The sequence below is a fragment of the Mauremys reevesii genome, linkage group 15 (genome assembly GCF_016161935.1).
Source record: "Mauremys reevesii isolate NIE-2019 linkage group 15, ASM1616193v1, whole genome shotgun sequence".
Lineage (NCBI taxonomy): Eukaryota > Metazoa > Chordata > Testudines > Geoemydidae > Mauremys > Mauremys reevesii.
The window spans coordinates 11,088,403-11,160,491 of NC_052637.1; the positions used below are offsets into that span (position 1 = coordinate 11,088,403).

The 72,089-nt window shown below is 44.0% G+C and overlaps 3 protein-coding genes and 1 pseudogene across 3 annotated transcripts; all 4 read left to right on the forward strand.

The window, feature by feature from the left end:
* The first annotated feature begins 3,338 nt into the window (after window positions 1–3,338).
* Window positions 3,339–4,289, forward strand: LOC120383652 (olfactory receptor 10A7-like). Its single transcript, XM_039501821.1, has one exon. The coding sequence runs from the start codon at window positions 3,339–3,341 to the stop codon at window positions 4,287–4,289; it is 951 nt and encodes a 316-aa protein (XP_039357755.1).
* Window positions 4,290–20,763: 16,474 nt separating this feature from the next.
* On the forward strand, window positions 20,764–21,710 carry LOC120383653 (annotated as a pseudogene).
* A 15,213-nt stretch (window positions 21,711–36,923) lies between these two features.
* Window positions 36,924–37,874, forward strand: LOC120383654 (olfactory receptor 11A1-like). The gene has a single exon (XM_039501822.1). It carries the CDS (start codon window positions 36,924–36,926, stop codon window positions 37,872–37,874), a length of 951 nt encoding a protein of 316 aa, XP_039357756.1.
* Window positions 37,875–57,403: 19,529 nt separating this feature from the next.
* LOC120383655 (olfactory receptor 10A7-like) lies at window positions 57,404–58,348 on the forward strand. The gene has a single exon (XM_039501823.1). It carries the CDS (start codon window positions 57,404–57,406, stop codon window positions 58,346–58,348), a length of 945 nt encoding a protein of 314 aa, XP_039357757.1.
* Window positions 58,349–72,089: the final 13,741 nt, after the last annotated feature.

Here is a 72,089-nt window from a genome sequence, read left to right on the forward strand (position 1 = left end):
GGGAAACTGAGGCACACTGCTATATTGCTTTCATGGCAAAATGCCAGGATTCCTATACAATGGACAACATTAATATCTACATTGTCTTGATATTAATTGGGTTCCAAACATTTGCCAGAACTTGTATGGATAAAGTAGCTATGTTCTTTAGCTCTTGGCAAGATCACATGAGACATACAGGAACCATGCTGCAAAAGCAGATCCAATCCACTATTGTTCTAACCAAGTTTTACCTTGAGTTTGTAAAGAAATTCAGTTATGTTATTAAACATGACTTTGATATACCATTTCAGTTATACACTGATACAGCTTCTAACCTAATACTAGCTGTAGTAAGACAGAACCAAGGATGGGGAGCTCTTGGGATGCAGTCAGCAATGTTTGTGTCATCCTTTCTTGCATCAATTTTGCGTTGGAGGTGTGAAGTTATTGACATGAAGTGGGACCATATAGATCACTGTTGCAACCATAGTTACACCGAATCGTGTACAAAGGAGGTCAAGCAAGGTGTCTATGAAAAGGTTGTAATTTTCTGGTTATGATTATGCTGTCTGTATGTGTGTATCATTTTTGTATTTGAAGTTATGAATATTGGCTAGGTACTAGTATCTCAATGTATTTTATTCTAAGTAGCATCAGTGAAGCATTTGGTCAGCTTCTTGGGAAAGGACTATTCTGAGTAAGTGCCCAACCAAGAAACACTTAACTGAACTTGGGAGACTCCAATCCACATCTGAGGAGCTTTCCTGGGAAAGTTCAAGGTAGTATGTGAGCAATGGCTGCCGCCTGAAAACTGAGTCATGCATGGACATATGACTTGCCCATGTGACTCCAAACTCCATCTTGCTGCTGTGATTTTCCACAGTAGGAACAAACGGGTTTCCTTCCACATGGCAGATGATATAAAAGGCCCTGTAAACCCTTCCATTTGGTCTTCAATCCTGCTTCTTACCTCTGGAGGAACTTTGCTATGCTGAAGCTCTGAATAAAGAATTGAACGACCCATCCAAGCTGTGGATGTACTCCAGAGACTTGATTTGAGCCTGCAGTTTATTCCATCACTGCTACAAGCATGAACCGAGAACTTTGCCATTGCCATATGTAATTGATTACTTTCACCACTTTTAGCTCTCATCTATATTTTCTTCTTTTTATGAATAAACCTTTAGATTTTATATTCTAAAGGATTGACAACAGCATGATTTGTGGGTAAGATCTGATTTGTATATTGACCTGCGTCTGGGGCTTGGTCCTTTGGGATCAGGAGAGCATCTTCTTTTACTGGGATGTTGGTTTTCATAACCAGTCATCCCCATAAGAAGTGGTGCTCATGGTGATACTGGGATACTGGAGTGTCTGAGGGAATTGCTTAGCCAGCGGGGTAAAAACAAAGTCCTCTCTCTTTGGCTGGTTTGGTGTGCCTTGGTAGTGGAGGAACCCCAGCCTTGGGCTGTGACTGCCCTGCTCTAAGCAATTTGTCCTGAATTGATACTTTCAGTAGTGTCCTGCCAGAGGCTGCTTCATTACAGACAGGGAGATGAGGTGGGTAAAGCAGACCTGATATTTGCTCCTGTGCTCAGTCTGCAGGGAGCTCTGTGCAGCTCTGCTGTCACTGCCCCACTCATTCACTCCAGTGACAGCTGAGAGCAGAGGGTCCCTGCCTGGCTGTGGGGCCGGCGACTCCCATCCCTGCCGATGCATGGTGCGGGGGAAGGCTGTGCTAATGCCATCTGTTTCTGATGGATATTTTCTGTTGTTGGTTTCAGTGTCTCAGCTGATAGCAACGTTTACTGATGTCTGTTGATTGAAATCGAATCCTGCTGAGGCAAGCTATACATTTTGAAGAAGGTTCAAGATGTTAGCTGTCCAAACCCCATTGAAATCAAAGGGTCCCATCCTTGAAGTCAGTGGAGATTTTATCTTTGACTTCAGCAAGAGGAGGCTCAGACTGAACAGAATTATTCTAGTTTGTAAAATTAACTCTGTGCAGGATCAGGTCCTTACTTAGCAGTTAATAAAGATTAGTAAATTGGTCCAGTAAAAGATATTACCTCATCCACCTTGTCTCTCTAAGAATCGGTAATGGCAAGTGAGGCAGTATTGGCAAATACAACAGCCACAAACAAAAAGAAAAAGAATTGATATTTTAACAAAATATGAAGAATAGAATAAAATGTAGAGCTGATAAAAATTTCTGATGGAATATTTTTCCATCAGAAAATACCAATTCATCAAAATCAAAATGTTCCATGGAAACATATTTAGTTTTACAAAATTTTATTTAGGGAAAAAAAGTTATTGTATGTTGTTTGATAAAATGAAATAAAATAAAATAAAAGAGAAATAATTTTTAAATTTACAAATAAAACACAATAAAATATAAAAACATAAAAGTAATATAAAATACAAATCTAGAAATAAAATCAATAAAAATACATTTTTAAACGTCAAAATTGGTATGAAAACCATTTCAAACCACTCTTATAATATGCATATATAATATTTCTTACAAATTTTGAACAGAAATCATTCATGAAAAGAGGGCACATTTTTAGTAAAATTGGTGATTTCTAGGATTATTTCTTGTTTTTAATAACTATTGAGTAACTGTATGACCAGTAATAACACTTCCACCACTGTGGGCCAACTGCAGGGATTTTCAATTGTCATTCCTTTCGGCATAAGATGGTCACCTGGTTGGGTCTTTGTACGTGGAGTGTCCTACGGCAGGATTATGGACTATTGTCATAGGGAAGCACTGGATAGTCTTGTTTGTTTAGGATAAAATTTTCAGAGGGTACTAATAGAATTAGGCTGCTAATTTCCCCTGCAATTCACTTTCAGTTGGCTGCCCACCCATGGCAATTCCCAGCCCTATTTGACTGGTTTCTTTCTTTGTTGTGGCTTCCTCTAAAATCCTGACCCATTTCAGCAGTGGAACTCCAGCCTACTTTGTTCTGCTTTTAGATACTAGGCCGTGATATATGTGATTATTTGAACCAATATCAGTCTAATCTGTCTCCTCTTTTTGTGTTTCTGTGCTCTTCTCTATCAGCCCCATCACCATAATATTTCAGTGCTTGGTGCCATGTGTCAAGGTACTACACAGGTTTCCAGAGAGATTAACATTTTTTTAAACCTGTAGTCTGCTCAGATATGAAATGTGTCCCAGGGATCAAAAGAGATGGCATTTCCCCTACCCTCTCTTCTATTCTCTACTCAGCTATTGTTCCGGTAGCCAGCAGAGGTAGACATTCAAAAAACAATGCTGACGTTTTACTGAGTGAATGGTGTTCATTTATGTCACGCAGTAAATTTCTTTCCCATAGACACACCCCATGATGAACCCAAAAAAGGGAAATCAAACGTCCGTTGCAGAATTCATCCTCCTGGGATTTGGGACTCTCCCTGAACTGCAAATCCTTCTTTTCCTGCTGTTTCTAGTGATCTACATTGCAACCATGGCCGGGAACATCCTCATCGTGGCACTAGTTGTGACTGATCAACACCTTCACACCCCCATGTACTTCTTCCTGGGGAACTTGTCCTGCTTGGAGACCTGCTACACCTCGACCATCCTGCCCAGCTTGCTGGCCAGTCTCCTGACCGAGGGCAGGACTATTTCATTTAGTGGGTGTATCACACAATATTATTTCTTTGCTTCTATGGTTGCGACAGAATGCTTTCTCTTATTGGTGATGTCATATGATCGGTATTTAGCCATAGGCAATCCAATGCACTATGCTGCCCATATGAGTGTCAGGTCTTGCCTCCAGCTTGCAGGTGGCTCTTGGACAGGTGGCTTCCTACTTAGTAGCCTAACAACATTGTTGATAACCCAGTTGACTTTCTGTGGACCCAATGATATTGACCATTTCTTTTGTGATTTTATCCCCCTGGTAAAAATCTCCTGCAATGATCCTCAGATGATGGAAATGTTGGCTTTAACACTCAGCTTGATTTTCTTACTGGTCCCATTCCTACTTACTTCGATGTCCTACATCTACATCATTGCAATCATCCTAAAAATCCCTTCCAGCACCGGGAGGCAAAAGGCCTTTTCCACCTGCTCCTCCCACCTCATTGTGGTGACCATATATTATGGAACTCTACTGATTGCCTATATGTTCCCCACAACCAACAAACTGAGAGACTTCAAGAAAGTTCTCTCTGTCTTCTACACTGTCCTGACTCCCCTGGTCAATCCCCTCATCTACAGCCTGAGAAACAAAGAGGTCAAGGAGGCCCTGAGAAAAGCTAGCAGGAAATCCATGTTTGGACAATGCTAACCAATCAGTTTTCTTAGGTTAAAATAAAATAGACATACCATAGGCTGGTTTAGGGCCTGAACTAAAGCCTGCTGTAGTCTAATGTCATGTTTCCATTAGTTTCCTTCTTGCCATGCTCTTACAGACTCACAGTAACATGGGCACAGACAGTCCTCTTAAAACCTGTGGTCCCATTCTTTTTAGGACTTATGTAATATGCCACAGGTGGATACTACTAGGCTGGTGGGAGATTTTAACTTGAGCTGATCAAAGATCAGAAAATGAGAGAGACTGTGCTCAGTGAGAGGGTGCAGGCAAAATGGACTCAGCGGAATGCTGAGCACCCATTCATTGTAGGGTTAGAGACTTCTTTACCAACACACATACATACACAAATATGATACCTATATTATAAAAATATTGAGTTGCAACATCACCAATGTTAGGCAATTGTATAATTAACTTTTGTTTCTTATAGTGTATTTCATCCCCAGGCTTCTTTCCAAAGGAACAGAAAAGCAAAAGGAAACCCTCTAATCCAGTGGTTCTCAACCAGAGTTGTTGGAAAAATCATAGTGCTAATGAAGCCTTTCCGTATTAGGCCTGAGTAAACCAAAGTTATGTTATGCTTGTCCAAACTGTGTTGGAAAGCTTACAGAACTCATTAGACTGAAGGCCGTGTATCTACCTAAGTCAGCTATTTCGCTTATCAGTTTTGTTTGGCTCCCCAAGTATATGTTGGCTTATGCAGCTGCGTTCACATGTATGCAACCAAAATATCTAGTACAAAGGGTCAACGGATGTATCTTGTGTCCCCTTCAGAATGACAAATGTATCCTCAACAGCTGTATGTCTCTTGTAGCCCCCACAAAATGATATATGTATCCTAATTATCCACAGGGTTTATAGGTCAACCAAATGACGTAGACAAACGTAGGCTAAGTTGTTTGTTACCGGCTATAAAGGTAGGCCGTTTGGCCATGAAAGGTGTGTCTCTTTCTCTGGCACTAGCCGAGAGGAACACCCGCTCAGCTGACCGATCAATAAAGGGTGTGGTACTCGTCTTCCTGTCTCCGTGCCTCCTTGGTGTAATTAGGTAAGCTCCAGGGGAAACGAGCCCTTTGGCTAACAAATGGCGACTCCACGCCGGGACTTCTCTCCTGTTGGGGCGCTGACCGAGGACGGCTCAGGAGAGTGGCCACCTTGAGCTATTGGTTTGCTCGAGCCCATAGAGAACTCCAAACGACACGGAGGCAAGACAGTACCAGAAGAGGGGAGTCCACCTGCCAGACGTGGCCACTCGGGCGTGTGGTGTGCGCGTACCTCCTGGGTTTGAGGATTAACGCCCCAGAGTGAGGTTGGGACCTTGGGCCCCTAATGGTACAGGAACCCACAAATAGGAAGGTGTGTGGGTAAAAGCTTTCTGGTTAAGGTACCTAGGTTCAGACACGGCTAATGAATAATTCCATTAACTCCACAAGTCCGTGGGCCGTGCTGAACAATTACTGGGACTTAGAGCAGCCTCAGGGCTGGCTTTTCTTTTTGGTAGGGGTACTTTTGTTTCTTGTTCTATTGGTATGCTGGAAGCCAAAACTGTAATCGGGTCTAGGAGCGTGTGAACCCATCTTCTCTTCCCCCTTCTTTCCGTGTGGGTAAGGGACAGTCTAAACATTCCACCTCACCCCCTAAGGGTACCCCAGCATATTATATGTACGTACATTATGGTTCTAAAACCTGCAGGTATTTAGAGAATTGGAATCTTTATACGCGTGAAGATCCATCTAAACAATGCCCATTAAAAGGTACCTTTAATCTAGATAGGATCATATATCTCAGAGGAGCTTTTAATCACCAAAGAAAAGCCTCTGACACAGTGTGAGCAATTTGTCTAGAAACGGGTTAATTTAAAACTCAGCTTCGCCCAGAGATAAAAAGAGAAAGTTGTTTTATGCTCAAGGTCAAGCAAACCAAAGGCAGTACAAGTTACAGAACTGAGATTACATTTGCAAAGCTTAACTGTTTGGTGAGATCCAACAGTCTGACTTTGTGACGGATGCCGGTGTTGGTGTGGCTTGGTGACACTGGAGAAGCCACAGGTAGCTGACCTGGACTAGAATCTCTGAAAGAGACACCGCAGGAGATTCCAGGGTGTAAAAGAACAGCCTTCCCAAGAGCGGAAGCATGTTGGAAATTCTGAACAAGCTGTATACAGGATAATCTCCCGTCCACCTATTCCCTTTTCTGAATGTTATATACAGACGTGGCCAGTCTGGATATGTGTAAGTATGGGGCATTTATATCTTTCTTGAGTGATGTGGAGCATTCCCAACACTCTCCATTGTCGTTTTATCATTTTAATGAAGCTTTAAAATTTGGTTATATGGTGTATTTTCTCTATCCTCCTGCAACGTCCTGCAGTGTCAGTTTGATCACCTGACATGAGGCATAAATTGGTAACAGAAATTTGTCACAGTTTGGTGAGCAATAGAGAATGGGGGAACCCTGTAGAATTTACACCATCTATTTGTTTTACCCTTGTTGTTTTATGTTTGTTTTATTTGGTTCTGTTGGTGTTATATGTTGAGGATTGCATAATTAAAGGTGTGCCCATTCTCAGCTGCAGTAAGTCTGAGAACTGGAGAAGGGTTTAGCATTCCTCTCCCCACCCTGGTTGACCAGAAAGGGTGGCGGGTGAAAGGATCTACCCCCAGTCGTAGCAGGACTGGGCAATAGAGTAGTTGGAAAAAAGGAAGCCCTGGCTAAGCAAGTACCAGTCCTTCAGGGACTTGTTAAAATGTAACCATTTGTGCTCAGCATACGCCGTAACAGCAGTGTGTTTGCTACAAGAGGCAATTAAATAGTTAACGCCAGTGGGCCATGCGTTTTGCCCAGGTGGCAAGCCTCACGAGGAGGACTCGGGTCGTCTTGTGAATAAAATGTTTTGGGAAAAGACCAGAAGGATGGGGCAGAAGCCCATGAAAGAAACGGTTCAGCGGAAAAAAAAAAAGGATCAGGCCCAGGCGGCAACAGACAGAGAGCTTGGAGAACAGGTTGGAAACTTTTGAGGGTCTTGTGGAAGGAAGAAGTAAGTGAGTATAAGCATGGGGATTTCAAATACTCAGGAGGATATTTGAAATGGTGATTTGAATTGGTAAGTGGCTGTTGAAAGACAAAGCAAGTGATATAAGGAAAGAGCAAGTGATTTGAAGGAGAGTGAAGAGTTAACTCTGTAGTTGCTGGAGGGAGTAGTAGTTGACCTGTGTAAAATGCTAAAGAGAAAAGTTCTTGGTGTTTTTTTTTAAATGTTTGTAAATAAATTCAGGCAAAGAAATTATTAGATTGCAATCATTTGGCTATGAACAATTTTGTTGAATTAGCTGAAGAATGTATACAGTGCTGTGTAAATGAAAATTTATTAGGCTCTAAGGCACTATAAGTGGTGATGTTTTCTTTTAGTGTTTAAAAGCAGGAGTTAAAAGTAAAAAGCAAGCCAGAAAGCATCTGTATTAATGCAAATTATCTAACTGATAAGGTAAAAGCCACTGAAACCTGGGCTGCCTATAAAACATATACAAGAAAATATGGGTATTCCCCTGTTTTGCCTAAAATCAACAAGGGTATTTGTATATTTTAAGCAATAATTGACTGCCCAGAAGGGGTAGACCTTTGTTTTTGTCTTTCAGATAATCAAAGAAAACTAATGCCAGCTAAACAGCATACAACATACCATGATTTACTGGCAGAGTAAAAATTATGTTTTGTGTTTATGTTCTGTCTTGTGGTGTCTGTCTCAAGTGGCCAGAATTGTTGTTTAATATTTTCATGGGATGGTCTGGTTTGAAATAAGGCAGAAGGCTTGAATTGAAATGCAGATATTTGTTTTGTTCAACTTAAAATACAAAGTGTTTGGATACATCAGAAAAATGTGATATACTAAAGTCTTATGTATTTTCTTAAGTAAAAGAAAAAAACTGCATTGGCCAAATTGCATACTAACAGTCTTTGGAAGCAAGGACATAAAAAGTTAACCCACTCCCCATATTGTACATGGGATCCTTCTGGCTACCTCAGATTTCTAGCCAGAGGGCTGGGGATGGTGGGAAGCTATTGAACTAGAGCTTGTATTAAATGAACTCATCAAAGTGGGTGTGCTTGTCCTGGCTTGTTGTTCCAAAGCTCTGTAATAAGGTTATTTTAGTGGAAGGGTATATGTGGCATACATTAAATAATAAGACTAATGTACTGTATAACAGCAATGTGTATGTGTTCATTGTTAACAAAAGGTGTATAAGTAAAAAGTAAAAGTTTCCTTTGTAGGTTAAAAAAGGAAGCCAAAAAGGAAAAAGAACGAGTTAAATGAGAAAAACTTTAACTAGCAAGCTCAGTCCAAAAAAAAAAAAAAAAAATACACTGACTTCGTTCAAGGACACTTGGCTAACAACCAGAAAAGGGGGGCTGTACAATCTGCAAAGACACTAATGCAATGTGTTAGGTTTCCTTTTTACACAGGTAAAGACGCACTACACGAAGACCCTAGCAGCCCTGCCACTCCATGGAACCTGGAGACCGGATCAATGTACAGGTCCACCAACAAAAGACTGCTTTGGCTCCACGCTGGAAAGGCCCTTATTGAGTCCTGCTGATTACCAACACCGCTGTGATGTGCCAAAGACTGACTGCTTGGACCCATGATTCTCACTGCAAAAAGACCCGTCCACATAAGGAGAACTCTCCTATATGATTAGCCTATTCCTTCTTCTAGCTCCACTGTGCTTCTGGACAGCAGGGAAAAAGGACAAGGTGACGTGCTAGCTAACCTCTCCCTTGTCCGCTGACAGACCTACTGTGCCTTTGAACTTTTCTAGAAGAATCAAAAACCATTACAGGCTGGTGTATTCCTAATCCCTCCCCTGTAGAATGCTGAACTACAACTGTTTGGGGAAAGAAGAAACACTCACTCCACTGACACTGCCAAAGTCCAGGAATTCCTGACTAAAAAGGACATTGAGAACTGACCCTGGTAAAGAAACAAAAATTCTACACTGGCAGGAAGAAACTTGTGGGATCCTGTTTGGAAATGTGGTATTAATTGAATTTTGGGGTTTATTCTACAGGCTGCGCCCTGTGTTTTGGATAAATCCTTTAGTATGTATTGCCCTCCCTAATTGGATTTTAAATGACATTGCCTTTATCCAGTTTTCAGATCACTTTTACATACCCAGATTGCTCACAAGGGGCTGCCATTAGATTAGCACAACAAAGAGCCTGGGTTATTTCCTCTGGAGAAAGGGGAATTGACCAGATCCCTGTGGGCTGGGGCCAATAGTGTTGCAGTCATCTGAATTATTTTTCAAAGCCAAGAACATAATAAGAAATTGGGCCGACTAGAAAAGGCCACTAGCCTTATTTTTTAAGCTCAGCTATCTTAAGTACAGGCTGGAGCTGGTGAGTTACATGTCATTTCCACCCTTAGTTCTATAACCCAGAAGTTACTGACAGAGATGGTATTGAATATCACTGAGGCTGGGAAGGCATTGCAGTGGGATCTAGTATGTTTAAAATTTCAGGATTTCCTGAATGACCAGCTGATGGCCATTTGGAGTAATCTTGAGTACCAGACTTGGCCCACTGCCCTTACAGACACATCTGAAGTACCATCTGATCTGTGGTCATGGAAACATATTTGGACACTTTCTGGATGAAAGTGTGTACATTTACAGTGCTCCTTCCAAGCATATGGACCGGTTAGGGTGGGTGTGGCTCCCACATACCGAATCCTGCCGGGTCCATGGGGAGGATGCATATGGGACTAAATTATTCACCGAGGCTTCTGGGAAATTAAACCATTGAGTATGCCTACCTGAGTTATAGTCAGTGCCCCGATCCCTTAGTTGTTAAATGAACAAGGTTCCACTCTTTTGTCCATGCATTCATTCCTGGGTTGGGGGTGACTAAGCTTAAAGGAGCAGTTGTAAATATTTCTGCAGAGCTTCATTGCTTTTTGGCCTCAAAGTGTGAGAAAACTCAGCCAAAAGGTTTGGTGAGTATTCTCAAAGGGGGGAGTTGTTGGAAAAATCATAGTGCTAATGAAGCCTTTCCGTATTAGGCCTGAGTAAACCAAAGTTATGTTATGCTTGTCCAAACTGTGTTGGAAAGCTTACAGAACTCATTAGACTGAAGGCCGTGTATCTACCTAAGTCAGCTATTTCGCTTATCAGTTTTGTTTGGCTCCCCAAGTATATGTTGGCTCCCCAAGTGTATGCAGCTGCGTTCACATGTATGCAACCAAAATATCTAGTACAAAGGGTCAACGGATGTATCTTGTGTCCCCTTCAGAATGACAAATGTATCCTCAACAGCTGTATGTCTCTTGTAGCCCCCACAAAATGATATATGTATCCTGCGTACCCAATTATCCACAGGGTTTATAGGTCAACCAAATGACGTAGACAAACGTAGGCTAAGTTGTTTGTTACCGGCTATAAAGGTAGGCCGTTTGGCCATGAAAGGTGTGTCTCTTTCTCTGGCACTAGCCGAGAGGAACACCCGCTCAGCTGACCGATCAATAAAGGGTGTGGTACTCGTCTTCCTGTCTCCGTGCCTCCTTGGTGTAATTAGGTAAGCTCCAGGGGGAAACGAGCCCTTTTGGCTAACAGGGGTATGCGTGCACATGGACATACACAGGTCTTCAGGGGATACATCAACTCATCTAGTTTTACAACAGGCTACATAAAAAGCACTAGCAAAGTCAGTACAAACTAAAATTTTCTACAGACAATGACTTGTTTATACTGCTCTATATACTATACACTGAAATGTAAGTACAATTTTTATATTCCAATTGTTTTATTTTATAATTATGTGGTAAAAATGAGAAAATCAGTAATTTTTCATTATCAGTGTGCTGTGACACTTCTTTATTTTTATGTCTGATTTTCTAAGTAGTTTTTAAGTGAAGTGAAACTTAGGTTACGCAAGACAAATCAGACTCCTGAAAGGGGTACAGTAGTCTGGAAAAGTTGAGTCACTGCTCTGACCTGTGCCACAGGACACCAGCCCGGTCCTCTTATTCGCCCATTTGCAACAATGATTTAGAGCCTGTTTTTCAAGATACTTGGCTGCCCAGTGAGATTTTCAAAAGCATCTAGGCACCTCACCTGACAGATCAGGCCCTGCAGATGAGTCAGGCAGGGGAATGTCTATCTTCCCCAGGTCCATGCATCGCTCTGGGCCTTCAGCATCTGGGTGCCTGGTGTGGAGCTGCAGAGGGCATGTCCAGAAGCACAAGTATAGGGTACTGTGGCCCTTTTATGGCAAACACTTAGGGCATGTTTACACTATGAAATTAGGTTGATTTTATAGAAGTCAGTCTTCAGTAAGCAATTTTATACAGTTGATCATGTATGTCCCCACTAAGCACAGTAGGTCGGCGGAGTGCGTCCTCAATACCATGGCTAGCATCGATTCACGGAGTGGTGCACTGTGGATACCTATCCCGCAGTCCCCGCTGCCCACTGGAATTCTAGGTTAAGCTCCCAATGCCTGATGGGGCAAAAACATTGTCGCAAGTGGTTTTGGGTACATATTGTCAGTCTCCCCTCCCTCCCTCCCTCGCTCTCTCCTTGAAAGCAATGGCAAGCAATCGTTTTGCGCCTTTTTTCCTGGGCTATCCTTGCAGCATAGCAAGCATGGAAGCCGCTCAGATGCACACAGTTTTTGTGAGCATTGTAAACGCCTCATGCATGATCCTGCAGTATGTGCAGAGCCTAGATAGGAATCGCCAGCACAGGGAAGATTGTGAGGAGGACATGGACACAGATGTTCCTGAAAACACAGGATGTGGCAATTGGGATATCATGGCAGCATTGGGGTATGTTGATACAATGGAATGCTGATTCTGGGCCCAGCAAACAAGCACAGACTGGTGAGACCACATAGTGTTGCAGGTGTGGGATGATTCCTAGTAGCTGCAAAACTTTCGCATGCGTAAGGAAGACCAAGATGAGACCTGCCCTGGCAGTTGAGAAGCGAGTGGTGATAGCCCTGTCGAAGCTTGCAATGCCTGACTACCAATTCTGAGTGGGCAAATATACCATGGGGGCTGCTGTGATCCAAGTAGCCAGGGCAATCAATAACCCTTCTGCTAACAAGGATAGTGACACTGGGAAATGTGCAGGTCATAATGGAAGGGTTTGCTGCAATGAGGTTCCTTAACAGTGGTGGGGCGATAGATGGAACGCATATCCCTATCTTGGCACCAGACCACCTTGCCAAACAGTACATAAACCGCAAGGGATATTTCTCGATGGTGTTGCAAGGACAGGTGGATCACAAGAGCCATTTCACCGACATCAATTTGGGATGGCCGGGAAATGTGTATGACGCTCACATCTTTCAGAACTCCGGGCTGTTTGGAAAGCTGCAAGAAGGGACTTTCTTCCTAGATCAGAAAATTACTGTTGGGGATATTGAAATGCCAATAGTTATCCTTGGGGACCCAGCCTACCCCTTAATGCCATGGCTCATGAAGCTGTACAGAGGCAGCCTGGACAGCAGTAAGGAGCAGTTGAACTATAGGCTGAGAAAGTGCAGAATGGTGGTAGAATGTGCCTTTGGACATTTAAAGGGACACTGGTGCAGTTTGCCAAGTAGGTTAGACCTCGGCGAAAGCAATATTCCCATTGTTATTGCTGCTTGCTGTGTGCTCCATAATATCTGTGAGAGTAAGGGAGAGCTTTGTGACTCTATCCCTAGCTCCACATCCTCATTGTCACATTATAGCTGGGGAAACAAAGGCAGAAAGAGGTGACGTTACCTGTCCACAGTCACTCAGTGGGCTAGTGGCAGGGACAGGCATAGAAACCAGTTATCCAGAGTCCTAGTCCAGTCTCCTCTCTGCTCCACCATGTCCAGTTGTAATTGACAAAGGGACCTAAGGGTGTTAGGTGCCAAACTCCCATTCACTGTCCATATGATTTGGGTGCTTAACATCAGCCTCTTATGGGAAAACCCAGCCTGTACATTCATAGCCAAAGCAATGTCCTGAGAATTCCTTCCATGCCCAGGCGATGCTTCCCACCACTCCCTTCTCAGGTTTTACCATTTTCTCAGTGATACTAATAGCTGTGTATCTGCTACCAAGAGCATTGTGCAATAAAAGAACTAAACTAAGTCTTCTCTTTCTGTCGTCTTTGTTGTCATACGTCCCATTATCTATCCCCTTTGTAACCAGTGTGAGGAATAAATATGTCAAGGTTTGTCTACACATAGAAGTTGCACCACTTTACCTATACTGGCCTATCCCTGCCTGTGACAGGGCCGCGTGCCCTGGTCTGGAGAGTCTGTGGCCAAGCCAGCCCTAATTAGAGAAGAAGCCCAGCCGAGGGAAATCAGACAATGTTCAATAAAGGGCAGAAGGGGGCTAGAGTAAGAGGCCAGCTCAGGAGGCTGAAGTGAGACTTGAGAGAGTGAGAGAGGCTCCTGTAGGGAAAACCCTGAGACCAGGGGAATTGGTCCAGGTAGAAAGAGCTGGGAGTAGCCTGCTAAGGAGGGAAGGACTCAGACCAGACGGGGGGAGTTTCGGGTGTATGCAGCTGGAGCCAGGGCTTAAATGTTTATAGAGTATTTCCCGGAGCCCCCCACTGCACCCCACAATATGCTATATAAACTCCAGGGGGGTTGAAAATATTTACAAGAGCTCCAGACAGCTCTAGCTGAATTTAAGCCCTCATCTGGAGGGAAGACTTCTGGGCTTAGTTTTGAAATTTAGGTTAATAAACGAAACTGAAAGGAGGGCTGTTATGTCTGGACTGGAAAAAAAAGTGTGTGGAGACGAATAAGGGAAACTGAGGTGAGAGGCTGTTTTCTGGGCTGCCCTGAGGCCTCCAGGGGGTTGCCCACTCATCTACACAGAATGGACGCTGTAGCAGAGTAATTACCCGCTCCTGCCCTGCGGGGCTTAAAATAGCCCAGGAGAGCGCTGTGGCTGGGGCAAGAAGCCTGGGCTAATTGGGGAAAGTAGGCTCAGCTTTGGCCATGCCCCAATCAGGCCCAGCTGGACCCCATAAGAGGCTGTGAGCCAGAGGCCCAGGCAGGCTTCCTCTGCCTGTAGAGGGAGAAGGACCTGGCTGCAGGGAGCGAGACACAGGGTACCTGAGTGAAGCAGGGCTGGGGAAAGGCAGAGGAACTGGGGAGCTCCTGCCTGGAAAGCCCCAGGCTGCGGCCTAGCATAAGGCCAAGAGGTACTGGGGGTTGCAGGGGGCAGCCCAGGGGTAGGCAAAGGCAGCAGGTCCAAACCCCTTTGCCTATGATGAGTGGCTGATACTGCAGTCTGCCCCAGTGAACAGGGGCTAGATGGAGACTGGGCAGTAGACAAAACTGAGGCAAAGTGGGGATTGTGGGTTGGGGGTTCCCCAGGGAGGGGATACCCAGATTGGTGAGGTACTGCCAGGGGGCAGCACCCTGGTTAAAAGGGCACTGGGGTCCCAGGGAGGGACATGGGGCCAGAGGACTGGTGGATCACCAGCCTGCAGAGGGTGCTCTGGATGCTGGAACGAGCTAATTCCCTGAGAGACCAGCAGGAGGCGCTGCAGGGGTGAGTCCGCTCCTCTATAGACACAATTACACTGACGCAAAGATGCTTATAGCAGTATAGTGAATTCTGATACAAGAAGGGGAATAAGAGACACCTGTATAAGGCACCTTTATATTGGTAAACCGTGTCCACATTAGAGGTTGTACCCATAGAACTATTTCCATAACAAAGTCATATCCCTAACCCAAATAGCTATACTGATTCAAAATGTGGGTGGAGACCTCATGTAAGTGAGTTCTTGTGAAAATACAGCTATACATTCCTAGCTTGAAACAAACATTGATAATCCAGGGAAACTGTCCTTTGCATTCGTAAAATCATAGAAGAGTAGGACTGGAAGGGACCTCAATAGGTCATCTAGTCCAGTCCCCTGCACTCAAGGCAGGACTACGTAATAACTTTACCATTCCTGACAGGTGTTTGTCTAACCTGTTCTTAAAAACTTTCAATGATGGAGATTCCACAAACTCTCTAGGTAATTTACTTAACTACACTGACAGGAAGTTTTTCCTAATGTCCAAACTAAACCTCTCTTGCTGCAGTTTAAGTCCATTACTTCATGTCCTATCCAGGTTAAAGAGAACAACTCCTCCTTGTAATAACCTTTTATGTACTTGGAATCTGCTATCAGTCTTCTCTTCTCCAGACTAAACAAACCCAATTTTTTTAAGCTTTCCTCATAGGTCATGTTTTCTAGACCTTTCATCATTTTTGTTGCTTTCCTCTGGACTTTCTCCAATTGAATTTTAATCCTATCCTCCAAAGAACTTGCAATTCTGTACCAGCCTGGTATCATCCACAAACTTTATAAATGTTCTCTCTATGCCATTATTTAAATAATTGATGAAGATATTGAACAGAACCAGACCCAGAACCGATCCCTGCCCTTCCAGCTGGAATATGAACCACTGATAAGTCTCTGGGAATGGTTTTCCAACCAATGATTTACCCACCTTATAGTAGCTCCATCTAGCCTATATTTCTCTAGTTTGTTTATGCATTAATATGGAATGCGGATAATCCAAGTCAAAAGCAACTGACTGATGGAAAGAGAGGTCAGAGTGAATAATTCACAGTTTAGATATTTGGGGTGCATCCACACTGAAGCCAGGGGTGTGAATGGCAGCTCCTATAGATGTAGCCACTGTAGCTGTACCCTAGCTAGCTCACTAAAAATAGTAGTGAGGAAACCATGGTACTGGCTTCAGTGCTGGCTGCACAAGCAGAATGTACCCTGGGCAAAGGGGCACTGGGGGCAGCAGAGGGTGAGTGATGGGAAAGGGGCAGCTCTGCTCTATCATGGATACTAAGGATATCAGAGGCTGAAGGCAGGGAAAGGGGTGGCTATAGTGGAAGATGAGCATTCGGAGGAAGCAAAGGTTAATGTGGCCAATGTTTTATGTATCCTTTCTAATAATCTCTACATGGCAGCTGATCACAGGGAATGGCAAATAGACAGTAATTGTTAAATCCATGATGTCAGTTAGAAAATATTGCTTAAGTGATTAGGAGTTAATGAACTTGGAAATAAAAATTTAAGCCACGGTGTGTGAAGATTCAGGTCTATCCCTGTGTTATAGCCAATTTTCAGTTGAAACATGAATTCTTCAAAGACTTGAGCTGTGGGATTTCATCCCTATCAGCAATACGTTAGCCAGAGATTAATTTAAAAACAAAACAAAAATAGAAACATTTTTCCAAAATACAATGATGTGAGCCACAAATATTCCACATTTGGGCATTATGAACAACAAAGCTTTAGTGATACACAATTATTCACACAGGTGATAAATTGGAATGAGGATTTATGACATGGTTAGGGAGCAAATTACTCTAGGAGAGAACTGGGAATAACAACATACAATCAGAAATGAGTGAATATTTGTATTCTTCAGAAAAGGCTGGAACAAACATTACTTTCAGGGCAAGATGTGTCAGTATGTGAGAAACATCATGCTGAAAAAGGACAGTTTTGGAGTCAAGTTGCAGAATATATTGCAACACACACAACTGAAATGATTATATTGACTGTACCCAAATCGGACCATGAATTGGCTAGTGTGAATGTATAACACTGTCCTCTACAGAATGGAATCTGTATTGTTCGGTTGCTTATCAAACACTCCAGTAGACCAATCAGAGGCCTATAGTTCTGGTACAAGATTATCTAATTTGTACAATTCCTGTGGCTCTGAAGATCCACATGACCCTGAAACTTGTCAGGGATTTAGGAAGAAATGGTTTGTACTTTATAATCTCAGGTTTCTAGCCTCAATGCTTGTATGCTCTGGGCTTTTCCAAGAAGCCTAAAGTAGTTTTCCAAATTCTTCTAGGAATTCAGTGGGATTTAGGTGTATATGGTATACATTACCCCCCTTTGAAAATCCCAGCCTAAATGGGTAAAGCACCTTGTTCACCTGCATTTTATCTAAGCATTAATTGGGTAACATTATCAAAGACATCTAAATCACGTAAATACTTTTTAAAATGTTACATGAACTAATTATCCAATGTTATTGGAGGAGGACTGGGTACAGGTGTGGTTGCTATTAAGGGCAACTGGAGGTTTCTTTGGAGAAAGTGCAAGCTCAGCTAACTATCCTGAGATTTTTCAAAGCTGCTTAAGGGAATTGAATGGGACCTTGGTGTCTAATCACTAAGCAGCTCTGGCAATCTCAGCCATAAACTTTATTCGTAGAATTAGTGAGTTATTACTTCACAATCAAAATAACGTTCACCCAGGAAACAAAAATTTGTTTTAGGATGAAAAGTGTTTTCTCTCTCCATGACTTTCCCTTTGAGACTAGAAGTTTGACTCTACTGACATTGCCTAGAAAAAAATGAAACACTAACTTTTCCTTGTCTGTTATGTTCCCCTCAGCAGTGGTGCCTTGGGAGACTGCACCTTCCCACAGAAGGATATATAATGAATCCGAGAAAACGTTCTTCATTTGTCTCAGCATATGATGCACAGGACATGTTACCAGACGTAACAGAGCCACGGTAGCCAATCTGGGCTATCACTTTCTGTTTCCTGTGCATATGGAAGTGCATGGATGTGGTGGGGAGAGAAGATTAACTGAATAACTTGGTCCCAGAAATGCTAAGTGAGGAGGTGACATCAGATTCAAGTTTGTGACTCACCCGCCTTAGAGGTAAATCTACCTTTTCCTGTGCCTACTCCTTGAATCTTGAGGTTTTAGAAGCAATGTAAGTTTGTTGGATTCTCATAAAATTAGTTACCTAAGGAGAAGATTGCAATGATCTAACTTTAAATTCTTTACCCAAAGCAATATGACTGAATTTGGAAATAGAAAATGCCTCTCAAGTTACTGCTATCCTAGATCCTTGTGTGCCCCCCCAGCACCATAGTATCTGGGCACCTCACTGTCTTTAATGTATCTATCCTTGCAATGCCCCATGAGGTGCTATTATTCCAGCTTTACAGACGGGGACCTGACACCCAGAGGGACAGATTTATAGAGGTGTTTCAGCACCTAAAGACACAGGCACCCTTAGTGGGATTTGAAATTGATGGGCGTTAGGTACCGTCCCTACTCAGGCCCCAATGTGCATTTTTAGTTACCTACTGGCCATTGGAAATCTGGCATGAAAATCACACAAGTAGTTTGTGACACAGCAGGGAATTGAACCAACAGCTTCCAAGTACAAAGCGAGCTCTTCAAACACTGGAGCATCGTTCATCAAGCTTTGAGCTTCTCTCCATACTACATACAAGATTGTACTCTTAATGGCAGCTCCCACCTCACTGGGGTGTTGAAAACATTAATGAGATGAGGTTGGTAAAGCAGAACTGATATTTGCTGCTGTGCTCAGCGCTCGGGGTGCAGACATTGGCTCTAAGTAGGCTTGGCAGAATTTCTTTTTCTTTTGCCCTTTTGATGATTAATATTGGGATTTTAATCTTTATGATTATTCCTGATATTTAACTATTGCAATTTTTAAGGCTGCAGGAAATTCAGTGGTAGGTTAGGTTCAGAGTTAGGGCAGTGGGGCTGAGCGGGGGCCCCCAGCAGTTTCAGCAGGGATACTGTTCACTCCCTACCGGCTGAGGGGTCAAGAAGGGGCAGTGAAAGCGACGGCTGTTCACTCCCTACCGGCTGAGGGGTGAAAGGGGCAGTGAAGGCGACGGCGCTGGCCCAGTGGAGCAGAGTTCCATGGCCAGGACTGCGAGGGTGCAGAGGGCTCTTGCACAGCCGTGGGGCTGATGACACCCAACCCTGCAGTGCCAGGCCTGGGGGGAGGTTGCACTAATGCCGACTGTTACCGATCTTTCCTGTTGTTGATTTCAGTGTCTCAGCTGATATCGACATTTACCAACATCTATCGATTGAAATCAAATCCTGACAAGCCGAGCTATAAGGGTCAAAGAAGGCTCAAGGTGTTACCTGTTCAAATCCCATTGAAATCAATGGGTCCCATCCTTGAAGTCAGTGGAGATTTTATCTTTGATTTCAGAGAGAAAGGCTCAGACTGAACAGAATTATTCCCGGTTTGTAAAATTAACTCTGCATAGCTCTACGCAGGTCCTTACTTAGCAATTAATAAAGATTAGAAAATTGGTCCAATAAAAGATATTACCTCACCTACCTTTTTTCTCTAAGGATTAGTAATAGCAAGAGAGATTGTGGCTCTCTCATCTGCCATGACTAATAAAAAGAGGGGAGGAGAGAAAGAATTAATATTTTTTAACCAATGTTAAAGAAGAAAAGGATAAGAAATAGAGCAAAAAAAATTTCTAATGAACTATTTTTGCATCAGAAAATGTCAGTTCATTGAGATCAAAATGTCCCATGGGTACATATCAATTTCTACAAAATTTTGTTTAGGAAAAAAATTATTGTACATATTTTATAAAATAATATCAAATGAAATAAAATATAAAAATAAACTAGTATAAAATAAATTTAACTTATAAAATAGGATTCAAATAAAGTACAATAAATATATTAAATAACATAAGTAATATAAAATAAAAATAGTCAAGAAATAAAATTAAAAATACATATATACATTTTTAAAAAGATGAAACTGGAATGAAAACCAACATTTGAAATCATGGAATAGTTAATTAAATGGAGATTTGAGTTCCCCACCACTATCATAATATGAAAATAGCACATTGTATAAAATTACAAAATGGTAAGGAAGGTTTTTTCTTGCCATAGAGGATAAATTTCTACCTAAAATGGTGGTTTCTAGCTGGATTTTTGTTTTTGTTTTTGTTTTGTTTCTTTTTAATGAAGATTTGATCTCTGTGTAGAGTGACCCACTGCAAGACAATGAAATATTGTCTTAGGGAAGGACAGGTATTTGTCTGTTTAGGATAAAAACTTTCAAAGGGTGATTATAATTAGGCTGCCCATTTCCACTGCAATTCACTTGCAGTTGACTGCCCAACAATTGCAATTCCCAGCCTTATTTGCTTGGTTTGTTTTTTTGTTGTGGCTTCCCCTAAAATATAAAATCCTGACCCATTTCAGCAGTGGAACTCCAGCCTGTCCAAGGACACTGTTCTGCTTTGATAGATCAGGAAGTGAAATGTGTGACTATTTGAACCAATATCTATCTGTGTTTCTGTACATGAGCCCCATCACCACAGTACTTCAGTGCTTGGTGTGATTTGTCAAGTTACTACACAGGTTTCCAGAGAGATTAACGTTTTGTTTAACCTGCAGTCTGATCAGATATGAAATATATCCCAGGTGTCAAATGAGGTGGCATTTTCCCCATTTCCCATCCCCTAGCCTCCACTCTCTACTGAGCTATTGTTCCAATAGCCAGCTGGGGGGACAATGAAAACAATTATGACGTTTTATTGAGTGATTATTCTTCTTTTATATCCCAGGGTGAATTTCTTTCCCATAGACACAACCTACAATGAACCCAGAACAGAGAAATCAAACATCCATCACAGAATTCATCCTCCTTGGATTCAGCACTCTCCCTGAACTGCAAATCCTTCTTTTCCTGCTTTTTCTCGTGATCTACATTGCAACCATGTCTGGGAACATCCTCATTGTGGTGCTTGTTGTGGTTGATTGTCACCTTCACACCCCCATGTACTTCTTCCTTCGGAGCTTGTCCTGCCTGGAGACCTGCTACACTTCAACCATCCTGCCAGCATGCTTGCCGGTCTCCTGAGTGGGGACAGAACAATTTCATTTAGTGGGTGTCTCACACAATATTATTTCTTTGCTTCCCTGGTTGCCACAGAATGCCTTCTCTTATCGGTGATGTCATATGATCGGTATTTAGCTATATGCAATCCAATGCACTATGCTGCCCATATGAGTGGCAGGTCTTGCCTCCAGTTTATAGGTGGCTCTTGGATAGGTGGCTTCCTATGTAGTGGCATAATAACATTGCCGATATCCCAATTAGCTTTCTGTGGTCCCAATGGTATTGACCATTTCTTTTGTGATCCTATCCCCCTGATAAATCTCTCCTGTAATGATCCTCAGCTGATGGAAATGTTGGCTTTCACACTCAGCTTGATTTTCTTACTGGTCCCATTCCTACTTACCTTGATGTCCTACATCTGCATCATTGGGACCATCCTGAGAATCCCTTCCACCACTGGGAGGCAAAAGACCTTTTCCACATACTCCTCCCACCTCATTGTGGTGACCATGTATTATGGAACTCTACTGATTGCCTATATGTTCCCAACAACCAGCACACTGAGAGACTTCAAGAAAGTTCTCTCTTTCTTCTACACTGTCTTGACTCCCCTGGTCAATCCCCTCATCTACAGCCTGAGAAACAAAGAGGTCAAGGAGGCCCTGAGAAAAGCTAGCAGGAAATCCATGTTTGGACAATGCTAACCAATCAGTTTCCTTAGGTTAAAAGAAAATAGACATACCATAGGCTGGTTTAGGGCCTGAATCAAAGCCTGCTATAGTCTAAGGTCATATTTCCATTAGGTTTACTGGGCTTCCTGTCATGCTCTTACAGAGTCACCGCCATAGGAGAAAGTGGAGAGAAATAGGTCCTAAAAAGAATGGGGTCATGGGTTTTCATAGGTCTATGTAAGATGTCACAGGTGAGTACTACTGGGCTGATGGGAGTTTAGAACTTGTGGCTCCTCTAAGTTCAGACAACGAGGAGAGATTATGCTCAGTGAGAGGGTGCAGGGATAATGGCCTAACTTGGAAAGCTGAGCATCTGTTCCTTGTAGGGTGAGAGACTTACACAAACACACTCACACAAAAAAAAATACATGATTACTACATTATAAAAATATAGAGTTAAAACATCATCATGAAATGCTAATGTTAGGAAATTGTATAATTAACTTTTGATTCTTATAGTGTCTTTCATCCCCAGGCTTCTTTCAAAAAGAACAGAAAAGCAAAAGGAAACCCTCTAACCTGTGCCACAGAACACAGGATTCCCATATAGTGCCCATCTATAAAAAGGGAAATAAGGACAATGGGGGAATTACAGACCAGTCAGCTTAACTTCAGTACCCTAAAACATAATGGAGCAAATAATTAAGCAATCAATTTGTAAGCACCTAGAAGATAATGAGGAGATAAGTAACAATCATGGATTTGTCAAGAATAAATCAACCTGATAGCATTTGCTGACAGAGTAACAAGCCTTATGGATTGGGGAAAGTCGTAGATGTGGTATATCTTGACTTTTAAAAGGCTTTGATACTGTCTTGCATGACCTTCTCCTTAAACAAACTAGGGAAATACAACCTAGATGGAGCTGCAATAAGGTTGTTGGAAAACTGTTCCTGGAGAGTAGTTATAAGTAGTTCACAGTCTTGCTGAAAGAGCATAATGAGTGGGATCTGTATCCAGTTCTGATCAATATCTTCACCATTAATTTAGATAATGGCATAGAGAGTAGACTTATAAAGTTTGTGGACGATACCAAGCTGGGAGGGGTTGCAAGTGTTTGGAGGATAGAATTATAATTCAAAATGATCTGGACAAACTGGAGAAATGGTCTGAAGTAAATAGGATGAAATTCAATAAGGACAAATGTAAAGTACTCCACTTAGGAAGGAACAATCAGTTGCACACATACAAAATGGGAAATGACTGTTTAGGAAAGAGTATTGCAGAAAGAGATCTGGGGGTCACAAGTTAAATATGAGTCAACAGTGTAACTCTGTTGCAAAAAAAGCAAACATCATTCGGGGATGTATTAACAGGAGAGTTGTAAGCAAGGCCCGAGAAGTAATTATTTCGCTCTATTCCTCGCTGATTAGGCCTCAGCTGTAGTATTGTGTCCAGTTCTGGGTGCCACATTTCAGGAAAGGTGTGGACAAATTGGAGAAAGTCCCTATAAAAGCAACAAAAATGATGAAAGGTCTAGAAAACATGACCCATGAGGAAAGATTGAAGAAATTGAGTTTGTTTAGTCTGGAGAAGAGAAGACTGAGAGGGGACATGATAACAGTTTTCAAGTACATAAAAGGTTGTTACAAGGAGGAGGGAGAAAAATTGTTCTTCTTATCTCTGAAAATAGGACAAGAAGCAACAGGCTTAAATTGCACCAAGGGAGGTTTAGGTTGGACAGTAGAAAACTTTCTAACTGTCAGAGTGGTTAAGCACTGGAATAAATTGCCTAGGGAGGTTGTGGAATCTGTTGTGTATTTGGTTGTCATGGGTTTTGTTACTATGGCAACTGAGTTAGACTATTAAGGGATAGCTCAGCCGGTTTCAACCGGCTGAGTGAGCTCTCTGTCTCTGTAAATAAAATGGAGGTTTTGGTTAGCTGTCTGCTCTCTGGCCTCAAGTGATTGCTTCCTACACCGGCTGCCCCAAGGATACAACACTGGCGACGAGGGTGGGATCCTGGTGCTGCTCCAGTAACAGAAGGAAGTAGAAGTCAAGGTAAAGACCAAACAAAGAAAAAAAGCTGCTTGCTGCACTGACAGTGAAAGTGAAACTAAAAATCATGGCTACTCTGACCAGGCCCCTGGAGCCTTTTGATGAGAATACAGAGCAGTGGCATGTGTATACTGAGCGTTTTGAGCTTTTTAGTATTGCAAATGACATTACAGAAGCGAAGAAGGTGCCAATATTCTTAACTGTTGTAGGGGCTAAAACCTACTCTTCGCAGCTTACTACACCCTGTTAAGCCTGAGACTAAATCTTACAGTGACATTGTGGAAATCCTGGGGTCTCATTTCTCCCCAAAACCACTGGTAATTGCTGAAAGATATAGGTTCCACAAAAGAGACCAAAAGGAAGATGAAACAGTTGTACAATTTGTAGCCATTTTAAAAAAGCTAGCAGAACACTGTGAATTTAAAGAGATGTTAAATGATGCCCTGCGTGACAGGTTAGTGTGTGGCCTCTGCAGTGAAGCTATACGGAAGCGCCTACTGACAGAGGCTCAGCTTACATTACAGAAGGCTGTTGATATTGCTGTCTCCATGGAACTGGCTACAAGGGAGGCACAATACATCAGTGCATCCCCTAGGGTGCAAAAAGTGTCACAAGAACTGACCCACAAAACGGTGCAGAGTCAAGAATGTTACCTCTGTGGTAAGCTGGGTCACCAGGCATCAGAATGCTGGTGTAAGGACCTGGTGTGTCGACACTGTGGCAAAAAGGGACACATTGAGTATGCCTGTAAACAAAAGAAAAAGAGGCCTGTGGTCTGGCCGACAAAAAGAGGAACCTTGCATACCCTAGAGCAGACCCAGGATGATCAAGGTGACACCTCCTCACAAGAGGAAGTGCCACTGCATGTTTTGTCTTTGGCAGCGGGCTCACATGAATACTGGGTAACCCCCTTATTGGAGGGCAAACCTATACGCATGGAACTAGACACCGGTGCAGCTATCTCGCTGGTTCTGGAGACTGTGTATAAGGAAAAGCTACAGCATCTTCCGCTTAAGGCAACAAAAACTGTTCTGAAGACGTATACAGGTGAAGCTGTGCCCATGTTGGGCACTATTGATGTTAAGGTGGAGCTCAATGGACAGGCGGCTAAATTGCCACTGTTTGTGGTGAGAGGTGACTACCCAGCCTTAATGGGTAGGTCTTGGCTTGGGAAGATTCAGCTGAACTGGGCAGAAGTGCACCGGATGACTAAAGAAGAAACCAGTCTAACCCCTATACTAAGGAAACATGCTGCTGTTTTTGGAGATGATTTGGGAAGTATGAAGGGAATCACTGTGACATTGAACATTAAACCTGGCAGTCCACCAAAATATCTGAAAGCCCGAACTGTGCCATATGCCATCAGGCCAAAAGTTGAAGCAGACCTGGAGCGCCTGGTCAGCAATGGAGTCCTAATACCAGTTACCCATAGCTCATGGGCCACTCCTATCGTTCCAATAGTGAAGAAAGATGGCTCTCTCCGGATTTGCGGTGATTTTAAAGTCACTGTCAACCCAGTGTTGTGTGCAGAGCAATACCCGCTTCCCCGCATCGATGACCTCTTCGCAGGCTTGGCTGGGGGACAAAAGTTCAGTAAGATTGATCTGAGTCAAGCATATTTACAGATGCACGTCGATGAAAAGTCCCAAGAGCTGTTGACTATTGTGACTCATAAGGGGCTTTATCGATACTGTCGCCTACCCTTCGGAATCACATCGGCTCCCGCCCTGTTCCAGAGGGCTATGGACCAGATCTTGTGTGGCTTGTCAGGAGTTCAGTGCTATCTGGATGATATCCTGGTCACTGGAAGAAATGAAGAGGATCACTTAAAGAATTTAGAGGCTACCCTACAAAGACTGGAAGAGTATGGCCTTCGAGTTCGCAAAGACAAGTGTGAATTCTTCAAGCCCTCTGTTGAATATTTGGGACACATCATCGATTCTGCAGGTCTTCATAAGGCCCCTGCAAAAGTTAAAGCTATTGTGGAGGCTCCCCAACCTCGAAATGTAAGCCAGCTACGCTCATTTCTAGGACTACTGAACTATTATGGAAAGTTCATCTCACAGTTAGCCACACTGCTAAAACCACTTCATGAGCTCCTTGGGCAGAACAAGGCCTGGAAGTGGACTGAAGCCTGTGTTGTTGCATTTAACAAAGCTAAGGATGCATTGTTAAATTCTGAAGTTCTAACGCACTTTGATCCATCCTTACCCCTGCAATTGGCCTGCGATGCTTCCCCTTATCGAGTGGGAGCGGTCGTGTCACACATTATGCCTTCGGGAGAAGAAAGACCTATTGCTTTTGCTTCACGCACTCTAAGCAAAGCAGAAACTAACTACGCCCAAAACGAACGTGAGGCATTAGGAATTGTTTTTGGAATTAGGAAGTTTCATCAGTACCTGTTTGGGCGAAAGTTTACTCTTCTTACAGACCATCGACCTCTGACATCAATTTTTGGACCCTACACAGGCATTCCCCCATTAGCTGCTAGTCGTATGCAATGTTGGGCATTGATACTTTCTGCACACACATATGAAATCAAATATCGGAAATCCACTCTGCACGGCAATGCAGATGGCCTCTCAAGGTTGCCTTTACCGGTCAAACATCAAGATAGTGCCCAAAAGGAAATCTTCTACTTTGAACAGGTAGAGAATACACCCATCACTGCTGCTCAGATAAAGAAGGCAACCCGCGTTGACCCAGTATTATCCCAAGTTATGGACCTGGTGATGCATGGAAAATCTCGACAAACCTCTCCGGTCTCACCCGACCTTGTTCCCTACATGTCCAGGCGGACGGAGTTATCGGTCCAATCTGGTTGTTTGTTGTGGGGGAGGCGTGTCATTATTCCACCACCCCTGAGATCACAGATGTTAGAACAGCTACATTCCGGTCACTGTGGAATACTGCGCATGAAGGAAATTGCACGAAGCTATTTTTGGTGGCCTAGATTGGACAGTGCTATTGAAGAGAAGGCAAAAGCTTGTATGTCATGTCAGGGTGTAAGAAATGCACCCCAGTGGGCACCCCTACACCCATGGGACTGGCCTGAAAACCCGTGGCAACGTATTCATGTTGACTTTGCTGGCCCCCTTGAAGGAAGCATGTTCTTGGTGGCAGTAGATGCCCATTCTAAATGGCCAGAAGTCTCTATAATGCAGTCCACTACTGCAGAGAGTACTATCCAAAAACTACGAGGACTCTTTAGTCGTTTTGGTCTGCCAGAACAACTTGTGAGCGACAACGGACCGCAGTTCATCTCTCAGGAGTTTCAAAATTTTATGAAGGCAAATGGGATACACCACATCACATCAGCACCATATCACCCGTCCACCAACGGATTAGCTGAAAGATTTGTGCAGACAATGAAAAACGCTTTGAATCAGCAAAGGGACAACACTCCATTCAAAAGCGTCTGGATACCTTCTTACTTTCCTATAGAAACACACCTCATGCTACGACCCAGGCTTCCCCAGCCTTTCTAATGATGGGACGACAGCTGCGCACTTGCTTTGATCTGCTGAAACCTTCTGAACCCAGACAAACTGTGCAACATCAGCAGCAATATCAAGTCATCAGACGGGCACCCAGAGCAAAAGACTGAACCTTTAGCCCAGGGCAGCCAGTTTTGGCTCGGAATTATACTTCCAGAGCTAAATGGGTCCCGGCCACAGTCATCACTCAAACAGGACCTGTTTCCTATACAGTCCAGACTGCAGAGAATCTTACCTGGCGGCGACATGTAGATCAGCTGTTGCCAGGTCATGCCAGTCTTCAGGACCCATCTGCAGTTGAGGGGTCTGACTTCACCCCTCCTGGTGAGACACCGAATCATGAGTCACCTGTTCCTGACTGTTCTCCTCCATTACTGCCGGCAGCTGAGATACCCCTTTGCCCAGCACGAGCTGATACCACCTCCTCACCTATTCGTGCTGCGGACCCTGAGCCCCTAGTACTTTCGGGTGCAACAACACCAACAACACCAGAAGTTCGCCGTAATCCACCTAGAGACAGAAGGCCTCCTCATCGGCTGGATCTTTAGTTAGGGCGAACCCACGGTTATGGGGCAAAATAATCCCCAGGGTTTAGCCGGGAATGGAGGCAGTCTACCCTCCTTCTCTAGTTTAGTGTGTGTTTTATTTAGGGGATGTTCTTATTAGGGGGGGGGAGGAATATGTTGTGTATTTGGTTGTCATGGGTTTTGTTACTATGGCAACTGAGTTAGACTATTAAGGGATAGCTCAGCCGGTTTCAACCGGCTGAGTGAGCTCTCTGTCTCTGTAAATAAAATGGAGGTTTTGGTTAGCTGTCTGCTCTCTGGCCTCAAGTGATTGCTTCCTACACCGGCTGCCCCAAGGATACAACAGAATCAACATCATTGGAGATATTTAAGAGCAGATTGGACAAACACCTGTCAGGGATGGTCGAGATAATACTTAGTCCTGCCTTGAGTGCAGGGGACTGGACTAGATGACCTCTCGAGCTCCCTTCCAGTTCTATGATTCTATGATGCAAAATTAGGGTGGAGAACTTGTGTAAGTGAGTCCCTGTGAAAATACATAAGTATACGCATGGCTTTGAAACTATGGTAATCCAGGAAAACTGTCTTTTGCATTCATGGAATCATAGAGTAGGACTGGAAGGGACCTCAATAGATCATGAAATACAATCCTCTGCACTCAAGGTAAGACTGCATAATTACTAGACAATTCCTGACAGGTGTTTGTCTAATCTGTTCTTAAAAACCTTCAATGAGGGAGATTCCACAACCTTCCTATGCAATTTATTCCAGTGTTTAACCACTCTGATAGTTAGTAAGTTTTTCCTAATGTCCAAACTTAACCTCCCTTGCTGCAATTTAAATCCATTGCTGCTTGTCCTATCCTCAGAGATTAAGGAGGACAAATTTTCCTCCTCCTCCTTGTAACAACCTTTTATGTATTTGAAAACTGTTATCATGTCCCCCCTTAGTTGTCTCTTCTCCAGACTAAATAAACCCAGTTTTTCAATCTTCCCTCATAGGTCATGTTTCCTAGACCTTTCATCCTTTTTGTTTCTCTCCTATGGACTTTCTCCAATTTTTCCACATCTTTCCTGAAATGGGACACCCAGAACTGGACACAATACTCCAGTTGAGGCCTTATCACTGTGGAGAAGAGTAGAATAATTTCTTCTCACGTAGTGCTTACAACTATCCTGCTGATACATTCCAGAATGATGTTTGGGTTTTTTTCGATGGTGTTACACTGGTGACTCATATTTAACTTCTGATCCATTATAACTCCTAGATCCCTTTCTGCAGTACTCCTATCTAGGCAGTCAATTACCTTTTTGTTTGTGTACAATTGATTATTCCTTCCTCAGTGGAGTTCTTTGCATTTGCTCTTATTGAATTTAATCCTATTTACTTCAGACCATTTCTCCAATTTGAATTTTAATCCTATCCTCTAAAGCACTTGCAACCCCCTCCAGCTTGGTATCGTCCGCAAACTTTATAAGTCTACTCTCTATGCCAGTATCTAAATCATTGATGAAGATATTGAATGGAATCCACCCAAGGACCTATCTCTGTGGCGCTCCACTCAATATGCTCTCCCAGCTTGAGTACACACCGATGATTATTCTCTGGGAAAGGTTTTCCAACCAGTTATGAACGCACCTTACATTACCTCTATCCAGTTTGTTTCTGCATTACAATGGAATGCTGATAATCTATTCTAATCTACCAAGTTAAAACTGGCTGACTGATGGAAAGAGAGGCCAGAGTGAATAATTCACAGTTTAGACACTTGGGGGGCATCTACACTGCAGCCGGGGGGGGGGGGTGAATAGCAACTCCTGTAGATGTAGCCACAGTAACTGTACTCTAGCTAGCTCACTAAAAATAGAAGGTAGAAAACAGTGGTAACCAGCTTCCGCGTCGGCTGCACAAGCAGAATGTACCCTGGGCCAAGGGGCATTGGGGGCAGCAGAGCATGAGGTATGGGAAAGGGGCAGCTTTGCTCTATCATGGATACTAGAGATAGCAGAGGGTGAAGGCTGGGAAAGGGGTGGCTATACTGGAAAATGGGCATTAGCGAAAGTCAAGGTTAATGTGACAAATTTTTTATGCATCCTTTCTAATGACCTCTAGATGGCAGCTGTTCATATGGAATGGCAAATAGTCAGTAATTGTTAAATCAGTGACTTCAGTTAAAAATATTGTTTAAGTCATTAAGAGACAATAATCTTGGAATTAAAAATGTAAGCCACGGTTTGTGAAGATTCTGGTCTATCGTTCTGTTATAGCCAATTTTCTGTTTAGATACGTATCCTTCAAAGAGTTAGGCAATGGGATTCCATCCCTGTCAGCAATAGTTTTGCCAGAGATTAATTAAAAAACAAAACAAGAAGCCTCTTTTTCCAAAATACAATGATGTGAGCCACAAATATTCCACATTTGGGCATTATGAACAACAAAACTTTGGTGACACACAATTATTCACACTGGTTATAAATTGGACTGAGACCTTATGACATGGTTAGGGAGCAAATTATGCTAGGAGAGGACTGGGAATAACAATCTGATAGTTTGCTTTGCATTCAGAAATAAGTGAATATTTGTATTCTTCTGTAAAGGCTGGAACAAACCTTTCCTTCAGGACAAGAAGCACAGTTCTGGAGTCAAGTTGCATAATATATTGCAATACACATAACTGAAATGATTATATTGACCATGAATTGGCTAGTGTCAACGTATAACACTGTCCTCCAGGATGGAATCTGTACTGTTCGGTTGCTTATCAAACATTCCAACAGACCAGTTAGAGGCCTACAGTTCTGATACAAGATTATCTAATTTGTACAATTCCTGTGGCACCAAAAAGCCACATAACCCTGAAATTTGTCAGGGATTTGGGAACAAACTATTTTCACTTTATAATCTCGGGTCTCTGACCTCCATGCTTCCATGGTCTGGGCTTTTCCAAGAAGCCTAAGGGAGTTAGGTGCCAAACTCTCATAGCAATTCCGGGGGAGTTGGGTGTTTATTGTGTACATTACCAACTTTTGAAAATCCCAATCTAAATGTGTAAAACACCTTATTGCATCTGCATTTTATTTGAGCAGCAGCCAGAACTTCCTCGTTTCAGAAATGACTGACCAGGAGGCATTGAAATAAGGGAAACATTTTCAAAAAAACGTAAGCAATCTTCAGAAGTGACATAAGAGCCTAAATCCCATTGCCTTTCAGTGAGATTTAGGCTGCTAAGCCTTCATAACTAAGACACTTTTGGAAATGGGATATAGGCTCCTAAATCACTTAGACACTTTTTAAATGTTACCTGAACAGATTGACTGAGCTTATTGGATGGAGACTGGGTACATGTGTGCTTTCTTTGAAGGACAACAGGAAGTTTGGTTGGAGAAAATGAAAGATCAGCTAATGCTCTGCTGAGATTTAAAAAACTTTCTAAGGGAAATGGATGGGAACTCGTTGTCTAAATCAGTTAAGCGGCTCTAAAAATCTGAGATGTAAATTTTATTTCTAAGGTTAATGCATTATTTCTTGACAGTCAACGTATCATTCACCCAATAAAGAAAGGGATTTGATTTAGCATTAGACGTTTCTTCCCTCTCCAGGACTTTCCCTTTGAGATTAGACGTTTTACGCTACTGACATAATATTTGGTTTATTTTTAGACAAACTTTTCCTTGCTTGTTACATTCCCCTGAACAGATGTGCCTTGGGAGACTGTGCCTTCCAACAGAAGGATATATAATGGACCACAAAAGACTTTCCCCACTTGGTGGAGGGTATGAGGCACAGGGCACGTTACCAGACATGACAATAGTGCCTTGGTAGCTATTCTGGGAAATGACGTTCTATTTACAGGGAACATGGAAGTACGCGGATGCAGTGGGGAGAGAAGATGGACTGAATAACCTGGATCCTGGTCCCTGATATGCTACGTGAGGAAGTGACAACAGATACTCCAGCTGCTGATAGACCTGCCTTAGAGGTAACTCAACTTTTTCCTTCCTTCTCCTTTCAGCTCAAGGTTTGGGAATCCAAGGGGATCTGGGCAATGATCTCTCCTAAAGTGCCAACCCAAAACAAAATGGCAGAATTTGGACAAAGAAAAGACCTGTCAGATCACTGCTATCCTAGCTACTTATCTGCCCTCCCCCCCATCACCAGGGTATTTGTGCACCTTACTGTACTGAATGTATCTATCCTCCCACCACCCCTGTGAGATGCTATTATCCCTGCTTTCCAGATGAGGACCTGACACACAGAGGGACAGATTTATAGAGGTGTTTCAGCACCTAAAGATACAGAGACAGTCCTAGTGGGTGTTAGGTACCGCACCTACTCAGGCATCAATCCACATTTTTAGATACCTACCAGCCTTTGGAAATGGGGCCTGACAGTCACAGAAGGAGTTTGACAAAGGAGGGAATTGACGTAACATCTGACAAGTCCAAGGTGAACTCTTCAAACACTGGAGCATCCTTCATTCCACTTTAAGCTTTCCTCTGGGCTACACACAAGATTTTACTTTTCTTTCTGGCACAGACCTCACTGGGGCATTGAGAGGGTTATTGAGATGATGTGGGTACAACAGAGCTGATATTTGCTGCTGTGCTCAGACAGTGTGCTAAGAGAGCAGACACTGGCTATATACAGGCTTGGCAGAATTCAATTTTATTTGTGCAATTTCGACTAATATTGTTTTGTATTTTTAAGTTTCTGTGATTTTAAACTATTTTAGGTTTTATACTTGCGGGAAATTCAGTGGGGGGTAGGGTTGGGGTCAGGGTTAGGGCAATGGGGTTGTGGGGGACTCCCAGCAGTGACAACGGAGGGACAGGTGGCTCCCTAGATGGCCAAGGGGTCCAAGACACCATGGTGCAAGGTGCAGGGAAGGCGACTGCTATGACCCAGCAGAGCAGAGATCTGTGGCCGAGGCTGCGAGGAGGAGGAGAATGATGAGCCACAGGCCATAGCAGAGACTACCCCATAGTTGAATGGCTCCGTCTATGGGTAGAAGCCATCTAGCAGCGGAGTGGCCTCTCCCATCGCGAGGGGCGAATCCTCATCCTCGCTGACCAGGGTGTGGCTCTAGGTTCTTTCCCTCCAGGACCACAGCCTGCCCCACCCCTTGCACCTGTAGGGATGGCTGTCAACATTGTGTGAGAGCTGGGGGGAGAGGGATCCCTGCATGGCTGTGGGACCACTGACACACATCCCTGCCGGTGCACGGCGCGGGGTAAGGCTGGGCTAACGCCGTCTGTGACCAATATTTTCTGTTGTTGGTTTCAGTGTCTCAGCTGATAGCTATGTTTACCAACATCTAGCCATTAAAACCAAATCCTGCCGAGTCATGACCTCTATAATTTCATAATCAGTTTCACCCAAGCTGCCTTCCACTTTCAAATTCTCAGCCAGTTCCTCCCTATTTATCAAAATCAAATCTGCAACAGCCTCTTCCCCTAGTAGGTTTCTCCACCTTCTGAATTAAAAATTGCCTCCAATTTGGCAAATTTGAAAAAATGGCAGATACGACAGCCACAAAAAGAGAGAGAGAATTAATATTTTTAATCCAATAAAGGAAAAAAAGAATAAAATGTAGAGCTGATAAAAAATTCTGTTCGAATATTTTTCCATCAGAAAATACCAATTCATCAAGATCAAAATGTTACATGGAAACCAATTTAATTCTATAAAATTTTGTTAGTGGAAAAAAAGTTGTTATATATTGTTTTATAAATGAAATAAAATAAAATTTAAATAATTTAAAAATGTACATATAAAATACAGTAAATAATAAAAAACCCATAAGTAATCTAAAATAAAAATAACCTAGAAATAAAATTCACAATACATATATTTTTTTAAAGTCAAAAAGTCAACATTTGACATCATGGAATTGCCCATGAAATGAAAATTTAGGTTCCTCACCACTCTATTAACATGAAAATGTAACATTTCTTACATATTTCCAATAGAAATCTTTATGCAAGAGAGGATAAATTTTTAACAAAATTGATGGATTCTAGCTTTAAAAGGAGATTGGGTAGCTGTATGACCAGTAATAACATTTCCGACACTGGGGCCTAATTGTAAGGTTTTTCAAATTTCATTCCTTTTTGCATAAGATGGTCACCTGGCTGGGTATCTGTGTGTGGAGTGTCCTGCTGCAGGATTATGAGCTATTGTCATAGGTAAGGACAGGTGTTTCTGCATAAAAAATTCAAAGGGCACTAATAGAGTTAGGCTGAAGTTTCCCCTGCAATTCACTTGCAGTTGGCTGCCCATCCATTGCAATTCCCAGCCCTATTTGCTTGGTTTGTTTCTTTGTTGTGGCTTCTCCTAAAATATAAAATCCTGACCCATTTCAGCAGTGGAACTTCAGCATATTTTGTTCTGCTTTTAGACACCAGGCAGTGACTATTTGAACCAATATCTGCCTAATATCAGAAGGGTAGCTGTGTTAGTCTGGATCTGTAAAAGCAGCAAAGAGTCCTGTGGCACCTTATAGACTAACAGAAGTTTTGGAGCATGAGCTTTCATGGCTGAATACCCACTTCGTCGGATGCATGTAGTGGAAATTTCCAGGGGCAGGTATACATATGCAAGCAAGAAGCATGCTGGAGATAACGAGGTTAGTTCAATCAGGGAGGATGAGGCCCTCTTCTAGCAGTTGAGGTGTGAAAACCAAGGGAGGAGAAACTGGTTTTGTAGTTGGCTAGCCATTCACAGTCTTTGTTTAATCCTGAGATGATGGTGTCAAATTTGCAGATGAACTGAAGCTCAGCAGTTTCTCTTTGAAGTCTGGTCCTGAAGTTTTTTTGCTCCAGGTTGGCCACCTTAAGATCTGCTATTGTGTGGCCAGGGAGGTTGAAGTGTTCTCCTACAGGTTTTTGTATATTGCCATTCCTAATATCTTATTTGTGTCCATTTATCCTTTTCCGTAGAGACTGTTCAGTTTGGCCAATGTACATAGCAGAGGGGCATTGCTGGCATATGATGGCATATATTACATTGGTGGACGTGCAGGTGAATGAACCAGTGATGGTGTGGCAGATCTGGTTAGGTCCTGTGATGGTGTCGCTGGTGTAGATATGTGGGCAGAGTTGGCATCGAGGTTTGTTGCATGGATTGGTTCCTGAGTTAGAGTTACTATGGTGCGGTGTGCAGTTACTGGTGAGAATATGCTTCAGGTTGGCAGGTTGTCTGTGGGCGAGGACTGGTCTGCCACCCAAGGCCTGTGAATGTGTGGGATCATTGTCCAGGATGGGTTGTAGATCCCTGATGATGCGTTGGAGGGGTTTTAGCTGGGGACTGTATGTGATGGCCAGTGGAGTCCTATTGGTTTCTTTCTTGGGTTTGTCTTGCAGTAGGCAGCTTCTGGGTACGTCTGGCTCTGTTGATCTGTTTCCTTATTTCCTCATGCGGGTATTGTAGTTTTGAGAATGCTTGGTGGAGATTTTGTAGGTGTTGGTTTCTGTCTGAGGGGTTAGAGCAGATGCGGTTGTACCTCAGTGCTTGGCTGTAGACAATGAATCGTGTGGTGTGCCCGGGATGGAAGCTGGAGGCATGAAGGTAGGCATAGCAATCGGTAGGTTTTCGGTATAAGGTGGTGTTAATGTGGCCATCGCATATTTGCACCGTGGTGTCAAGGAAGTGGACCTCCCGTGTAGATTGGTCCAGGCTGAGGTTGATGGTGGGGTGGAAGCTGTTGAAATCATGGTGGAATTTTTCCAGAGTCTCCATCCCATGGGTCCAGATGATGAAGATGTCATCAATGTCATAAAAATGTTGGCATATTGTGGGGCCATGCAGGTGCCCATAGCGGTGCCCCTGATCTGGAGATATATTGTCATCAAATTTGAAATAGTTGTATGTGAGGATAAAGGCACAGAGCTCAGCAACTAGTTGTGCTGTGGCATCATCAGGGATACTGTTCCTGAAGCTTGTATTCCATCTGTGTGTGGGATGTTTGTGTAGAGAGCCTCTACATCCATGGTGGCTATGATGGTGTTTTCTGGAAGGTCACCAATGCATTGTAGTTTCCTCAGGAAATCAGTGGTGTCACGGAGATAGCTGGGAGTGCTGGTGGACAAGATATATCTCCAGTCCTCGCCCACAGACAACCTGCCAACCTGAAGCATATTCTCACCAGTAACTGCACACCGCACCATAGTAACTCTAACTCAGGAACCAATCCATGCAACAAACCTCGATGCCAACTCTGTCCACATATCTACACCAGCGACACCATCACAGGACCTAACCAGATCTGCCACACCATCACTGGTTCATTCACCTGCACGTCCACCAATGTAATATACGCCATCATATGCCAGCAATGCCCCTCTGCTATGTACATCGGCCAAACTGAACAGTTTCTACAGAAAAGGATAAATGGACACAGATCAGATATTAGGAATGGCAATATACAAAAACCTGTAGGAGAACACTTCAACCTCCCTGGCCACACAATAGCAGATCTTAAGGTGGCCAACCTGGAGCAAAAAAACTTCAGGACCAGACTTCAAAGAGAAACTGCTGAGCTTCAGTTCATCTGCAAATTTGACACCATCAGCTCAGGATTAAACAAAGACTGTGAATGGCTTGCCAACTACAAAACGAGTTTCTCCTCCCTTGGTTTTCACACCTCAACTGCTGGAACAGGGCCTCATCCTCCCTGATTGATCTAACCTCGTTATCTCTAGCTTGCTTCTTGCTTGCTTATATATACACCTGCCCCTGGAAATTTCCACTGCTTGCATCCGAAGAAGTGGGTATTCACCCACGAAAGCTCATGCTCCAAAACTTCTGTTAGTCTATAAGGTGCCACAGGACTCTTATCTACCTAATGTGTCTCCTCTATCTGTGTTTCCGTGCTGTTGTGGCTGAGCCACAAGACCATTGTATCTGAGTGCTTGGTGCCATAAGTCAAGGTACTACATAGGTTTCCAGAGAGATTAACATTTGGTTTAACCTGCAGTTTGCTCAGATATGAAATCTGTCCCAGGGATCAAGAGAGATGGCATTTCCCCTCCGCTGTCTTCCATTCTCAACTCAGCTATTTTTTCAGTAACCAGCAGAGGAAGACAATGAAAACAATGCTGATATTTATTGAGTGAATTTTGTTCATTTATGTCACAGAGTAAATTTCTTACCCATAGACACACCTCATGGCAAGCCCAGAACAGGGAAATGAAACGTCCATCACAGAATTCATCCTCCTGGGATTTGGGACTCTCCATGAACTGCAAATCCTTCTGTTCCTGCTGTTTCTCGTGATCTACATTGCAACCATGTCCGGGAACATCCTCATTGTGACCTTAGTTATGACTGATCAGCACCTTCACACCCCCATGTACTTCTTCCTGGGGAACTTGTCCTGCTTGGAGACCTGCTACACCTCCACAATCCTACCCAGGATGCTGGCCAGTCTCCTGACTGAGGATAGGACTATTTCATTTAGTGGGTGTCTCACACAATATTATTTCTTTGGTTCTCTGGGAGGTACAGAATGTTTTCTCTTATTGGTGATGTCTTATGATCGGTATTTAGCGATATGCAATCCAATGCACTATGCAGCCCGTATGAGTGGCAGGATCTGGCTCCAGCTCGCAGGTGGCTCTTGGACAGGTGGCTTCCTATGTAGTGGCATAATAACCTTGTCGATATCCCAGTTAACTTTCTGTGGCTCCAATGATATTGACCATTTCTTTTGCGATCTTATCCCTCTGGTAAATCTCTCCTGCAATGATCCTCAGCTGATGGAAATGTTGACTTTCACACTCAGCTTGATTTTCTTACTGGTCCCATTCCTACTTACCTTGATGTCCTACATCTGCATCATTGCAACCATCCTGAGAATCCCTTCCACCACTGGGAGGCAAAAGGCTTTTTCTACCTGCTCCTCCCACCTCATTGTGGTGACCATATTTTATGGAACTCTACTGATTGTCTATATGTTCCCAACAGCCAACACACTGAGAAACTTCAAGAAAGTTCTCTCTCTCTTCTACACTGTCCTGACTCCCCTGGTCAATCCCATCATCTACAGCCTGAGAAACAAAGAGGTTAAGGAGGCCCTGAGGAAAGCTTGCAGGAAATGCAGGTTTGAACAGTGCTAGCTGATCTGTTTCCTTAGGTTAAAATGAAATAGATTTAACATGGAGTGATTTGGGGTCAGTATCAAAGTCTACTAAAGTAGAAGGTCACGTTTCCATTCACTGCCATTGATTTCTTGTCATGCTTTTGCAGAGTCACAGCCCTGGGACAAATGGAGGTGCATAGACCTTTTAAAAGCCTGTGACCCTGTTCTTTTTAGGACTGATATCAGATGCCACTGGTGCTTACTACTGGGCTGGTGGGAGACTTGAACTGGTGGCTGATCAAAGTTCAGACAATGCAGGGAGATTGTGTTCAGGATAAATGGACGGAGTTGGAATGCTGAGCATCCATCCCTTATCCGGTGAGATACACCCAGACACACACAAGACCTACATTATAAAAATGCAAGATAGCAACATCACCATGGAACTCTAATGACAGGAAATTGTACAATTAACTTCTTTTTCTTATTGTTTATTTCATCCCCAGGCTTCTTTCCAAAGGGACAGAAAAGCAAAAGGAAACCCTCCAACCTGTGCCACAGAACACAGGACACTGGCTCAGGACTCTTATTTGCCCATTTTCAAAAGTAACTTAAGGCCAGATTTCTAAAGGTATTTAGGTGCCCGGCACACGAGACAGACAAGAGAACATCTACCTTCCCCAGATTTCTGCATCGCTCTGGGGCTATGGCGTGCGGATGCCTTGTGTGAGGCTGCAGAGGTCATGTTGAGAGGCAGAAACATTGGGACTTATGGCACTTTTAAAGTAAAAATTTAGGTGCCTACAGGGTTTCCTGGCAGCTGAGTAGGGTTTTGTGAATCCCAGGGGGCTGGATTCTGGGATTCAGGTGCCTAAAGTGGAAGCTTTGTGACTCTAGCCCTAGTTCCACATCCTTATCCTCACGTTATAGCTGGGAAACGAAGGCAGAAAGAGGTGACATTACCTGCCCAGACTCACTCAGTGGGCTAGTGGTGGGGAAATGCATAGAAATCAGTTACCCAGAGCCCTAATCCAATGCACTGTGCCACTGTGTCCAGTTGTAATTGGCAATGGCACCTAAGGGTGTTGGGTGCTGAAGGAATGGTAATCCACACCATGTAGAGTCAAGCACAGGAGTTTATTACACACAGCGCTGGTGGAGCTTATCAGGCTCAGAGACACTGCACAACAATTAATTACAATAGATTATATAGGGTGCTCATTGGAAGGACAGAAGCGACTAGGGCTGGGTTTTCCCAAGCCTTGACAGGTTATAGGGATAGGTTCTATCAGCAAGACAAGATAAACATGATAAGTCAATGGTCTAAAAGATTACATAATGGCTCCATCCATGGCCCAAATTAACATATTGCAGACACACAGATAATTACCCCCAAACTATGTCTATTAAAGTGTATAGGTTAAATCCTAATTTTGGGGTCCAGGGGAATGAGGTAGCAGCTCTCCTGGTTGACCAACAGGTACATTCCTGGAAATTTAAAGCAAAAAAGCAGTAATTAGTATTTAACAATAACAATTGTTTATACATTTACCCTTGCATTTCTGTGGGCTAGGATTGGCATCCATCTGTGAGGGGAGGGTGTCATAACTTATGTTAATTATATTAGGTCTCTCCCTGAACTCTGTCTGGAATCTGAGGGGTATTGTACCACTATCTCCACCCTGCATTAGGAAGTAACCGTGAGGCCTTTCTCAGTGCTTCATATGTCTATAACTTGCAATAAGGATGCCCAGTTACATTTGGAGTTATGCTGACTCTGCTCACTGACTTGAAACACACAAGGTTATCTATTTACCCCAGCTTTCTCTTAGCTACGTACTGTTCTTTCTTAGCTAGTCTTCATCCGGGCCTATATGAAAAGTTCTTAGCAGAAACTGTAGTTAAGATTTTACATCCACAGCAAATGGATTTTGGTCCTTCAGGTGCCCAACTCCCATTCACTGTCCATAGGATTTGGGTGTTTAACATGACCTCTTATGGGAAAACCCAGCCTATACATTTATAGCCAAACCACTCTTCTGAGAATTCATTCCACACTCAGGGGATGTTTTCCACAAGTTCCTTCTCATGTTTTATCATTTTTAGGTGACTCTAATAATTGTGTCTCTGTTACTAAAAGCATCATGCAATAAAAGAACTAAACTAACTCTTCTCTTTCTGTCGTCTTTGTTGTCATACTTCCCGTTATCTACCCCCATCATAACCAGTGTGAGGAATACATGTGTCAAGGCTTGGCTACACATAAACTGTACCAGCATATCCCTGCCTCTGACAGGGCCACATGCCCTTGGGCTGGAGAGCCTGGGGCCAAGCCATCCCTGATTAGAGATGGAATTCCTGAGGGGAATCAGCCAATTTTCAATAAAAGGCAGAAGGGGGCTAGAGCAGTGGCTCTCAACCAGGGTATGTGTATCTCTGGGGGCACAGAGAGGTCTTCAGGGGGGTAAATCAACTCATTTAGATATTTGCCTAGTTTTACAGCAGGCTACATAAAAAGCACTAGCAAAGTCAGTACAAACTAAAATTTCATACAGACCAAATGAGAAAGGAAGCAATTTCTCAGTACTAGAGTGCCATGACACATTTGTATTTTTATGTCTGATTTTGTACACAAGTAGTTTTTGAGTGAGGTGAAACTTGGGGTGCGCAAGACAAATCAGACTTGTCCATGAAAGTGGTACAGTAGTCTAGAAAGGTTGAGAGCCACTGGGCAAGAGTAAGGCCTTGTCTACACTACACAGTTTCATAGACAAAAGGCAGCTTTTTGCCAACAAAACAGTGGTGGTGTGCACACTGCAATGCCTTTCCCACTGACACAACTCTTCTGCTTTGCCGAGAAAATAAACCACTTCAAGGAGAAGTGATGTAGTTACAGCGACACAGTGTCAGTATGTTAGTTACATCGCTGAAACTGGCCTCCAGAGGTATCCCACAATGCCCACCCTGACCGCTCTGCTCACCATTTTCATCTCTGTTGCCCTGCATCTAGCTACTCCAATAGTTCAAGTTAACTGTCCTTTTCAGTCATCAAATCATAGAAGTATAGGACTGGAAAGGACCTCAATAGGTCATCTAATCAAGTCATCTGCACTCATGGCAGGACTATGTAATAAGTAGAGTGATTAAGAGTCAATAAACTTGGAAATAAAAATGTATGCAAGGGTGTGTGAAGACCCAGGTCTATCCAAGAAGAGGACTGGGAATAACAATTTTCTAGTTTGTTTTGCGTTCAGAAATAAGTGAATATTTGTATTCTTCCGTTAAGGCCCGAACAATCATTTCCTTCAGGGCAAGAAGTGACAGTATGTCAAGTTTCATGCTAAAAAATGACAGTTTGGGAGTCTAGTTGTAGAATGTATTGCAATACACACAAGTGCAATGATTGTATTGACTGTACCCAAATCAGACCATGAGTTGACTAGTGTGAATGGATAACACTGTCTTTTATGGAATGGAATATGTGCTGTTCTTCTGCTTATCAAATTCTCTAACAGACCAATTAGAGGCCTCTATTTCTGGTACAAGATTATCTAATATGTAGAATTGTTGTGGCGCTGAAGATCCACATGACCCCTAAACTTGTCAGGGATTTGGGAAGAAACTATTTGCACTTTATAATCTCAGATCTCTGACCTTCATGTTTCCATGGTCTGGACATTTCCAAGAAGCCTAAGGAAGTTAGGTGCCAAACTCTCATAGCAATGTCATGGGAGTAGGATATTTATTGTGTACATTACCCCAGCCTAAATGAGTGAAGCACGTTGTTGTCTCTTCATTTTATCTCAGTAACAATCCAGTAACATTTTCAAAAACACTTAAGCGAACATCAAAAGTGATTTAGGAGCCTAAGACGTGTTGACCTTCAGTAAAGACCTAGCCTGCTAAGCCTTAGAAACTAAGAAACTTTTGAAAATGGGATTTAGACTGCTAAATCACTGAGATGATTTTTAAAGTGTTACCTGAACTGATTGAGTAAGCTTATTGGATGGGGACTGGGTACCTGTGTTTCGTGCTTTTGAGGGCAACAGGAGGTTTGTTTAGAGAAAGTGCAAGCTCAGCTAACTATGCTGAGATTTCCAAAGTGGCCTCAGGGAATTAGATGGGAACTCAGAGTCTAAATCACTCAGGCAGCTCTGAATATCTCAGATGTAAAATCTAGAATTAATGCATTATTTTTTTACATTCACCATAGCATTCACCCAATAAAAAGAGAGATTTGTTTTAGGATTAGAAGTTTCTTCTCTCTCCAGGACTTTCCCTTTGAGATTAGAAGTTTGACTCTACTGATGTTTTCTAAAAGTAAACCAAATATCAACTTTTCCTTGCTTGTTACATTCCCCACAGCAGAGGTGCCTCAGGAGACTGCACCTTCCCGCAGAAGGCTATATAACGAATCGGAGAAGATGTTCCCCATTTGGCGGAGGGTATGATGCACAGGGCAAGTTATTAGACATGGCAACGGAGCCCCAGTAGCTTTTCTAGGGTATGACATTCTATTTACTGGGTAAATGAAAGTACGTGGATGCGGTGGGAAGCGAAGATGGACCGAATAACCTGGATCCTGGTCTCTGAAATGGTGAGTGAGGAGGTGACAACAGAGATTCTGGCTTGTGACTGACCCACCTTAAAGGTAAATCAGCCTTTTCCTCCCTGCTTCTTGAAGCTCAAGGTTTTTGAAGCAATATAATTGTGCTAGATAACAGATTCCACGGGAATCCAAGGGGAAATGGGCAATGATCTCTCTCAAACTCCCAACCCAAAGCATAATAATATATTTCGGAAAAAGGAAAGATCTGTCAGGTTCCTGCTATCATAGCTCCTTATCTGGCCCCCATCACTGTGGTATCTGGCACCTTACTGTCTTTAATGTCTCTATCCTCCCATTGCCCTGTGAGGTGCTATTATCCCTGCTTTAAAGACGGGGACCTGACACTCAGAAGGACAGATGTATAGAGGTGTTTCAGCACCCAAAGACACACACACACCCAAGTGGGATTTGTAATTGATGGGTGTTAGGTGCCGCACTTACTACTCAAGCACCAATAAGCATTTTTTGTACCTAGAGAGCTTCGATAATTTGGCCTGAAAGTCACATGAGGAGTTTATGACTAGGGAGGGAATTGAACTAACATCGCCCAAGTCCAAGACGAGCTCCTCAAACACTGGAACATCCTTTATTCCGCTTTAAGCTTTCCTCCATGCACAGGATTTTACTTTTCTTTCTGGCACAGACCTCGCTGGGGCATGGAGAGGGTTAGGGAGATGTTCTGGGTAGAGCAGAGCTGATATTTCCTGCTGTGCTCAGTGCTAGGAGAGGAGACATTGGCAATAAATTCGCTTGGCAGAATCCATTTCCCCCCCTCCCCCCACCTCCCAGTTTTCATGACTAATGTTGATTTTTATTAACACCCCTCCCTCATTTAAAACTATTTTAATTTTTACGGTTGCAGGAAATTCAGCAGGGGGTGGGGGTAGGGTCAGGGTTTGGGCAGCGCTTAAAGCCGGGCTGCAGGGGCTCCCAGCATTGAGCAATAGGATACTGGTGGCTCCCTGCACCACCGAGGTGCAAGGAGCAGGGAAGGTGGCTGCCCTGGCCCTGTGGAGCAGAGCTCCATTGCCAGGGCTGGGAGGAGGAGGAGAACAACAAGTCCCCGGCTGCTGGGGAGCCCTCCCCGACTGGCTGCCTCAATGGGCAGAAGCCATCCAGCCCTGGGGTGGCCTCCCTGACGGCCACGGACTCTTCCTTCTCGCAGCCCAGCCTGGGAGGGGGCGGTCTCTGCTCTGTTCCACCAGGACTTCAGCCCCGTGCCTTGCATCTGACACCAGGGATGGGTGTCACCGGCCCCACGGCCGTGCAGGGAGCTCTGTGCATCTCGGCTGTCATTGCCCCACTCACTCACCCCAGTGACAGCTTGGTGCGGAGGGTCCCTGCCTGGCCAATGGTCTGGTGACTCCCATCCCTGCCAGAGCACAGCGCTGAGGAGGCTGCTCTAATGCTGCCTGTGACCAATCATTTCTATTGTTGGTTTCAGTGTCTCAGCTGACAGCGACATTTACCGATGTCCAGCGATTGAAACCAAATCCTGCCGAGCCGAGCTGCAAGTGTCAAAGAAGGCTCAAGGCGTTAGCTGTCCAAACCCCACTGAAATCAAAGGGTCCCGTCCCTGAAGTCAGTGGAAATTTTATCTTTGACTTCAGCGAGAGAAGGCTCAGACTGAACAGAAATATTCCGGTTTGTAAAATTAACACTGGGCAGGATCAGGTCCTCACTTAGCAGTTAATAAGGATTAGTAATGGCAGACTAGATAGCCACAAACAAAAAGGGAGAGAGAGAATTAATGTTTATTTAACCAATGTTAAAGAAGAAAAGAAGAAAATGTAGACCTGAAAAAAATATTCTGATCCAACATTTTTGCATCAGAAATCATCCGTTCATGTTCAAAATGTTCAATGGGAACACACCAGTTTCTACAAAATTTTGCTTAGGAAAAAAAGTGGTTATATAGTTTTATAAAATGTTGAAATATAAAATTAGAAAATTTAAATAATTATAAAACTATAATTATTGTATCAAAGACAATACAATACAAATATAAAATAACATAAAAATAATATAAAATGAAAATCAAGAAATAAAATTAAAAATAGATAAATATTTTTGTAAAGATAAAATTGGAATAAAACCCAACATTTTGAAATCATGAACTTGACGATTAAAGGGAAATTTGGGTTCCACATCGCTCTCATAATATGAAAATAGAACATTTTTTTTACAGATTTCAAATTTTATACAGATTATTTTCTCGCAATAGAGGATAAATTTCAAGCTATAATGGTGGTTTCTAGCTAGAGGGTTTTTTGTTTATTTGATTATCTTTAATGAAGATTGGGTCTCTGTGTAGAGTGTCCTACTTCAGGACAATGAAATATTGTCCTACGGACCAACAGGCATTTGTCTGTTTAGCATAAAAACTTTCAAAGGGTGCTAATAGAGTTAGGGTTAGCGTTATTTCCATTTCCACTGCAGTTCACTTGGAGCTGGCCGCTCAGACATTACAAATCCCAGTCTTATTTACTTGGTTTGCTTCTTTTTTGAGGCTTCACCTAAAATAAAAAATCCTGACCCATTTCAGCAGTGGAACTGCAACCTCTCAAAGGACACTGTTCTGCTTTGATACACCGGGAAGTGAAAGGTGTGACTGTTGGAATCAATATCTATCTGTGTTCCTGTACTGTTGTACATGAGCCCCATCACCACAGTACTTGGGTGCTTGGTGTGATCTGTCCAGTTAATACACAGGTTTCCAGAGAGATTAACATTTTGTTTAACCTGCAGTCTGCTTGTATATCAAATCTGTCCCCCGGTGTCAAGCGAGATGGTATTTTCCCCATTTCCCCTCCCCTAGCCTCCACTCTCTAATCAGCTATTGTTCTGTTAGCCAGCTGCAGGGACAATGAAAACAATGCTGACATTTAAATGAGTGAATGTTCTTCATTTATATCCCAGAGTGAATTTCTTTCCCGTGGACACAACCTATGACGAACCCAGAAAAGGGAAATCAAACGTCCGTCGCAGAATTCAACCTCCTGGGATTTGGGACTCTTCCTCATCTGCAAATCCTTCTTTTCCTGCTGTTTCTCTTGATCTACATTGCAACCATGGTTGGGAACATCCTCATCATAGTGCTAGTTGTAACTGATCAGCACCTTCACACCCCCATGTACTTCTTCCTGGGGAACTTGTCCTGCTTGGAGACCTGCTACACCTCCACCATCCTGCCCAGCATGCTGGCCAGTCTCCTGACTGAGGACAGAACCATTTCATTTAGTGGGTGTCTCACACAATATTTTTGTTTTGGTTCTATGATTGCCACGGAATGCCTTCTCTTATCAGTGATGTCTTATGATCGGTATTTAGCAATATGCAATCCAATGCACTATGCAACCCGTATGAGTGGCAGGTTATACCTCCAGCTTGCAGGTGGCTCTTGGACAGGTGGCTTCCTATGTAGTGGCATAATAACCTTGTCGATATCCCAGTTAACCTTCTGTGACTCCAATGATATTGATCATTTCTTTTGCGATCTTATCCCTCTGGTAAATCTCTCCTGCAATGATCCTCAGCTGATGGAAATGTTGGCTTTAACACTATGCTTGATTTTCTTAGTGGTCCCATTCCTACTTACCTTGATGTCCTACATCTGTATCATTGTGACCATCCTAAGAATCCCTTCCACCACTGGGAGGCAAAAGACCTTTTCCACCTGCTCCTCCCACCTCATTGTGGTGACCATTTATTATGGAACTCTACTGATTGCCTATATGTTCCCAACAACCAACACACTGAGAGACTTCAAGAAAGTTCTCTCTGTTGTCTACACTGTCCTGACTCCTCTGGTCAATCCCCTTGTCTACAGCCTGAGAAACAAAGAGGTCAAGGAGGCTCTGAGGAAAGCTAGCAGGAAATTCATGTTTGGACGATGCTAACCAATCAGTTTCCTTAGGTTAAAATGAAATAGACATACCATAGGCTGGCTTGGGGCCTGAACCAAAGCCTGCTGTAGTCCAAGGTAATGTTCCCCTTTCCTTCCTTGGGTTTTGAGTCATGCTCTTAGAGTCACAGCCATGGGACAAATTGGAGATAGAGAGATCTCTTTAATCCTGTGACCCCATTCTTTTTAGGAGACCTTTATAAGATTCCGCAGGTGGGTACTACTGGGCTGGTGGGAGACTTGAACTTCTGGCTGCTCAAAGTTCAAACAATGAGGGGAGTTTGTGCTCAGTGAGAGGGTGCGGGCAAAATGAACTCAGCGGGAACGCTGAGCATCCTTTCATTGTAGAGTGAGAGAATTCTATACACAGACACACACACACACAAAATGTGTGATTCCTACATTACAAAAATATAGTGTTGCAATGTCCACGTGGAACTCCAGTGTTAGGCAATTGTATAATTAACTTTTGTTTCTTAGTGTCTTTCATTCCCGGGTTTCTTTCCAAAGAAACAGAAAAGCAAAAGGAAACCCTCTAACCTGTGCCACAGAACACAGGACACCAGCCTAGGCTGCTTATTTTCAACAGTGATTTAGGGCCAGTTTTTCAGGACACTTCGATGTACAGTGGGATTTTCAAAAGCATCTGGGCACCTCGCTTGCTGGATGAGGCCCAGCAGGCGAGCCAGACAGGGGAACTCCTATCTTCCCCAGGTTTGTACATCGCTCTGGAACTTCGGTGACCGGGTGCCTGGTGTGGGGCTGTAGGGGGCAAGTCCAGAGGCAGAGACATAGGGGCCTACACCCCTTTTACTGCAAACACTTAGCTGCCTAAAGGGTTTGCCGGCAGCTGAGCAGGGTTTTGTGAATCCCAGGGGGCCAGATTCTGGGATTCAGGGGCCTAAAGTGGAAGCATTGTGACTCTAGCCCTAGCTCCACATTCTTATTCTCACGTTATAGCTGGGGAAACAAAGGCAGAAAGAGGTGACGTTACCTGCCCAGACTCAGTCAGTGGGGTAGTGGCAGAGACAGGCAAAGAAATCAGTTATCCAGAGCCCTAGTCCAGCGCACTGTCCACTCCACCATGTCCAGTTGTAATTGACAATGGCAATTGTCTCATTTACTGTGCATAGGATTTGGGTGCCTAACATCAGCCTCTTATAGAAAAACCCAGCCTGTACATTTATAGCCAAAGCAATGCCCTGAGAATTCCTTCCACTCTCAGGCAATGTTTCCCACTAGTTCCTTCTCATATTTTACCATTTTCTAGGAGACCCTAATAATTGTGTCTGTTACCAAAAACATCATTCAATAAAAGAACTAAACTAAGTCTTCTCTTTCTGTCATCTTTGTTGTCATACTTCACATTATTTACTCCCTTCATAACCAGTGTGAAGAATACATGCTTGAAGGTTTGTCTACACATAGAAGTTGCACCACTTTAACTGTACCAGCGTATCCCCGCCTCTGACAGGGCTGTGTGCCCTGGTCTGGAGATCTTGGGGCCAAGCCAGCCCTGATTAGAAAAGATGCCCCACTGAGAGGAATTAGGCAACATTCAATAAAGGGCAGAAGGGGGCTAGAGTAAGAGGCAAGCTCAGGAGGCTGAAGTGAGACTCGAGTAATAGCCGCTCTGCAGGGAAAACCATGAGACTAGGGGAATTCCTCCATTATATGGGGGACGAAGAAGGGAAACTGAGTTGAGGGGTTGCTTTCTGTGCTGCCCTGAGTCCTCCAGGGTGCCCCATGAGGTGTCCCACCACCTACACTGACTGGATGCAATTATACTGATGTAAAGGTGCTCATGTCGGCATAGCTCATTCCCATACGGGAAAGGGAATAATCGATACCTGTATAAGGCACCTTTTTATTGGAAAACTGTGTCTGCACTAGAGGTTGTACCTGTAGAACTGTTTCCATAACAAAGTCACAGAACTAACCAGAATAGTTATACTGGTGCAAAATTTGGGTGAAGACATTGTGTGAGTGAGTCCCTGTGAAAATATATCAGTACATTCATGAATTTGAAACAAACTCTGATAATCCAAGGCAACTGATTTTCCCATTCATAGAATCATAGAAGAGTACAACTGGAAGGGACCTTAACAGGTCACCTAGTCCAGTCCCTTCCACTCAAGACAGGACTAAGGGTACGTCTACAGTACAAAATTAATTCGAACTTATTTTATTCACATTTTTGGAAGCGATTTTATACATTCAGTCTTGTGTGTCCCCACTAAAGCACATGAATTCAGCGGAGTGCGTCCACAGTAACGAAGCTACCATCGAATGTTGGAGCGGTGCACGGTGGGAAGCTCTCCCACAGCTCCAGCAGTCTCTGCTGCCTGTTGGAATTGTGGGTTAAGCTCCCAGTGCATGATGGGGCAAAAACATTCTCGCGGGTGTTTCTGGGTGTATGCCGTCACTTGCCTCTCCCGCCGTGAAAGCTACGGCAGACGCCATGCTCCCAGCAGATGGTACAGCATGGTGCACCGCCTGTCTCCTGGTACCACCTCACATGTCCTCTCATCTTTCTATCTACTCTTTCATCTAACCATTTCCCGCCTTTTTTCAGCTACTGTGAACTGAGCTGCACAGCTTACACCATATTTTCCATGTTGTTGGTCCTGGGCTCCCATGGAAGCTACAGAAGACAACAATTCCCTGCCGTATTTCAGCCATCATGAACAGAGCCACAAAGCTTCCTCTGCTTTTTCCATGTTGTCTGTCCTGGGCTCCTGTGGAAGCTACAGACAGCAATAAATCCCCACCGTTTTTTGGCCATCATGAACAGAGCTGCACAGCTTCCGCCGCAAACTCTGCTCTCCCACTCTTGAAGTCCTAGAGAGCTTCCTGACTATGTGAAAGCTACAGAAGACAACAATTTACCCCCTTTTATCGGCCATCTTGAACTGAATAGCTTGTTTTGAACCCTTTTTCCAGGATTACCCATGTGTGGCAAGCCTGGAGCCCACTCAAATCTCCACTGCAGTTTTGACCATTGTAAATACCTCACACATTATCCAGCACTACGTGCAGTACCTACAAAACCGGGCGAGGAAGCGAAGACAGTGCGATTACTATACTGATGAGAACATGGGCACAGACATTCCTAGATACACAGCATGTGGTGATTGGGAGATCATGGTGGCACTGGGCCATGTTCGTGCTGTGGAACGCCGATTCTGGGCCCAGGAAACAAGTGCAGACTGGTGGGACCGCATAGTGTTGCAGATCTGGGATGATTCCCAGTGGCTGCGAAACTTTCGTATGCATAGGACCACTTTCATGGAACTTTGTGACTTGCTGTCCCCTGCCCTGAAATGCAAAGACACCAAAATGAGAGCAGCCCTCACAGTTGAGAAGTGAGCGGCCATAGCACTGTGGAAGCTTGCAACGCCTGACAGCTACCAGTCAGTCGGGAATCAGTTTGGAGTGGGCAAATCTACTGTGAGGGCTGCTGTGCTTCAAGTAGCCAATGCAATCATTGACCAGCTGTTATCAAGGGTAGTGACTTTGGGAAATGTGCAGACCATTGTGGGTGGCTTTAATGTGCTGGGGTTCCCTAATTGCGGTTGGGTGATAGACAGAACACATATCCCTATCTTGGTGGCGGCACACCGGGATGGCCAGTACATAAACCACAAAGGGTACTTTTCCATGGTGCTGCAAGCACTTGTGGATCACAAGGGACATTTCACCTACATCAACGTGGGATGGCCGGGAAAGGTGCATGACGCTCGCATCTTCAGGAACTCTGGTCTGCTTGAACAGCTGCAGGAAGAGGCTTACTTCCCAGACCAGAAAATTACTGTTGGGGATGTTGAAATGCCAATAGTTATCCTTGGGGACCCAGCCTACCCCTTAATGCCATGGCTCATGAAGCCGTACACAGGCATCCTGGACAGTAGTAAGGAGCAGTTCAACTATAGGCTGAGCAAGTGCAGAATGGTGGTAGAATGTGCGTTTGGACGTTTGAAAGCACGCTGGTGCAGTTTACTGATTCGGTTAGTTCTCAGCACAACCAATATTCCAATTGTAATTGCTGCTTGTTGTGTGCTCCACAATATCTGTGAGAGTGAGGGGGAGACTTTTATGGTGGGGTGGGAGGAGGAGGAAAGGATATATCCAAAAACCAATCAAAAGTTCACATATACCAGCTTTTTGGTGCTTGGGCGATCCTTTGAGGTTGAGTGTGTGGGTCCCTGTAGCCTCCCCCATCATGTTCTTGGGCATCTGGGTGAGGAGGCTGTGGAACTTGGGGAGGAGGGAGGGTGGTTATACAGGGGATGCAGCAGCAGCCTGTGGTCTTGCTGCCTTTCCTACATTAGATCCACCATACAGCCAAGCATGTCAGTTTGCTCTCCCATGAGCTTGACCATAGAGTCCTGCCTGCTCTCATCGTGCACATCCCTCCTCTCTTCGTGTTCCTGTAATGCTTTATGGGACTCTGCAATTTTTTGCCTCCATGCATTCAGCTGGGTCCTATCAGTGCAGGAGGACTGCATGAGCTCGGCGAACATGTCGTCCCGAGTTCATTTTTTCTGCCTTCTAATCTGGACCAGCCTATGGGATGGAGTAGATAGGGGCTGTGTTGAAACATTTGCACCTGTGGGAGAAGAAAAAGGGGAGTAGTATTTTAAAAGATACATTTCAGACAACAAAGGGAACACTTTGGTATGAGTAAGCCATCATACACAGCCGGGCAACAGAATTCAGTTTGCAGGCAGCCGAGGGGCACGCGGGGTTCTGCTTCTTCTACATTTATTTCAATACTTTCAAACTGCTGGGCCCCCTTTCTCATAGCAAGCAATGCCTGGTGGGTTTGCCATATAAAAGGAGGGCCTGCGGGCTCTCTGGGACAATCACTTCACACAGCCACCCCCCTCACACACCCACCACGTGGCTCTGATGAGGCTCTGAGCTGGGATGAGCCCTTTAAACTAAACGCGAACAACTTAGCATAGCTGGGTTTCCTCCCCCAGCCCCCATCGCATGGCTCCGATCAGGCTCTCACTCGCCAGAAGTACCTTCTCCAGGATCATGATTCGGGAGCCTGCCTTGGGAGTGGGAGGAGGCTCTTGGTTCCACCGTTAAGAATAGTTCCTGGCTAGGGGGCAAAACGGATTCCTCACTTGCCGCCTGTGCACTCTTCTCCTCCTCCTCTTCATCCTCCAATGACTCTTCCTCATCACTCCATGCAACTCCCTCCTTGCAGGTGTCCACGGACAGTGGTGGGGTAGTGGTGGCATCACTCCTCATAATTGCATGGCATTCACGGTGGAAGCGGAATGTATGGGGCTGTGACCCAGAGTGCCCGTTTGCCTCCCTGGCTTTTTGGTATGCTTGCCTGAGCTCCTTGATTTTTATATGACACTGCTCTGTGTCTCTGGAGTAGCCTCTTTCCGTTATGGCCCTGGAGACTTTAGTGTACGTATTTGCGTTCCTTTTTTTTGGAAAGTAGTTCTGCCATAACAGACTCATCTCCCCAACATGCAGTTAGATCCAGTACCTCCCGTTTGGACCATGCTGGAGCTCGTCTGCAAATCCAGAACTGTGTGATCTCTTGTGATGGTGGACTCCGCATGGTCACCTGTGATGGTGGACGGTGCTGACGGTCACCTGTGCTGATGATGACAAACAGGAAATTAATTTCAAAAGTTCTAGGGTCTTTTCCTGCCCACCTGGCTAGTGCATCGGAGTTGAGAGTGTTGTCCAGAGCGGTCATAAGGGAGCATCCTGGGATAGCTCCTGGAGACCAATAACATCGAATTGTGTCCTTAATACCTTTAACCCGGGATTGCGATCTCGATTTAAGCGCTACTCCACTTGCCGAGGTGGAGTACAGAAATCGGATTAAAGAGCCCTTTAAGTCAAAAAAACCAGTTTGGTCATGTGGACAGAATCTTTTCTTTCTAAATTATCTCGGCTAATTCCGAAATAACAGACTAGTGTAGACCAGGTCTAAGTAATAAGTAGAGTATTTCTGACAGGTGTTTGTCTAACCTGCTTTTAAAAACCTCCAGTGACAGAGATTCCACGATCTTGCTAGACAGTTTGTTCCAGTGCTTAACTACCCCGACAATTAGGAAGTTTTTCCTAATGTCCAAACTAAACCTCCCTTGCTGAAATTTACGCCCATTGCTTTTTGTTCTTTCCTCGGAGGTTAAGGAGAACAAATTTCACCCTCCTTTTCGTAACAACCTTTTATGTACTTTAAAACTGTTATCATGTTCTCTCTCAGCCTTCTCTTCTCCAGACTAAATAAACCCATTTTTTTCAATCTTTCCTCATAGGTCATGTTTGCTGGACCTTTAATCATTTTTGTTGCACTCCTCTGGAATTTTTCCAATTTGTCACATCTTTCCTGAAATGTGGTGCCCAGAATTGGACATAATACGCCAGTTGAGGCCTTATCAGCGTGGTATAGAGTGAAACTATTGCTTCTCATGTCTTGCTTACAACACTCCTGCTGATACATCCCAGAATGATGCTCGGGGTAGGTTTTGTTTGTTTTTTTGCAACAGTGTACTGTGTATGATGGGAAAGGAGCGGCTTTGCTATACCATGGATTCTAGGGATAGCAGAGGCTGAAGGCTGCAGAAGGGGAGGTCTTACTATAACGGTCATCAGGGGAAAGCCTATGTTAACATAGCCAACGTTTTATGTATCCTTCCTAATGATCTCTAAATGATCGCTGATCACCAGGAAAGGCAAATAAACAGTAATAGTTTTTAAACCTATGATTTCAGTTAAAAAATAGTCCTTAAATGATTAAGAGTCAATGAACTTGGAATTAAAAATTTAAGCCACAGTGTGATAAACTTCAGGTCTATTCCAGTATTATAGCCAATTTTCAGATTAGACATGTGTCCTTCAATGGAATTTCATCCCTGACTGCAATAGTTTAGCAAGAGATTAAGTAAAAAAAAAAAAAAAAAAAAAAAAACTCTTCTTCCAAAATACAGTTATGTGAGCCACAAATATTCCACATTTGGACATTATGAACAACAAAGCTTTGGTGACACACAATTATTCACACTGGTGTTAAATTGGAATGAGACCTTATTACCCGATTAGGGAGCAATTTATACTAGGAGATGACTGGGAATAACAGTCTTCTAGTTTGTTTTGCTTTTAGAACTAAATGCATATTTGTATTCCGTTAGGGCTGGAACAAAAACTCCTTCAGGGTAAGAAGTGACAGTATGTCAGAAACTAAATGCTGAAAAAGGACAGTTTTGGAGTGAAGTTGCAGAATATATTGCAATACATACAACTTAAATGATTATATTGACTGTACCCAAATCAGACCATGAATTGGCTAGTGTGAATGTGTAACACTGTCCTTTACGAGATGGAATCAGTACTGTTCTGTTGCTTATCAAACTCTCTAACAGACCAGTTAGAGACCTCTAGTTATGATACAAGATTTTCTAACGTGTAGAATTCCTGTGGCATTCAAGATACACATAACCCTTAAACTTGTCAGGGATTTGGGAAGAAAGTATTTGCACTTTATAATCTCAGGTCTCTGATCTTCATGATTCCATGGTCTGGGCTTTTCCAAGAAAACCTAAGGGAGTTAGGTGCCAAACTCTTATAGCAATGCCATAGGAGATGGGTGTTTATTGTGTACATTACCCCCTTTGACAATCCCAACCTGAATGTGTAAAACACCTTGTTGTCCCTGAATTTTATCTGACTAGCAATCAGATAACTTTTTCAAAAGCACACAAGGGAACATCAAAAGTGACTTAGGAGACTAAATCCTGTTGACTTTCAGTGAAGACTTAAGACTGTTAAGCCATAGTAACTAACACACTTTTGAAAATGGGACTTAGGCTCTTAAATCACATAGATACTTTTTAAAATGTTACCTGAACTGATTGTGTAAGCTTATTAGATGGAGACTGGGTACTTGTGTTTCATGCTCTTGAGGGCACCAGTAGGTTTTTTAGAGAAAGTGAAAGTTCAGCTAACTATGCTGAGCTTTTCAAAGCTGCTTAAGGGAAATAGATGTGAATTAAGTGTCTAAATCTCTCAGACAGCTCTGAAAATCACAGATGTCATATCTAGAATTAATGTATTATTTCTTGACATTCACCATAGCATTCACCCAATAAAGAGAGATTTGTTTTAGGATTAGAAGTTTCTTCCCTCTCCAGGACTTTCCCTTTGAGACTAGAAGTTTGACTCTACTGACGTTTTCTAAAAATAAACCTAATACTAACTTTCCCTTGCCTGTTACATTCCCCACAGCAGAGGTGCCTCAGGAGACTGCACCTTGCCACAGAAGGATATATAATGAATCAGGAAAGACGTTCCCCATTTGGTGGAGGGTATGAGGCACAAGGCACTTTATCAGATATGGCAACAGAGACTTAGTAGGTGTTCTGGGTTAAGATGTTCATTTTACTGGGAACATGGAAATATGTGGATGAGGTGGGCAGAGAAGATGGACTGAATAACCTGGATCCTGGTCCATGGCATGCTGATTGAGGAGGTAACAGAGACTCTGGCTTGTGACTGACTGCCTTACAGGTAAATCAGCCCTGCTTCTTGAAGCTTAAGGTTTCTGAAGTTATGCAAGTTTGCTAGGTAATTAATTCCATCGGAATCCAAGATGAATTGGCAATTATCTCTCTCAAACTCCCAACCCAAAGCAAAATGACAGAATTTGGATAAAGGAAAGATATGTCAGGTCACTGCTATCCTAGCTCCTTATCTGCCCCCCATCAAAATGGCATCTGGGCACCTTACTCTACTGAATGTAGCTATCCTCCTATCACCCCATGAGGTTCTATTATCCCAGCTTTACAGATGGGAACCTTACAGCCAGAGGAAAGATTTATAGAGGTATTTCAGCACCTTAAGACAGAAACACCCATTTTGAAATTTGAAATCCATGGATGTTGGGTACTGTACCTACTCAGGCACCATTGTATATTTTTAGGTACTTGCAGAGCTTTTGAAATCTGGCCTGAAGGTCACACAAGGAGTTTGTCACAAAGGAGGGAATTGAACCAGTTTTCCAAGTTGAACTCGTCAAACACTGGAGTATCCCACATTGCACTTGAGTCTTTTCTAGGTGCTACACACAAGATTTTACTTTTCTTTCTGGCACAGACCTTGCTCTGCCATGGAGAGGGTTAACGAGATAATGTGGGTACAACACGGCCAATACTTTTGCTCTGAGCTAGGGGAGGAAACATTGGATATGAGTAGACTTGGCAGAATTCCTTAGGATTTTTTATTTGTTTGTTTGCAATTTTGATGACTAATATTGATTTTTATTGGGTTTTTTTTTATTTTTAACTCTTAATGTTTACTGTTGCAGAAAAATTCATTAGAGGTAGGGTGTGGGTCAGGGCTAGGACAGCGCTGACCGCAGGGATTCTGGGGGCTCCCAGCAGTGATAGCAGAGATACAGGTGGCTCTCTGCACTGCCGAGAGGTCCAGGACACCAGGGTGAAAGGTGAAAGGAAGGCAGCTGCTCTAACCCAGTAGAGCAGACAGCCATGGCAAGTGTTGTTAGGTGGAGGAGAATCATAGAATGATAGAACTGGAAGGGACCCTTGAGAGGTCATCTAGTCCAGTCCCCTGCACTCATGGCAGGATTAAGTATTATCTAGACTATCCCTGGCAGGTGTTTGTACAACCTGATCTTAAATTTCCAATGATGGAGGTTCCACAGCCTCCCTTGGCAATTTATTCCAGTGCTTAACTACCCTGACAGTTAGGAAATTTTTCCTAATGTCCAACCTAAGCATCCCTTGTTGCAATTTAAGCCCATTGCTTCTTGTATTATCCTCACAGGTTAAGGAGAACAATTTTTCTCCTTCCTCCTGGCAACAATCTTTTATGTAACTTAAAACTGAAATCATGTCCTCTCTGTCTTCTCTTCTCCAGACTAAACAAACCCAGTTTTTTAAATCTTTCCTCATGTGTCATGTTCTCAAATCCTTTCATCATTTCTGTTGCTCTTCTCTGGACTTTCTCCAATTTGTCCACATCTTTCCTAAAATGTGGCACCCAGAACTGGACACAATGCTCTAGCTGAGGCCTAATCAGCGTGGAGTTTAGCGGAAGAATTATTTCTTGTGTCTTGCTTACAATATGCCAGCTAATAAATCCCCGAATGATTTTTGCTTTTTTTGCAATAGCATTACACTGTTGACTCATATTTAGCTTGTGATCCACTATAACCCCCAGATCCCTTTCCCTGTCCTAGGGAAGGACAGGTATTTATCTGATGATAAAAATTTTCAAATAGCTTTAATAGAGTTAAGTATCAGAGGGGTAGCCGTGTTAGTCTGGATCTGTAAAAGCAGCAAAGAGTCTTGTGGCACCTTATAGACTAACAGACGTTTTGGAGCATGAGCTTTCATGGGTGAATACCCACTTCGTCGGATGCGTGTCACATGCATCCGACGAAGTGGGTATTCACCCACAAAAGCTCATGCTCATGCTCATGCTCCAAAACGTCTGTTAGTCTATAAGGTGCCACAAGACTCTTTGCTGCTTTAATAGAGTTAGGCAGCCCATTTCCAGTACAATTCACTTGAAGTTGGCTGGCCAACCACTGCAAATACCAGTCCTAGTTGCTTGGTTTGCTTCTTTATTGTGGCTTCCTCTAAAATATAAAATCCTGACCCTTTCTGCCAGTGGAAGTCCAATCTATAAGAAGACGTGGTTCTGTTTTGATACACCGGGAAGTGAAATGTGTGACTATTTAAACCAATATCTATCTGTGTTTATGTTGTATCTCGGCCCCATCAGTATAGTATTTGAATGCATGATGACATCTCTCAAGTTATTACATGTGTTTCCAGAGAGATTAACATTTTGTTTAACCTGCAGTCTGCTCATAGATGAAATCTGTCCCAGGGATCAAGAGATAGCATTTCCACTCCCTTAGTCATCATTCTCCACTCAGTTATTGTTCCGGTAGCCAGCAGAGGGAGATAATGAAAAGAATACTGACATTTTATTGCGTGAATGTTGTTCATTTATATCACAGAGTTTATTTTCTTTCCCATAGGCACACCCCATGGCGAATCCAGAACAGGGAAATGGAACGTCCATCACAGAATTCATCCTCCTGGGATTCGGCAATCTCCCTGAACTGCAAATCCTTCTTTTCCTGCTGTTTCTAGTGATCTATATTGCAACCATGGCTGGGAACATCCTCATCGTGGTGATAATTGTGGTTGATCAGGATCTTCACACACCCATGTACTTCTTCCTGGGAAACTTGTCCTGCTTGGAGACCTGCTACACCTCGACCATCCTGCCTAGGATGCTGGCCAGTCTCCTGACTGAGGTTAGGACTATTTCATTCAGTGGGTGTCTCACACAATATTATTTCTTTGCTTCTATGGTTGCCACCGAATGCCTTCTCTTATCGGTGATGTCTTATGATCGGTATTTAGCCATAGGCAAACCACTGCACTATGCAGCCCGAATGAGTGGCAGGTCTTGCTTCCAGCTTGCAGCTGGCTCTTGGATAGGTGGCTTCTTAGTTAGTAGCATAACAACACTGTCAACATCCCAGTTGTCTTTCTGTGGTCCCAATGGTATTGACCATTTCTTTTGTGATCTTATCCCCCTTGTAAAACTCTCCTGCAATGATCCTCAGCTGATGGAAATGTTGGCCTTCACACTCAGCTTGATTTTCTTACTGGTCCCGTTCCTACTTACCTTGATGTCCTACATCTGCATCATTGCAACCATCCTAAGAATCCCTTCTACCACGGGGAGGCAAAAGGCCTTTTCTACCTGCTCCTCCCACCTCATTGTAGTGACCATGTATTATGGAACTTTACTGATTGTCTATATGTTCCCAACGACCAACACACTGAGAGACTTCAAGAAAGTTCTCTCTGTTGTCTACACTGTCCTGACTCCCCTGGTCAATCCCCTCATCTACAGCCTGAGAAACAAAGAGGTTAAGGAGGCCCTGAGGAAAGCTTGCAGGAAATCCATGTTTGGATAATGCTAACTGATCACATTCCTTAGGTTAAAATAAAGCAGATATGGCACAGGCTGTTTTGAGGCCTGAGCCAAAGCCTACTGTAGTCCAGGGTCGTGTTTCCATTAGCTTCCTTGGGCTTCATGTCATGCTCTTAGAGAGTCACAGCTCTGGGAGAAAGTGGAGATAGACAGATCCGAAAAAGAATGGGGTCACAGGTTTTAAGAGGTCTATGTGAGATCCCACCGGAGGGTACTACGGGGCTGGTGGGTGATTTGAATTTGTGGCTGTTCTAAGTTCAGACACTGAGGGAAGATTGTGCTCAGTGACAGGGTGTGGGAAAATGGACTCAGCCGGAATGTTGATCACCCATTCATTGTAGGGTGAGGGACTTCTATACACACACATGCACATACAAAAATATAAAACCTACATTATAAAATATTGAGTTGTAACATCACTATGGAACTCCAATGTTAGGCAACTGTATAATTAACTTCTGTTACTTAGTGTATTTCATCCCCAGGTTTCTTTCCAAAGGAACAGAAAAGTAAAAAGAAACTCTCTAACCTGTGCCACAGAACACAGGACACCAGTCCAGGCTTGTTATTTGCCCATTTTCAGCAACAATTTAGGCCAGTTTTTCTGGGCACCTTGCCTGCCAGATTGGGCCCTGCAGCCGAGTCAGGCAGGGGAATGCCTATTTTCCCTGGGTCCATACATCACTCTGGGGCTTTGTCATCCAGGTGCCTGATGTGGGGCTGCAGGGCGCATGTCCAGAGGCAGAGACATAGGGGCCTACACCCTTTTTACTGCAAACACTTAGCTGCCTAAAGGGTTTGCCGGCAACTGAGCAAGGTTTTGTGAATCCCAGGAAGCTGGATTCTGGGATTCAGCCTAAAGGGGAAGCTTTGTGACTCTAGCCTTAGCTCCACATCCTTATCCTCACGTTATAGCTGGGGAAACGAAGGCAAAAAGAGGTGAAGTTACCTGCCCAGAGTCACTCAGTGGGCTAGTGGCAGGGACAGGGAAAGAAACCAACTATCCAGAGTCCTAGTCCAGTGCACTGTCCACTCCACCGTGTCCAGTTGTAATTGATAATGAGACCTAAAGGTGTTAGGTGCCCCACTCCCATTCACTGTCTATAGGATTTGGGTGCCTAACATCAGCTTCTTATGGGAAAACCCAGCCTGTACATTTATAGCCAAACCAATGCGCTGAGAATTTCTTCCACTCTCAGGTGACGTTTCCCACCAGTTTCTTCTCATATTTTACTGTTTTCTCGGTGACCCCAATGACTGTGTATCTATTACCAAAAGCATCATGCAATAAAATAACTAAACTAAGTCTTCTCTTTCTGTCGTTTTTGTTATCATACCTCCCATACCACACCTTCATAACCAGTGTGAGGAATAAATGTGTCAAGGTTTGGCTACACATAGAAGTTGCACCACTTTAACTGTACCAGCATATCCTTGCCTCTGACAGGGCCACATGCTCTTGGGCTGGAGAGCCTGGGGCCAAGCCAGCCCTGATTAGAGATGGAGCCCACCTGAGGGGAACTAGAGCAGTGGCTCTCAACTGGGGTATGTGTATCCCTGGGGGTACACAGAGGTCTTCCAGTGGGTACATCAACTCATTTAGCTATATGTCTAGTTTTACAGCATGCTACATAAAAAGCACTAGCAAAGTCAGTACAAACTACAATTTCATACAGACCAAATGAGAAAGGAAGCAATTTCTCAGTACTAGAGCACTGTGACACGTTTGTACTTTTATGTCTGATTTTGTATGCAAGTAGTCTTTAAGTGAGGTGAAACTTGGGGTGTGCAAGACAAATCAGACTCATGAAAGGGGTACAGTAGTCTGGAAAGGTTGAGAGCTATGGGGCTAGAGTAAGGCCTTGTTTACACTACACAATTTTGTAGACAAAAGGCAGCTTTTTGTTGACAAAATAGTGGTGATGTGCACACTGCAATGCCCCTTCCACTGACACAACTCTTCTTCTTTGCCAAGAAAATAATACCACCTCAAGGAGAGGCATAGAGCTTTTTGTAATGTAGTTGCAGAGACATGTCAGTGTAGATACTAAATTCGTTACGTCACTGAAACTGGCCTCCGGAGGTATCCCACAATGCTCATCCTGACTGCTCTGCTCACCATTTTCAACTCTGTTGCCCTGCTTCCAGCTGCACAGGCATGTGCCCCTCCCCTTTCAAAGCCCCCAGAAAGTGTTGAAATTGCTGCCCAGCTGAGCATGCCAGCTCCCAGCAAAGGCATTCCCGCCTGGACTACAGGGGAGGGGCTGGGTCTCCTTGATCTGTGGGGAGAGGAGGCTGTGGGAGAACTCAGAGGGAATCACAGAATGCAGCTCTCCCTGGCACTAGGACCTCAGCGGCAGGCAGGCAGGGCGGGATGCTGCTGGGGGGTGGGGAAAAGAAAGATGTGCTGTGCAGAGCCAGGGAGGGAGGAGAGGCCTGATGTTGGGGTGTCCCCTTTCCCTGACGGGGTACTATCTCTGCTGAGCTGGGATGTGGGGACAGGGGGCACCTGGATTGGTTGCTTCTGGCTGCTGTCTGAGCAAGTGTTCAGGCTAGTGAGCGCTATACTTAAAGAAACAGCATTCAACACACTCACTCTCCCCCAACACACACACTTCCCCAACACACACTTGGTCTCTTTCTCTCTCACTCATGTAAGCAGAGTCAGGATGAGCTCTACCCTGACATCTGGTGGTGAATTATGGCAAGAGTGGAAAAGAATTTCAGGGGCTGATCTTGTTTGCATAAGCACACCCACCCCGCCTAGCATAACCCATGGCAGCCTAAAATGGTCACTTTGACAGCTGTGGGATCCCCAATTTCTCTGTTATTGGGGCAGGAGGAATAAAGTGTTGTTACCCTAATTATGTGAATGAGGGACTATGAAACTGTTTTATGACAGAGGGTCTCACCAGCAACTAAGTAGCACTTGCTAGACAAGGAACATGACTTCCAAAACCTGGTGACTTTAGAAAAGTTGGGGACTGGTGTGTGTACCTGATGGTATGGGCCCCTTTTGAGAGCCTGGAGCACCAATTGCACCTCCTTCTCTCTCCACTGTTGAATAGCAAAGCTAATTTTGATTCTATTAGGAGTCTAGCTAGATGCTGCTGATCTGAATTCACCTTAGGCCAAGGGTGCACCAGCAGTGGTGCTCCCGTACTACAAGCTGAAATCACTAAGAGCTGAAGCTACTGAACCAAGCTTACTGAGTGCTGTGTTAACTACGGGTTGAGCCTGAAGATATATTGCTAAATGGCTGACAGAGCAGTTTGCAGGAGGGTTGGAGCAGTGAGTGCAGTGGAGTGGAGCTGAGCCGTTTGCAGGGACGGCTGGAGGAGTGGAGCAGCTGGTGGAGCAGAGCAGTTTGTGGTGAAGGCTGCAGCAAACCTCCACAGAGAGGTGGGCAGTTGGCTTCGGCCCATATAAGGTGCCCATAACACTCCATGTGCCCCCCCCCCCAATTCCATCCAGGCTGTGGGGGGGGGGGGGTAAAAACTCTGCAGATGAACTTTTGAACTCTGAGGTGGCACTGACCAGGGACAGAGACTTTTGGGTTGTTGGACTTTGGGGTGATTTGGACTTAAGACCCTGAGGGGAAAAGGACACTGCCAAACTTATTTGGAGATGGGTCTTTTGCTCACGGTCTGTGTTATGAATCCTGTTTGTGGCATTTCCCCCAACATAATGCCACATTGTTCCCTCCTTTATTAAAAGGATTTTGCTACACTCAGACTCCGTGCTTGCGAGAGGGGAAGTATTGCCTCCTAGAGGCGCCCGGGGGGTGGTATGTAATTGTCCCAGATCACTGGGTGGGGGCTGGAGCCGATTTTGCATTGCATTATTGAAATGGAACCCCTGGATACTGAACCCAGCCCTTGTTGCTGCCAACTCAAGGGGGCAGAAGAGTTACACTCACACACACACCCTTCCCTCCACCAACGCATACACTTGCCCAACTCATGCTCTGTCTCTTTCTCTCTCTCTCTCACTCACACACACACACACAACCTCCCCTCCCGCACACACACTTCTATGGGCGTCTTGTGTTAGTGCTCAGCAATGTTAGTTTGGTCAGATTACCGAGTGCTACTTTAAAAAGTGATTTACAATGTGTTACTTTTTGGGGACACACATCAATCGTTTCAAGGTTCAGAGCACAGTGCAAACAAACACTGCCAGGCTCAGCACACTACAGCAACACACATCACTGTGGCTCAGTGTTAAAATGCTCCTTCCAGGCATCCCTCAGCCAAATAGCCCCTTCGCTGAGCCCCTCTTATAGACTTCAAAAACGAGGAGTCCTTGTGGCACCTTAGAGATTAACAAATGTATTTGGGCATAAGCTTTCATGGGCTAGAACCCACTTCATCAGATGCATGGGATGAAAATACAGGAGCAGGTATAAATACATGAAAGGATGGGTGAAACCTATACTTATACTAGAAACTTGTCAGGGATTTCAGAAGAAACTGTTTGCACTTTATAATCTTCATGCTTCCATGGTCTGGGTTTTTCCAAGAAGCCTAAGGGAGTTAGGTGCGAAACTCTCATAGCAATGTCATGAGAGTTTGATGTTTATTGTATACAATACCCCTTTCTAAATCCCTAAAGCCTAAATGAGTGAAGCACATTGTTGTCCCTGCAATTTATCTGAGTAACAATCCAGTAACATTTTCAAAAACACTTACGCGAACATCAAAAGTGAGTTAGGAACCTAAGACCTGTTGACCTTCAGTGAAGACCTAAGCTGCTAAGCCTTAGAAACTAAGAAACTTTTGAAAATGAGATTTAGGCTCCTAAATCACTTAGACGCTTTTTAAAGTGTTACCTGAACTGATTGAGTAAGCTTATTGGATGGGGACTGGGTACCTGTGTTTCGTGCTTTTGAGGGCAACAGGAGGTTTGTTTAGAGAAAGTGCAAGCTCAGCTAACTATGCTGAGATTTCCAAAGTGGCCTCAGGGAATTAGATGGGAACTCAGAGTCTAAATCACTCAGGCAGCTCTGAATATCTCAGATGTAAAATCTAGAATTCAGGCATTATTTCTTGACAGTCACCATAGCATTCACTCAATAAAAAGAGAGATTTGTTTTAGGGTTAGAAGTTTCTTCCCTCTCCAGGACTTTTCCCTTTGAGACTAGAAGTTTGACTCTACTGATGTGTTATAAAAGTAAACCAAATATCAACTTTTCCTTGCTTGTTACATTCCCCACAGCAGAGGTGCCTCAGGAGACTGCACCTTCCCGCAGAAGGCTATATAACGAATTAGAGAAGATGTTCCCCATTTGGCGGAGGGTATGATGCACAGGGTAAGCTACAGACATGGCAACGGAGCCCCAGTTGCTTTTCTAGGTTATGACGTTCTATTTACTGGGTAAATGAAAGAACGTGGATGCGGTGGGAAGCAAAGATGGACTGGATCCTGGTCTCTGAAATGGTGAGTGAGGAGGTGATAACAGAGATTCTGGCTTGTGGCTGACCCACCTTAAAGGTAAACCAGCCTTTTCCTCCCTGCTTCTTGAAGCCCAAGGTTTCTGAAGCAATATAATTGTGTTAGATAACTGATTCCATGGGAATCCAAGGGGAACTGGGCAATGATCTCTCTCAAACTCCCAACCCAAAGCAAAACGACAGAATTTGGAAAAAGGAAAGACTTGTCAGGTCGCTGCTATCTTAGTTCCTTATCTGGCCCCCATCACCGTGGTATCTGGGCACCTCACTCTACTGAATGTATCCATCCTCCCATTATCCCATGACATGCTACATTCCTGCTTTACAAACAGGGACCTGAGGCCCAGAGGGGCAGATTTATAGAGCACCTAAAGGCAGAGACACCAATAGTGGGATTTGAAATCCATGGGTGTTAGGTATTGTACCTACTCAGGCACCATTGTATATTTTTAGGTACCTGGAGAGCTTTTGAAATCTGGCCCGAAGGTCACACAAAGAGTTAATGACAAAGGAGGGAACTGAACCAACATCTCCCGTCAAACTCGTCAAACACTGGGGTATCCCACATTGGAGTTGAAGCTTTCCTAGGTGCTACTTTTCTTTCTGGCACAGACCTTGCTGGGGCATGGAGAGGGTTAGGGACATGTTGTGGGTAGAGCAGAGCTGATATTTGCTGCTGAGCTCAGTGCTAGGGGAGGAGACATTGGCAATAAGTTTGCCTGGCAGAATACTTCCCCCCCCAAGTTGTCACTACTAATATTGATTTTTATTAATTTCTCCCCTTCCTCCATTTTAAACTATTTTAATTTTTACAGTTGCAGGAAATTCAGCAGGGGGTGGGGTGGGGGTGGGGTCAGGGTTCAGGCAGCACTTACAGCGGGGCTGCAGGGGCTCCCAGTGTTGTAGGAGCAGCAGTGATCTGTATGGTCTGTCTAACCGGTATGCTCAAAAGGTCTGTTACACTCTCCCCCCCGCCCTGACCCCGCTTGTCTCCTCTCCCTCTTTGAATATCTGTGGAGTGGCTTTCCCCGACCCCTCCTTCCTGGAATGCTTGGAGGATGAATGGGCTGCTTAAACAGCTGCAAGATCAAACGAGCTCCTAGATAGACAAGGTGGCTGGGATTCTAATTAGGCAGTACTCACACACCCAGTGCATGGACACTGCATGGACACTGGCTGAGGTGGAGTGTGACCAACCAGACACAGCCAAGTCATCTCTAGTTGCAGGCCATGAGGAGCAGGGGAAGGGGCCATGTGCTCAGCAGTGCACTCATAAGCTTGTACCTCCCATGGAGGCCCTTCGCCAGGACTGCCTGGCCAGTGGTTCACTGCGTTGCATTCCATCATGCCTCGGGAAGACCTACCTTCATCACACCATCCATCACTGCGCCGTGGGACACTTACCTTGAAGGATCCTGACATCTCCAGTGCCGTGCCTGTCCTGGGAGCATGAGTATATGAGTGTGAGTGTGACAACCTTCCCTCCTCCCCTTCTTTTGAGCTTAGCTATCAATATAATAAATGTGCGGCTTTCTGCCAAACTCTGGTTGGTCATTAGTCCTCCCTAAGCTTAGTAGCTGACCCAATTTCGGGTAACACCCAGCATTGAGCAATAGGATACTGGTGGCTCCCTGCACCACCAAGGTGCAAGGGGCAGGGAAGGTGGCTGCCCTGGCCCAGTACAGCAGAGATCCATGGCCAGGGCTGGGAGGAGGAGGACAATGAGCCTCCAGCTCTTGGGGAGCCCTCCCCAAATGGCTCCCTCGATGGGCAAAAGCCATCCAGGACTGGGGTGGCCTCCCTGACGGCCACAGACTCTTCCTTCTCCTTGCAGCCCAGCCCGTGGGGGATCTCTGCTCTGTCCTGCCAGGACCGCAGCCTGCCCCATGCCTTGCACCTGACACCAGAGATGGGTGTCCCCAGCCCCACGGCCGTGCAGGGAGCTCTGTGCAGCTCAGCTGTCACTGCCCCACTCGCTCACCCCAGTGACAGCTCGGTGCGGAGGGTTCCTGCCTGTCCACGGGGCTGGTGACTCCCATCTCTGCCGGCACACAGCACGGGGGAGGCTGCGCTAATGACACCTGTGACCATTCATTTCTGTTGTTGGTTTCAGTGTCTCTGTGACATTTACCAATGTCTAGCGATTGAAACCGAAACCTGGTGAGCCGAGCTACTAGTGTCAAGGTGTTGAAATCAAAAGATCCCGTCCTTGAAGTCTAGGGTGACCAGATGTCCCGATTTTATAGGGACAGTCCCAATTTTGGGGTGTTTTTCTTATATAGGCTCCTGTTACCCCCACCCCCCACCCTCATCCTGATTTTTCACACTTGGTCACCTTATTGAAGTCAGTGGAAATTCTATCTTTGAATTCAGCAAGAGAAGGCTCAGACTGAACAGAATTATTCCAGTTTGTAAAATTAGCACTGGGCAGGATGAGGTCCTCACTTAGCAGTTAATAAGGATTAGTAATGGCAGACTAGACAGCCACAAACAAAACAGGAGAGAGAGAATTAATATTTTTTAAACAATGTTAAAGAAGAAAAGAATGAAATGTAGACCTGAAAAAAAAATTCTGATCCAACATTTTTGCATCAGAAATAATCCGTTCATGTTCAAAATGTTCAACCTTTTTGCATCAAAAATCATCTCTTTGTGATCAAAATGTTCAATGGGAACAAACAAATTTCTACAAAAGTTTGTTTAGGAAAAAAAGTTGTTATATATTTATAAAATGACTGAAATATAAATTTAGAAAATGTAAATAATTGTACTAATATAATTACTGTATCAAACAAAATACAATACAAATATTAAATAAAAATAATATAAAATGAAAATAAAGAAATAAAAATAAAAATAGATTAAAAAAAGTCAAAATTGTAATGAAAACCAAAATTTGAAATCATAGACCTGCCAATTAAAGGGAAATATGGGTTCCACATTGCTCTCATAATATGAAAATAGCACTTTTTTTTTTACAAATTTCAAATGTTATACAGAATTTTTTCTTGCAATAGAGGATAAATTCTGAGCTGTAATTGTGGTGTCTAGGTAGAGGGTTTTTTATTGATTTATTTTTAATGGAGATTGTGTAGAGTGTCCTACTGCAGGACAATGAAATATTGTCCTAGGGAACGACAGATATTTGTCTGTTTAGGATAAAAACTTTCAAAGGGTGCTTTCCATTGCAATTCACTTGGAGTTGGACGCTCAAACAATGCAAATCCCAGTCTTATTTACTTGTTTTCTTTCTTTCTTGTGACTTCCCCTAAAATAAAAAATCCTGACCCATTTCAGCAGTGTAACTGCAACCTCTCAAAGGACACTGTTCCGATACACCAGGAAATGAAAGGTGTGGCTGTTGGAACCAATATCTATCTGTGTTCCTGTACTGTTGTACATGAGCTCCATCACCACAGTACTTGGGTGCTTGGTGTGATCTGTCCAGTTACTACACAGGTTTCCAAAGAGATTAACATTTTGTTTAACCTGCAGTCTGCTTGTATACCAAATCTGTCCAAGGGGTCCAGTGAGATGGCATTTTCCCCATTTCCCCTCCCTTAACCTCCACTCTCTACTCACGTATTGTTCTGTTAACCAGCTGCGGGGACAATGAAAACAATGCTGATGTTTTATCGAGTGAATGTTCTTCCTATGTAGTGGCATAATAACATTGTCGATATCCCAGTTAACTTTCTGTGGCTCCAAAGATATTGACCATTTCTTTTGTGATCTTATCCCCCTGATAAATCTTTCCTGCAATGATCCTCAGCTGATGGAAATGTTGGTTTTCACACTATGCTTGATTTTCTCAGTGATCCCGTTCCTACTTATCTTGATGTCCTACATCTGCATCATTGTGACCATCCTAAGAATCCCTTCCACCACAGGGAGGAAAAAGGCCTTTTCCACCTGCTCCTCCCACCTCATCGTGGTGATTATATATTATGGAACTCTACTGATTGCCTATATGTTCCCAACAGCCAACACACTGAGAGACTTCAAGAAAGTTCTCTCTGTCATCTACACTGTCCTGACTCCTCTGGTCAATCCCCTCATCTACAGCCTGAGAAACAAAGAGGTCAAGGAGGCTCTGAGGAAAGCTAGCAGGAAATTCATGTTTGGACAAAGCTAACTGATTAGTTTCCATAGGTTAAAATAAAATCAACATACGATAGGCTGGTTTGGGGACTGAATTGAAGCCTGCTGTAGTCTATAGTTGTGTTTCCATTAGCTTCACTGGGCTTCCTGTCATGCTCTTCAGAATCGCAGCCATGGGAGAACATGGACACATATAGACCTCTCTAATCCTGTGACTCCATTCTTTTCAGGACCCTTAAAAGATGCCACAGATGGGTACTACTGGGGTGGTGGGAGTTTGTGCTCAGCGAGAGGGTGCTAGCAAAATGGACTCAGCTGGAATGCAGAGCACTCATTGTAGGGTGAGAGAATACTCTCTCTCTCTCTCTCTCTCTCTCTCTCTCTCTCTCTCTCTTTATATATATATATATATATATATATACACACACACACAAAATGTGTGATTCCTACATTAGAAAAATATAGGATTACAATGTCTGCATGGAACTCCAGTATTAGACAATTGTATAATTAACTTTTGTTTCTTAGGGTATGTCTACACTATGAGATTACTCCAATTTTACAGAATTCAATTTTTGGCAACAGATTGTATAAAGTCGAGTGCATGCAGCCACACTAAGCACATTAATTCGGCAGTGTGTGTCCATAGTACCGAAGCTAGCGTCGACTTCCAAAGTGTTGCACTGTGGGTAGCTATCCCATAGTTCCTGTAGTCTCCCCTGCCCATTGGAATTCTGGATTGAGATCCCAATGCCTGATGGGGCAAAAAACATTGTTGTGGGTGATTCTGGGTACATGTCGTCAGGCCCCCCCTCTCCCTCCATGAAAGCAATGGCAGACAATCATTTCACACCTTTTTTTCCTGGTTACCTGTGCAGACGCCATCCCACGGTTAGCATGGAGCTCGCACAGCTGACCGTCACTGTAAGTCTCCTGAGTGCTGACAGACGTGGGACAGCATTGCTACACAGCAGCAGCTCTTTGCCTTTTGGCAGCAGATGGTTTATTAGGACTGAAAGCCATCATCATCATACAGAGATGGGAGTGACTTAGCCAGGTCATTTCCCATCTTCTGCTGAGCACCCAGGAGATGATGATGGCTAGCAGTCATAATGCAGCATCTTCTGCTAAGTACCCAGGAGATGACAATGGCTAGCAGTCAAACTGCTCTGCTGCCAGCCTAAGGTGTAAAAAATAGATGGAGTGGATCAAAACAAGAAATAGACCAGTTTTGTTTTGTATTCATTTGCTTCCCCCCTCCCTCCATGAAATCAACAGCCTGCTAAACCCAGGCTTTTGAGTTCAATCCTTGAGGGGGCCATTCTGTGTGACAGTTTGTGTTTCTCCTTGATGCAAAGCCTCCGCCTCTGTGCATTTTAATTCCCTGTAAGCCATATTGTCAATCACCCCTCCCTCCATCAGAGCAATGGCAGACAACTGTTTTGCACCTTTTTTCAGTGCAGATGCCATACCATGGCAAGCATGGAGCCTGCTAAGCTCAACAGAACAGTCATGAACATTGTAAACACTTCACGCATTATCGTGCAGTTTATGCTGAACCAGAACCTGGAAAACCAGGTGAGGAGGAGGCGGCGACAGCTGTGCAGCGACGAGAGTGATGGGGACATGGACACAGAATTCTCTCAAACCACAGGCCCCGGTGGTTTGGAGATCATGGTGTTAATGGGACAGGTTCATGCCATGGAATGCCAATTCTGGGCCCGGGAAACAAGCACAGAATGGTAGGACCGCATAGTGTTGCAGGTGTGGGACGAAACTTTCGCATGCGTAAGAGCACTTTCATGGAACTTTGTGACTTGCTTTCCCCTGCCCTGAAGCACCAGAATACCAAGATGAGAGCAGCCCTCACAGTTGAGAAGCGAGTGGCGATAGCCCTCTGGAAGCTTGCAACGCCAGACAGCTACCAGTCAAATCTACAGTGGGCAAATCTACAGTGGGGGCTGCTGTGATACAAGTAGCCAAAGCAATCACTGAGCAGCTGCTACCAAAGGTAGTGACTCTGGGAAATGTGCAGGTCATAGTGGATGGCTTTGCTGCAATGGGATTCCCTAACTGTGGTGGGGCGATGGATGGAACCCATATCCCAATCTTGGCACCAGCCTACCAGGGCAGCCAGTACATAAACCGCAAGGGGTACTTTTCAATGGTGCTGCAAGCACTGGTTTCACCAACATCAATGTGGGATGGCCAGGAAGGGTCTGTTTAAATGGCTACAGCAAGGGATTTATGTCCCAGAGCAGAAAATAACTGTTGGGGATGTTGACATGCCTATAGTTATCCTTGGGGACCCAGCCTACCCCTTAATGCCATGGCTAATGAAGCCATACACAGGCAGCCTGGACAGTAGTCAGGAGCTGTTCAACTACAGGCTGAGCAAGTGCAGAGTGGTGGTAGAATGTGCATTTGGACATTTAAAGGGACGCTGGCGCATGTTACTGACTTGCTCAGACCTCAGCCAAACCAATATTCTTATTGTTATTGCTGCTTGCTATGTGCTCCACAATCTCTGTGAGAGTAAGGGGGAGACCTTTATGGCAGGGTGGGAGGTTAAGGCCACTGATTACATGCAGCCAGACACGATTAGAAGAGCACACCTGGAAGTGCTGCACATCAGAGAAGCTTTGAAAACCAGTTTCATGACTGGCCAGGCTACGGTGTGAAGGTTCTGTTTGTTTCTTCTTTATGAAAACCTGCCCCCTTGATTGACTCATTCTCTGTAAGCCACTCACCCTCCCCCTTCAATCACAGCTTGCTTTTAAAAGAAATAAAGTCACAATCATTTAAAAACCATGTATTCTTTATTAATTTATTATAAAAATAGGGAGAGAACTGACAAGGGTGTGGGAAGAGGTGAGGAGGGAAGGAAAAGGCCTCTTCAAAACTTATTGAATGACAGCCTTCTGTTGCTTGGGCTGTCCACTGGGATGGAGTGGCAGGGTGCACGGAGCCTTCCCCCCCACACCCCATGTGTTCTGGGTGAGGAGGCTATGGAACTTGGGGAGGGGGAAGGGCAGTTGTTAAACAGGGCTGAAGAAGCACTCTCTGATCCTGCTGCCATTCCTGAAACTCCACCAGATGCCAGAGCATGTCTGTTTTTAAATACTTCTTTCCCTTTTTTCCCTCCCCGCAGTAGCCCAGTGTTGCATCCTGCCTCCTCTGATCTTCCTGCCACCACCTCTCATCTCGAGCATCCCTCCTGTCCTCACGTTCATTGGCTGCTTTTCTGTACTGTGATACTATGTCCTTCCACTCATTCAAATAAGCTCTTTCACTGAGGGTCAACTGCATGATCTCAGAGAATATTTCATCGAGCATGCATTTTTTTTTACCACCTTATCTGAGATAGACTTCAGGACAGAGGAGGAAGACTTGAAAAATTTACAGCTGCGGGAGGGAAAAAAGGGAAAGAAGTATTTAAAAAGATACATTTTACAGAACAATGGATATACTCTTTCACAGTGAACAACACTATTCGCATTACATAGCACATGTGATTTCAGTACAAGGTAGCATTTTGCATCTTAATGTTGAGTGCTTGTGGCTTTGGTGTTAGAGATCACAGACGCAGGTCCAGGCAACAGAATTTGGTTTGCATGCGGCCATGGTAAGCCATTGTCTTTTGGCTTCTGCAACCTTCATAAAAACAGCACCCTCCTTTTCCATACCAAGTAAATCCCATTGAGTGCTGCGGTTTTCATGTTAACATGCAGCAGCAGAAACCAAACTACGCCCCCACCGCATGGCTGGTATCAGGGAAGATCCCTGCTACCCAAATGCGAACAGCTCAGCGCCAATGCCCCCCCTCCACGCCCACCGTTTGGCTAACTGCGGGGAGGATTTATTTTCAGCCACAGGTAAACAGCCCAGTAGGAACAGCCACCTCTGTCCCCTTAATTAAATTCCTGTATTTCAACCAGGTTACCATGAACAATATCACTCTCCTGAGGATAACACAGCAAGTTAAAGAACAGATGTTGCTTGAATGCCAGCAAACACCGGGACCATATGGTGCAAAGCTTTGTCATGCAGTGATACCAGATTACTTGCTACTAGCATGGCATGGTAAAGTGTCCTACCATGGAGGATGGAATAAGGCTGCCCTCCTCAGAAACCTTCTAGAAAGGCTTTTGGAGTATCTCCAGGAGAGCT

Bases quoted from the DNA above. Each gene is read 5' to 3' on its own strand.
- LOC120383652 (XM_039501821.1), top strand. From the start codon at position 3,339: ATGATGAACCCAAAAAAGGGAAATCAAACGTCCGTTGCAGAATTCATC.
- LOC120383654 (XM_039501822.1), top strand. From the start codon at position 36,924: ATGGCAAGCCCAGAACAGGGAAATGAAACGTCCATCACAGAATTCATC.
- LOC120383655 (XM_039501823.1), top strand. From the start codon at position 57,404: ATGGCGAATCCAGAACAGGGAAATGGAACGTCCATCACAGAATTCATC.